This window comes from Eulemur rufifrons, chromosome 7, assembly GCF_041146395.1.
Source record: "Eulemur rufifrons isolate Redbay chromosome 7, OSU_ERuf_1, whole genome shotgun sequence".
Taxonomy (NCBI): Eukaryota; Metazoa; Chordata; class Mammalia; order Primates; family Lemuridae; genus Eulemur; species Eulemur rufifrons.
This window is the reverse complement of record NC_090989.1, coordinates 219502004-219574092: the sequence shown is the minus strand read 5'-3', so window position 1 is coordinate 219574092 and position 72089 is coordinate 219502004. Positions and strand designations below refer to the sequence as shown.

General features: G+C 34.6%; 1 protein-coding gene across 1 annotated transcript; it reads left to right on the top strand.

Moving 5' to 3' along the window:
• Window positions 1-31680: 31680 nt before the first annotated feature.
• ANXA1 (annexin A1) lies at window positions 31681-49726 on the top strand. The gene is made up of 13 exons (XM_069474116.1): window positions 31681-31740; window positions 37623-37702; window positions 37801-37909; window positions 38496-38590; window positions 39476-39589; window positions 40002-40092; window positions 42034-42113; window positions 42726-42782; window positions 44631-44724; window positions 45617-45712; window positions 46862-46920; window positions 48325-48447; window positions 49366-49726. Exons 2-13 carry the CDS (start codon window positions 37637-37639, stop codon window positions 49420-49422), a joined length of 1041 nt encoding a protein of 346 aa, XP_069330217.1. The 5' UTR covers window positions 31681-31740; window positions 37623-37636; the 3' UTR covers window positions 49423-49726.
• Window positions 49727-72089: the final 22363 nt, after the last annotated feature.

Here is a 72089-nt window from a genome sequence, read left to right as displayed (position 1 = left end):
ACACTAGGTGTAACTTTTATTGAAAAAATCCATTTGTAAGTATGATTAACTTTAATATTTTATTATATGATATAATGTCATTCTATGGAATACTATACCAATTATATCTGGAAATATAAAAGCACATGAAAATTAGATTTAACCAAATAGATGGGTCTTGTCATTAGTCAAGAGTTCTGCCACTCATGTGATTGTTTAATGCACTTTCCCACCTATGAAAAATTCCTCATACTTGGCTAAGAATTTTATTTTTTAAGATTGTGATATAAATCCCTTGTGTGTGCAGACAAGAAAACAGAATTTAATATATACTAAATTAAGTAGAATCTCCAATAATAACCAATCAACTAGTTTCTTCTTCCTCTTTCCATAGTTATTCTAGACTTCCCTCACCCTTAGTTAATGTTGTACCTGCTCTAGATTGATCACTCTGGGGATTGATTGACCCATTTCTTCAACCTTAAAAGGCTTGTGCTCTTGGAACCTTGCTCTCATCCCAACATAGTTGCTGCATTTAATCATTCACTATTATTATGAGGTATGGAAACATCAAGATGCACCTGAATGAATCTCCCAAGGTCCAGACATACTTGATTCTACCTCCATTATAGAAAAACAATCCTGTCTAAATTTTTCAGAACCCACATTGACAAAGTATGAATCACACCTTCAGGTTCCAGTAGAATCCTTAGCATGTCCTTTCTGAAAACTAGGATGTTTAAATGAGGCAAAAGTTAACATTGTGGGGACAAGAAGCACATGATGTGAAATAGTTCCCTGGGAATAAGGGAGCAGAACAGACACCATGGGTGTTTTTCCCACATCCCCTCAGACTCCTTTTCCACTCCATGCACTCCTGACACCAGTGTGCTCTTGTTCCCATGAGCCAGCACCTGTATGTTTGTCAGTGGCTACTGTATTAGTTTGGTAGGGCTGCTATAACAAAGTAACACAGACTGGGTGGCTTAAACACAAACAAAAAAGTTTATTTTCTCACAGTTCTGGAGGCCGAAAGTCCAAGATCAAGGTGTCAGCAGGTTTGGTTTCTTATGAGGCCTCTCTTCTTGTCATAGCTGGATTGAAGAAAGGTTATCCTCAGTTGGAAATTACTTGATAACGTACCTTTGATTGTTTGTCTTCTGTTGCCATTCCCATTTCTCTGCTCTCCTGTATTTTCTTGGGAATATATTCTAATTAATCACTTATACACAAATGGTCATCACAAGATTTGTCTTTATTTGTCTTTGGGATACTTATGAATTGAATTGTATCTTTCAAAAAGACATGTTAAAGTCTTAACCTGTAAATGTGACCTTATTTGGAAATAAGATCATTATAGATGTAATCAAGGTAAGATAAGATCATGCTATTCTATTATACAGTAGAGTAGGCCCCAAATCCATTATGCCTGGTATCCTTATAAGAAGAGGGAAATTTGGACATGTACAGAGACACACAGAGAAAGTGTCTTGTGACTACAGGAACATGAAAGGGAGAGTGCCATGGGAAGACAGAAGCAGAGATTGGTGTGATGCATCTAATGTGAAAGATTGCCAGCAAACCGCCAAAAGCAGAGAGAGGCATAGGACACATTTTCCTTCAGAACACCCAGAGGGAACCAACTCTGCCAACACCTTGATCTGGGACTTTTAGCCTCTGGTAGTGTGAAAGACTAAATAACTGTCGTTTTATGCCATCAAGTTTGTGATACTTTTTGTAGCAGCCCTAGAAAAGTAATAAAGAAACACAACTGAAAATATGTAATTTTATAAGTGGTCCTAGAAAGTACACTCTTGAGATGGGATTCTGCAGTTAGATCACTTGCCAATGGGAAAGCAATTAGATCCCACCTCTGGTGGTAAGTAAACTGTTAAAAACTTCCTGAAAACTCTAGCACTATAATTGCTATAACTTTCACCAGTGTTGAGTTGGGGTGGAATACAGGTGAAAGGAGATGCACTGACTTGTGGAAGCATTTCAGAGATATGGGAGGATCAGTAATCATGAGGACAGGTAAGTTGGTTGATTGTGGCTAAGTACCATTGTTGGGCTCAAGAGGAAAATGGATAAACTTCAATTTGTCGATTACCATGCCAGGGCATGGTGTGAAAGTTAGAAGGCCACCAGGGCAGCATTTAAAGAAACCTATAACTTCTCCAGCTAGAAGACAGATTGAACCTAAGATCGGATGATGAATGTTATTGTAAAAGTGGTAGAACTGTAACAAAGGCCAAATTCACAGCCTTGGCAAGTCTTTTGTGCTAAATCAGGACCCTCATATGGAAAGTGTGGGGTGCTAAGACACTGAATAGGAAATGATGGGTGAATGTGCACAAGATTGTGGGACCCCTGGATTTCTTTGAACCCCTGGACTTGCAGGAGTGGCCTACTTTGTTTTGCTGGAAGATATCAGCCTTCTCTTACCTGAAGACCATACCAAAACCTCAACTGAGATGGATGCCTTAGAAGATGATATTTGTCCTCCTCAAGATCTGACCCCGTTTTTTTTTTTTTTCTGTCTTCTAGTTCTGTAACTAGGGTAAAGTCTCAGCATGGTCCAACCAGGGAATGAAAAAAGGAATTACTCACCAAAAGAACTTCAAGACACGATTAATTTATAGCAAAAGGAATCGGGAGAGCATGCCAGGGAGCAGATCTTGATAAGTTTGGACTGGGGAGGGGTTTGGGTGTGGGGGAAGATAAGCTCCACAAAGGAGCATTTGTCCACAAGGGCACATTCCTCCATGACTGAAAACTCCCTGGCAAGAACACCTGGAAATGGTCCTAATACACTACTTGTATGGTTGCTGAAAGCTCATGGAGAGGAAGAAAGGCTCACATTAAATTAAGCAGAAATGACAGAACTGCCTTAGCAGAGTTTTGAGGATGGGATCAACAGGCTCAGAGAAGTGAGCATGCTAGAATGATTCTATTGTATAACACCAGAGAGCCTACCAGCTGCTCATGGGAAGGGCTGGAGAACACTCTCATCACAAAGCCGGTGAGGAATGTGCTAGTGAAGAAGAGACTGGCATTTTTGAGAAGCTCAGTGGTGACTGGACCAGGGTTGATCTTGGACAATATTGTTAGAGACCTGGGCTCCGTGTTGTCAGTGGGAATGACAGGATTCCTGAATAGCAGAGGTCACGTGGCAGTACACGCAACCATTTGGGATGTATGGTGACAGCTGATATACCAAGGTGTTTCTAAAGGAAAAATACATGGACAGACAAAAAGAGCATGGCTTGATATAGATAATCAAAAATGATTGAAGTTGGATGGGCAGAAGCCTCATGTCATCAATGCCCAAGGAATCTCACTTCTTTACCCAATTTAAAAACCTGAGCCAGTTCTCAGGCCCACAGAAAGACCCTATAATGCCATAAGGATAATACAGCAGAGATTTCTGTACATATAATTTTACATATTTTATAAAAGATTCACTTATAATTCAAATTTACAGTCAGAAAATCCACTGTGCACATTCTAGCCTCCTTATCTTGGCTAATTATGATTCTCATCTCTGGAATATCTGTTGGTGCCTTCTCTCTATGTGAATGATACTCTGTATTTTAAGACTTCAAGGAAACCTCTCCCAATGACCCCATCTCTTGGTAGTCACCATTTCCCCCAGACAGCTGTCCTATTCGCTTAACATTTACTATATTCAGCTTTGAGTGGTTGTTGAAATTTTTATATAAAGAAAAGTCAATTTTCCCAGCTAGACGTTTATTAATAGATCCTTGCAAACAGGATTAATATCTTTTACCTCAGAACTTACTACAATACTCTATGTTTAACAAATCTTTAATTAGAATTTTCCGTTTAATGTTTTTAATTCTTTCCATTTATTGAACTTGGAATGGACCTACTTATCACTTATTATCAAAATGCAAATATTATTAATATTACAGCAATACATTTTCCCCAGATTCTTGCTTGATTGAATTACTTAAAATCCTTGAGATAAACCTAAGTAGGTGGGAAAACTTAACATGGAATGATTAACTCAGGTACATATATATATACATATATATATGTATATAGATAGACAGATTGAACTTAGCTTTTTTTTAAAGCTGGAATTATAAGTATTCAACAACAGATGATTCAAAGGAAAATTAATAGCCATTGTAAAACAAATACATCGTCTTGGAGTTTAGGCCCTTTTGTAACGCTGTCATCTATTACTTCCTAATGACTATAAAGCCACACAGGACTCTTCCACAAGTTACCATGCCAAAATGGGACTAGCGGTTTCCCAATGGAAAATTATCAGTGCCTTGGTCCAGAGAGACTTGAAGAAGAAGATGATGAGATTGCTCTATCAGATATCAAAATTTATTACAAAACTTTAGAAGTTAAGATACTGTAGTACTAGCAATGAAAAAGTTCAAAAGATAAATGGGACAGAAAAGAAAGAATAAAAATATCTACATCTGCACACACAAACATTCATATGCACACACAGAAAAATATATGACAGATCTCACCAAAAAAAATTTAAAAAAGCATCAAAATAAATATGAGGTTAATTAAAAGATGGGTTTGAATTTTCAAGTACTTTTTCTCCCAAGGTGGTGACATCCCAGCACATACAATAAACTTAAAAAAAAAGATCATGTTCAGGATGATATCACCCATTCAAATATACACTTGTCCTCAATTTTTTTATTAAAATCAGACATTCTTCTGCTTGATGGAGCCCTTACTTCCTGTTTTCTTTAGCATTTGCTGATTACTCTGAGGACTTCAGAAAAGTGCCCTTAATTAACTATTTGGTTGTGCTGAACTGGAACACTTGGTTAAACTACAAAATCCATATTTATAAATTTTAAATTCAAATAATACCTTTTGTTTTTAATTTGGTTTCATTTTTAATCCTAAAACCATTAGAGCAAACACACAAAGACGACCACACTTCTGCTGCTTTAACACCTGTTTGCTTCTGATTCTCAAAGTTGTGTAGTCCGATTATTCCTATGGCAACCAGCTAAGGAAGTGCCTTGATAGCATCCAGACTTAAAAGAAAAACATGCTGTGACAAACTTAGAGCTCAGCGTAGGGCTTTGGGGCTCCTGGAGTTTCCAGTATTAAATACTACAGCGCAGAAGCCCATGCTGCTGTCTTTCTCTCCTTCTTGGTTTCCAGTGTTAGTAACATTTCTGATCTTACTGCATCTTTGGCAGTTTTTTCTAACATCCTTCTTATTTTTCTTCAGGGTTTTTCATAGGAACACCTCCCATTCCTGTCTTGTGACATATAGTCTTATGATAAAATGATAGGCATTTTGTTCGTTCTGAATGGTAACTTGCAAACACAATTTGGAAAAATGGAATAATAAATAATTCGCTTGTTTTCTTTCAGCGTTTTATAATCTCTACTAATTTATTTTCCATAAAGGCCAACTCTTCGTAGGAAAATTCAATCATGTGTTTTTAAAAACACAGAAAGATATTCAGGGAATATCAAAGAAGTACAAAAAAAAAAAATCTATTCCTCCAAATAACTTCATTTTCATCATTAAAAAAATACAACATAGTAAAACAACCATTTCCAAAAGGAAACCTAAACTCCTGTTTTAAAATTCATCTTTATTTTGGAAAAATATTTTCATTACTATGGTCTAATTAGGAACTAGTTTTATTCTTATTTTTAAAGAGTTTAGTCTTTGTTGTGAGCAGACAAAAACAAATCTTTACTGAGAAATGTCTTTGTACATATATCTTGCTAAACTTTCCACACAGATTGTCTCCTATAATCCACTAACAACTGTATGGAGTATAATTGTCATGCATATTTTATGGATGGATGGAAAATTGAGGCATAGAGAGATGAAGACATTTTTTAAAACTTCTATAGCTAGTAAGTAGCAAATTCACATTTATTTTTTAGTCAGTAAATTCCAGAAACTCTGCTGGTAGCTCTTATGTTTACTGCTTATTATCTTTAAAGTATGCATCATTTTTTCACACCATTTTCGTGAATACAAGTTAAGTGACCACATACCAGTTTTATAGATGAAAGAACAGACATAAAGCCATTTTCCAAGGATTTGTGCAATAAATGGTTAAAAAATTGTATGTGTTTGTTAAACAGTTTTACTCCTCTGATTTAATTTACTTTCTCATATTAATAAAATTTAAAGCTCACAACATTAAATTATATTAAAATAGAAATGAAAGTAGTTTTATAGGAAAGAAGTCTGCACTTGGACTTTTTTTTTTTTTTTTAATTTCAGAATATTACAGGGGTACAAAAGTTTTGGTTACATGAACTGCTTTTGTACAGTTTGAGTCAAAGTTATTAAGTGTGTCCATCACCCACATAGTGTGCTTTGTACCTGTTAGGTTTTAATTTATCCATCTTCTTATACCCCCTCCCACCTGCTTGATTTTGGTTGAATTTTACTACCATATGTGCATGTGAGTGTTGATCTATAAGTTTCAATTTAATAGTGAGCACATATGGTTTTTGTTCTTCCATTCTTAAGATACTTCACTTAAAGGTTGGTCTCCAGTTCCATCCAGGTTGTTGCGAAAGATACTAGTTCATCATTTTTTATGGCTGAATAGTACTCCATGGTATACATATACCACATTTTATTGATCCATTCATGTGTTGATGGACATTTCAGTTGTTTCCACATCTTTGTGATTGCAAATTGTGCTGCTATAAACATTCGAGTGCCACTGTATTTTTTATAAAATGTCTTTTTCCTTTGGATAAATACCTAGTAGTGGGATTGCTGGATCAAATGGTAGTTCTACTTTTAGTTCTTTGTGGTATCTCCATACTACTTTCCGTAGAGGTTGTACTAGTTTGCAGTCCCACCAACAGTGAATAAGAGTTCCTTTCTTTCTGCAGCCACGCCAGCATCTGCTGTTTTAGGACTTTTTGACAAAAGCCATTCTCACTGCATTTAGGTTATATCTCATTGTGGTTTTGATTTCCATTGCTTGATGATTAGTGATGTTGAGCATTTTTTCCATGTGCTTATTGTCCATTAGTCTACCTTCTTTTGAAAAACTTCTGTTCATGTCTTTTGCCCACTTTTTAATGGGTTGTTTTGGTGTTTTCTTGCTGATTTGGTTGAGTTCTTTGTAGATTCTGGTTATGAGCCCTCTATGAGATGGATAGCATGGTAACATTTTCTCCCTTTTTTTAAGTTATCCATTCCCTCTATTGATTGTTTCCTCAGCTGTGTAGAACCTTTTTAATTTAATCAGGTCTCATTTATTATTTCTGATGTTGCTGTCATTGCCTTTGGGTGCCTCTTAATAGATTCATTCCCTAGGCCAATATCTATAAAAGCTTTTCTGACCTCTTCTAGAATTCTTATAGGTTCATGCCTTAAGGTTAGGTATCTGTTATTCCTTGTGAATTAATTTTTGTGAGTGGTGAGAGTTGTGGATCCTGTTTAAGTCTTCTACATGAGGCTATCCTATTTTCCCAGCACCATTTATTGAATAGGGATTCTTTTCCCAATATATTTTTGTCTGCTTTGTCAAAGATCAGATGGTAGTATGAGGCTGGTTTTATTTCTGGGCTCTCTATTCTGATCCATTGATCTATGGTCATTGGTTTATTGTTCCAGTACCATGCTGTTTTGGTTACTATAGCCTTGTAGTATAGTTTGAAGTCTGGGAAGGATGTGCCTCCCAATTTGTTCTTTTTGTTTAAGGTTGCTTTGGCTATTCAGGGTCTTTTCTGGTTCCAGACGAAGCATAGAATTATTTTTTCTACATCTGCAAAAAATGATGTTGGTATTTTAATGAGTATTGTACTGAATCTGTAAATCACTTTGGTATATTACTTTGGGTAGTATAGACATTTTAATAATGTTGATTCTGCAATCCATGAGCATGATATGTTTTTCCATTTGTTTATATCCTCTGTGATTTCCTTATTCAGCGTTTTGTAGTTCTCCCTGTAGAAGTCTTTCACCTCCTTAGTTAAATACATTCCTGGCTATTTTATTGTCTTTGTTGCTATTGTGAAAGGTATTGAGTCTTTGATTTGATTCTCAGTTTGACTATTATTAGTTCATAGGAATGCTATTGATTTGTGCAAATGGATTTTGTAGCCTGAGACTTTGCTGAATTTATTAATTCTAGGAGCCTCTTGGAAGAATCTTTGGAGTTTTCTAGATATATGGTCATATTGTCAGCAAAGAGCAATAGTTTTACCTCTTCTTTCCCCATTTGGATACCATTGATTTCATTTTCTTGCTTGATTGCTCTGGCTCGAACTTTCAGCACTAGGTTGAACAGAGGTGGTGACAGTGGGCAACCTTGTCCAGTTCCAGTATTAAAGGGGAATGCTTTCAACTTTTCCCTGTTCAGTATGATGTTGGCTGTGGGTTTGTCATATGTGACTTTTATAATATTGAGGTATGTTCCATCTATACCTAATTTCTTAAGAGTTCTTAACATAAAAGTGTGCTGAATTTTGTCAAATGCTTTTTCTGCATGTATTTAGAGGACCATGCAGTCTTTGTTTTTGCTTCTATTTATGTGGTGAATCACATATATAGATTTGTATATATTGAACCACCTTTATATATCTGGGATAAAGCCCATTTGATTGTGCTGGATAATTTTTTTGATGTGCAGCTTAATTCATTTTGATAGGATTTTATTGAGAATATACGTATATTCATACCTATGCCACAGAAATTATTTTGTATCATGACAAAGGAAGGAATCCTCCCCAACTAATTCTACGGATCCAATATCTCCCTGACACTGAAGTCAAGAAAGGACACAATACAAAAAGAAAACCACTTGGCCTGTTTATGGCATAGTTTTCAGAGTATAGTCTTTAGAGAATAATTGCTCTGGGTTTAAGTTCAAGTTCTCCCATTTAGGGACTGTGAGATCTTCAGAAAGTTTTATCACTTAAGATGGGCTTAACAAAAGTTGGATGGCAAAAAAAAAAAAAAGTATGAGTGCTGATTTTAGGTGGAGAAGAGGATGTCTTTGTGAAAAGGTTTCAGGTTCTATATGTAAGATACACAGGAAAATAGAGTGAAACAGATACGTATGATAGGAAGCAGTTTAATTATTCCTGGCTTTTAAATTGTCACATAGTGCCATTGCTTTATTCTGTAACCTGTAGATTTACTTTGTAAGGACTGATTCTGTAAAATTGGATTATAATCTTTATTTTTGTTAATGCTTCTTTTTGTTTTCCTTATACTTTAAGTATTTATCTAATATTTTAAATTATAGCTTAATTTTAAAAAAAAAAACTTCGTCATTCAAGGTTTCATTACACTAGAGTTCAGGTAAAGTTAGTTACTGGATGAATAAATTCTGTACATCATATCCTATAAACAAAACAGTAAGGAAGCAAAGTAGCCTCTGTATTTAAAACTCTATCACCAATATATAAAACTGACAACAGTGCCAACAAAAGTTAGCTCCCTTGATGAGGATTTGTGATTCATATTGTACACACTGCAGTAAGCCAAGGTATTTCTTTCTTAATAAGACGTTCAGGACTCTGGCCAACAACTGGCTTGATGTTTGCATTTGGTGTGTGATGTAGTTTTTTCCTTGGTTGACTCTTATGGCCCCACCCTGATGGGCCAGTTGTAGCAAGCCAAGCCCCAGCTTCTGTACCCAGAGTATGTTCTGCCTCTTGCTCACCAAAACAGACTTCAGTGTGGTGTTCATGACACCTGAGGTAACCATCCACAATCCAGATGCTTTCAAAAAGTACTTTCAAACTGATACTCCCTATGTTTCCACATATGTCCCATAATAGGTTCAGAGAGAAGTCATGTCATCCTAGAATCAGGTGTGTATCATAAGTCAGATGACACAGGATATTTCCTGGAACATTTCTTAATTGCATTGCTCCTCACCTTGAAATTGTGCTGAAATATATACCTGTGACCATACTTTGGGGAAAAAAAATCTGCTTATGGCCTATAAGAAGTTTCCAAATCTCCCCTCATTTGAAAGTGATGAATTCTTGGCAGATTTTTTGTTGTTTCTTTCTCAAATTTATTTCCTTAAGAAGAAATGCAGCATTTCTTAAGGCTTTGTTGTTGTTGTTTTATTTTAAAAAAATAATTTCTGTAATTTTTAAGCCCAGACCTGTAAAAATTATAAGGTTATTTTTTCTTTTAGAGCTATCATCTAGATGCGTTTTTAAAAATCTAAGATCATTAACTTGAGAAAGAAAAAAATCAAATAATTTACTTTTACTATTCTCTTCAATAATTAGTAAGATCTTTAAGATAGAATTTTTAATGCCTGCCCAAAATTATATCACTCACATCATTGATGCAAGAAAAGCATTTTACATCACATTTTCTACATTTCTAGAAAGATGAAATTTGAATTTCAATCAATAGTGTCATCAATATTTAAATACATTTCAAATACAGAGTGCCAGAGTATTTAAAAGTTCATTGAATTTGATTACTTTCTAAAACATGTGCGATCACAGTAAACTATAATATCGATAGTTTATGCTTTAGTATTTAGTTAATTTGTTTTAAAGATGGAATATGGCATTTTATATTACATTTGCCATAATCAATATAACTTGCACCTGGCAATTTTCTGGAGGTTATAACTTATTTAAAGACAAAAATATGAACAAAGTTGTCTGAAGAGTCAGCTTATTTATTTATTTTTCTGAATAATTTTTAGGAAATTAGAATCTAAACATTTATTTATAGTCAATGACTTTAGTGAATAGAAGCAAAGAAATAAAAGATTTCAACATAGAAATGAAGAATAAAAGCTAATTCAGGGAATAAAATAATTTCATAAACTACATGAAAAAATTATGAAAAATAGTAGAGTTCAAGAGTAATCAATCCAGAGAAAAGATCATAAATGGGCAAAAACTAGGCATGCACAATGCCTTTGTATTGCTTTCCTTTCATTATGAAGACAATGAATAAGTCAAACTGTCTCATTATTTCATCACCAAGCTTGTCTCAACTGTCAAGTATGAAAAATTACTGAGAACAACAAAAGTTTTCAAAGGAAAAAAAAAAAACTTTTGAAAGTATGAACATACTATGAATGCTAACTCCAGAATAGCTGGTTATTCAAGAATTGCACAGGAAATGGAGTAATGACATAGTAGTTAAAGCAAAAATGTACTTTTGAGGTTCTGACACCCTCCCAAAGAAGGGAAACAAAGTGGATGCCTGTGGTTCTATATAATCTGAGAAAGGGAATATAGATACAGGAGTTCACTGGTGATTTTTTAGAATTAAAATGTAGCTGTACATAGGTTCATAGTCACTAACATACTCATATTCTGGCCTAATTCTATTTTATTGTAAATTCCTAATTTTGCTTTCTAGGTAGAATTTTAGATAGTTTTCTGCCTTCAAATGGCAAAAGATAAGGCAGGTACCCTGATCTGGTGTAAAGAACTCTGTACTTAAATAAGATAAAATACCTGGATTCAAGTCGCAATTCCCTTATTCACTAATCATTGACTTTAGCTAAATTTCAGCTTCTCTGGGCTTCAGTTTTGTAATATGTGCAATGATCGTACCACCTGCCCAACATTTCCTATAGTAGAATTGTGAGGATGGAATAAATACATGTGAAAGAGTTTTGTAAGCACTAAAGTGTTAAACCAACAGAGTTTTACCCTTGTCTGATGTAGCAGACAGGATTTTACTTCTTTATCTTTGATTTAAAAGACTTTGTAATTATCTATTAGACAAGAAAATGGTAGGCCATTAATGTCTTTATCCTCAGAGTGGTTTTGTACCAGCTCAAGAACCAAGTGATCACAAAGACAAACTTCTGGGTGATCAATGATTTATTTTACTGGCACCAGTGACCCAGTTCTTGGTACTAAGACACCTTTACACTCAAAAATAAGCATACACTTATAAATACATATATTTCATTCAACAAAGAAAGTAGTTTGAAGTACTCTTTCTTTGTGATGTCTTACAAATACAGTGAATTATTAATAAAGAACTACTTCTAGTTCCAAAAAGGACAATTTTAATGTTGCATTTTCCATATAAAATGGTCTTACATTGAATAACAATCATGATTATAATTATCTTTCTGAATCAATATTTGCCTTATTATTCTTGGAAAGGTCTACACAACATTGCTCAGCAAAGTGCCAATGAAGTTTCTTTGCAAGAATCAGCCAATCATCATTTATTCAAAAATATTTTAAAAAGGTAAATAATTTCTGTCTAGGAACCTTGACATTGAGTGAATATTGAATGCACACACATACATACACATACACATACATTTATCTCTACTACAGCAGAACAGTACCAACATAGTTTTATAAAGTAAATGGTCAAATACGTTATAGAAGGTAAAACTTTTCTATTATAGCAGAATGGATCATTCAAGGTAGGAACCTTAGAGAATGAGAGTTACTTATACCCTGAAAGTTATTAGGGATAGTCTTGGTGCTGCTAACTTCCCTTTCCCTCTGTATTCTCTTCAGTTTCCATTTGCCCTTTTCGGAGAAGTTCAAGCTTGGCTGACGAATCTCAATATGTGGCTTAGTGTATACTGGAGGGTGGGATTTGTTGAATTTCAGTCTTCAACCACAAAGAATCAGCTAGTCAACCATGAATAAACACAATAACAGCATTACCCAACAACTTGCCCACCTGGGCACAATGCCCTGCAAGGTTTTATGTTTCAGAGTTTCAGAGTCATGGGTACAGAAAGGCTGTTGATTGATAGGAAATACACTTTGTATTGACAACACCCAGAGCATTAGAGAAACAAAGAGTGCTGATTCAGGCTTATGAGGATGAATTAAATTCTCTCCCTATTCATTTGATTTCAAATGTCTCTGCACTACCCTATGTAAAGTATTTACTCAGGAATTTATCCAAGTTAGGCAGGTATTAACAGTGCTTCTTTTGCTTTGATTCTCTTACTTAGCTTCAGTTTTAATATGTTCTTATCACTTCTCCTGGCCCCCACTACTCGCCAGTTAGTTTTTAAAATTATACCCAAGTAATATTTATTTTTCTTTACAATGAGATAATTTTAAATTCTATTCTGGTCACTCCAAATTTTGTTTGTTAATAACATGTCCACAACCTGTTATTAAACAAGAAAGCCATTCTTCATTATTGTCATCATATTATTAACAGTTAAGGATTTCATTTTAAGATGAAGAAAGTGGGGGGGGGGAGAATGTTAGAATGCAGAAGCTGAAACTAGAATTGATTTCACAGATAAGAGTTTTTCATATCTGTTGCTAAGTCATGAGGCTTGTGTTGAATTGTGGAAAAGATTAGTATCAGCTCACCTTTATCTTGTCCAAGCACTCTTAGAAGATTTAATTTCAGCTGTTGTAAGAGAAATATTATCAGCTTTCCAATGTTAAACTCAAACCATCTGATTATTTATTATTAAAGAACTCCTTGTACGAATAAGCTTATTCTAATATAAAGATACCTCATCATTGATTATTTAACAAGTATTCACTAAGCACCTATTATATGTCAGGCACTGTGCTAGGAAATGAGATTAACAAGAAATAAAGAAACTTATAACTGTTAAGATATATATATATATATATACCTAAACAGAGATTGAAATAATAATTTAAAAAAGTAGAGATTCTAGAGCTTAAGAATTCAATTCAGAAACTGAGAAAATGCATCAAAGTCTCTCAACAGCAGAATAGAATAAGCAGAAGAAAGAGTTAGTGAGCTTGAATACAGGCTATTTGAAAATACATACTCAGAAGAGAAAAAAAGAATAAATAAGAATGAAGTACACCTTAAAGATCTAGAAAATAGCCTCCAAAGTGCAAATCTAAGAGTTATTAGCCTTAAAGAGAAAGTAGAGAGGGAGATTGAGGTGGAAAATTTCTTCAAAGAAATAATAAGAGAAATTTCCAAACCTAGGGAAAGATATCAATATTCAGGTATAAGAAGTTCAAAGCACACCAAGTAGATTTAACCCAAATAAGAGTTAATAATCAGACATTTAATAATCAAGACCCCAAAGGTCATGGATAAAGAAAAGGTCCTAAGGGAAGCAAAAAAAAAAAGGAAATAAAAAACATATATAAAGGAACTCCAACACATCCGACATCAGACTTCTCAGTGGAAACCTTACAGGCCAGGAGAGAGTGGCATGACATATTCAAAGTGCTGAAGGAAAAACAACCTTAACAGCAGAATATTATATCCTGCAAAAATATCCTTCAAACATGAAGGAGAAATAAAGACTTTCCTAGACACAAAAGCTGAGAGATTTTAGCAACATCAGACCTGTCCCTCAAGACATGTTAAAAGGAGTTCTTTGATCTGAAAGAAAAAGACATTAATGAACAATAAGAAATCTTCTGAAAATATAGAACTCACTGGTAACAGTAAGGACACAAATACAGAATACTCTATTGCTGTAATTGCAGTGTATAACCACATATGTCTTGAGTAGGAAGACTAAAAGATAAACCTATCAAAAATAACAACAACAACTTTTTGAGAGATAGATAGTATAAGAAGATATGGATGAAAACAATAAAATGTTAAAAAGCATAGAGGGGTTGAAGTTAAAGTGTAGAATTTCTTTTAGATTTCTCTTTGCTTGTTTATTTGTTTGTAAGTAGAGTTGTCATATGTTAAAAATAATTGGTTATAAAATATTTTTTGTAAGCCTCATGGTAACCTCAAATTAAAAAATCTACAACAGATAATACACAAAAAATAAAAAGCTAGAAATTAAAAGACACTACCAGAGAAAATCACTTTTAACAAAAGAAGACAGGGAAAAAATCACTTTTAACAAAGGAAAACAGGAAAGAAGAAAGAAAGAGAGAACCACAAAACAACCAGAAATCAAACAACAACATGGCAGTACTATGTTCTTACTTATCAATAATAGCATTGAATGTTAAAGAACTAAACTCTCTAATCAAGAGACATAGAGTGGGGCTGGGTGCAGTGGCTCACACCTGTAATCCTAGCACTCTGGGAGTCTGAGGTGGGAGAATTCCTTGAGGTCAGGAGTTTGAGACCAGCCTGAGCAAGATTGAGACCGTGTCTCTATTAAAAATAGAAAAAATTATCTGGGCATGGTGGCGTACATCTGTAGTCCCAGCTACTCGAGAAGCTGAGGTAGAAGGATCACTTGAACCCAGGAGTCTGAGGTTGCAGTGAGCTATCATGATGCTATGCACTCTGGCCTGGGGTTACAGAGAAAGACCCTATCTCAAAAAAAAAAAAAAAGAGACAGAGTCACTGAATGGACTTAAAAAAACAAGAGCCAACTATATGTTGTCTGCAGGAACCACACTTCACCTACAAAGACATACATAGACTGAAAATAAAGAGATGGAAATGGATATTCCGTGCAAATGAAAGCCAAAAAAGAGCAAGAGTAGCCACAGTTTTATCAGATAAAATAGATTTCAAGACAAAAACTGTAAAAAGAGACAAAGAAGGTTATTACATAGTATTAAAGGGATCAATTCAGCAAAAGGATATAATAATTCTAAATATATATGCACCGAACAGTAAAGCACCCAAATATATAAAGCAAATATTATCAGAGCTAAAGAGAGAAATAGACCCCAACACAATAATCGCTGGAGACCTCAACACTCCACTTTCAGCATTGGAGAGATCATCCAGACAGAAAATCAACAATGAAACATTGGAGTTAATCTGCACTATAGGCCAATAGACCTAATAGATATTTACAGAATGTTTCATCCAACAGCTGCAGAATACACATTCTTCCCCTCAGCTCATGGATCATTCTCAAGGGTAGACCATATGTTAGGCCATAAAACAAGTCTCAAAAAATTCAAAAAATTAAAATCACACCAAGTATTTTCTCTGACAAAAATGGAATAAAACTAGAAATTAATAACAAGGGAACATTGGAAAATATACAAACACAGGGAAATGAAATAGTATGTTCCTGAATGACCAATGAGTCAATGAAGAGATTAAGAAGAAAATTTAAAAAAATTCTTAAAACAAATGAAAATGAAAATACAACATACCAAAACTTATGCAGTAAAAGTAGTAATAGGAGGAAAGTTTATAGCAATAAGTGCCTACATCAAAAAGATAGAAAAGCTACAAATAAACCACCTGGCTATGCATCTCAAAAAACTAGAAAAATAAGAGCAAAACAAACCCAGTATTAGCAGATGAAAAGAAATAATAGAGATCAGAGCAGAAATAAATGAAATTGAAACCAAAAAATACAAAGATCAATGAAACAAAAAGTTGTTTTTTTAAAAGATAAACAAAATAGAAACACCTTTAGGCAGACTAGGAATAAAAGGAAGAATACCTAAATAAATAAAATCAGATATGAAAAAAGGCAACTGATACTGCAGAAATACAAAGGATCATTAAAGACAACTATGAGAAACTGTATGTCAATAAATCAGAAAACCTAGAAAAAATGGATAAAATCCTAAACACAAACAATCTACCAAGATTGATCAGGAAGAAATCCCAAACCTAAATAAACCAATAAAAAGTAATGAGATAGATGCAGTAATAAAAATCTCCCATCAAAGAAAATCCTAGAACCCAGTGGCTTCACTGCTGAATTCTACCAAGCATTCAAAGAAGAACTATTATAATACCAATCGTAGTTAAACTATTCTAACAAATTGAGGAGGGAACACTCCCAAACTCATTTTATAAGGTCTATATCACCCTGATATCAGACAAAGACACAACAAAAAAAGAAAACTATAGGCCAATATATCTGATGAACATAAATGCAAAAATCCTTAATAAAATACTAGCAAAGCAGATTCAACAACACATTAAAAAGATTGTTCACCATGATCAAGGGGGATCCATCCCAGGGATGCAAGGATAGTTCAACATACACAAATCAATCAATGTGATACATCATATCAACAGAACAAAGGACAAAACCCATATGATCATTTTAATTGGTGCTGAAAAAGCATTTGATAAAATTCAACACTTCTCTATTATAAAAATTCTCAAAAAACTGGGTACAAAAGAAACTTGCCTCAACACAATAAAAGTCATATATGACAGACCCACAGCTAGTATCATACTGAATGGGGAAAACTGAAAACTTTTCCTCTAAGATCTTGAACAAGAGAAGGATGTACGCTTTCACCGCTGTTATTCAACATAGTACTGGAAGTTCTGGCTAGAGCAATTAGACAAGAGAAAGAAATAAAGGGCATCCAAACTGGAAAGGAAGAAGTCAAATTATCCTTGTTTGCAGACTATATGATCTTATATCTTGCGAAACCTAAAGACTCCACCCCAAAAGTATTAGAACTGATAAATTCAATATAGTTACAGGATACAAAATCAACATGCAAAAATCAGTGGCATTTCTATATGCCAACAGTAAACAATCTAAAAAAGAAACTAAGAAAGTAACCTCATTTACAATAGTTATAAATAAAATAAAATACCTAAGAAAAAACTTAACCAAAGAAGTGAAAGATCTCTATAATGAAAACTGTACAACATTGATGAAAGAAGTTGAAAAGGACACCAAAAAGCATGCTACACAAAGAAATCTACAGATTCAATGCAATACTCATCAAAATATCAATGACATTCCTCATAGAAATGGAAAGAATAATCCTAATATTTATGTGGAACCACAAAAGAGCCAGAATAGCTAAAGCCATCTGAGAAAAAAGAACAGAACTGGTGGAATCACATTATCTGACTTCAAATTATACTACACAGCTGTAGTAATCAAAACAGCATGGCACTGGCATAAAAACAGAGACACAGACCAATGGAACAGAATAGGGAGCCCAGAAATAAATGCACACATCTATAGTGAACTTATGTTTGACAAAGGTGCCAAAAACATACCACATACCGTGAGGAAAGGACAGCCTCTTCAAGAAATGGTGCTGGGAAAACTGGATATCCATATGTAGTAGAATGAAACTAGGAACTTATCTTTCTATATATACTAAAATCAAATCAAAATAGATTAAAGACTTAAATCGAAGACCTGAAACTATGAAACTATTAAAAGAAAACATTGGAGAAATGCTTCAGGACATTATTCTGTCCAAGGACTTCTTAAGTAATAGCCCCAAAGCACAGGCAACCAAAGAAAAATTGGACAAAGGGGATCATATCAAGCTAAAGTGTTTCTGCACAGCAAAGGAAATAATCAACAAAGTGAAGAGACAACCCATGGAATGGGAGAAAATACTTGCAAACTACCCATCTGACAAGGGATTAATAACTAGAATATATAAGGAGTCCCAACTACTCGATAGAAAAAATCAAATAATCTGATTAAAAAATGGGCAAACAATCTGAATAGACATTTCTCAAAAGAAGACATGCAAACTGCCAGCAAGTATATGAAAAAATACTCAATAAGTTTAATCACCAGGGAAATGCAAATCAAAACTACAATGAGATATCATCTCACCCCAGTTAAAATGGCTTTTATCAAAAAGCAGGCAATAATGAATGCTGGTGAGGGTTTGAAGAAAGGGGAACTGTTGTATGCTATGGGTGGGAATGTAAATTAGTGCAACCACTATGGAGAACAGTATAGAGGTTCCTCAAACAAACTAAAAATAGAATTACCATATGATCCAGCAATCCCACTGCTGAGTATATAGTCAAAGGATGGGAATTCATGATATCAAAAAGATATCTGCAATCTCATGTTTATTGCAGCACTATTCACAATAACCAAGATATAGAATTAACCTAAGTGCCCATCAAAGGATGAATGGATAAAGAAATTGTAGTACATATACACAATGGAATATTATAAAGCCACAAAAAATAATGAAATCCTGTCATTTGCAATAACATGGAAGGAACTGGAGAACATTAAGTGAAATAAGCCAAGCACAGAAAGACAAACGTCACATGTTCTCACTCATTGGTGGGAGTTAAATATTAAAAACAATTGATCTCATGAAGACAGAGAGTAGAATGATGGTTACCAGAGGCTGGGAAGGGTAGTGGGGAGGGGGGAATAAAGTGGGGATGGTTAATGGGTACAAAAATGTAGTTAGATAGTTAGATAGAATTAACAATATTTGATAGCACAACAAAGTGACAATAATCAACAATAAATTAGGATATACCTAAAATAATTAAGAGAGTGGAATTGGAATGTTTCTAACAAAGATACATTAAATGCCTGAGGTGATGGATACCCCAATTACCCTGATTTGCCTAATTCGCAATGTATGCCTACATCAAAATATCACATGTACCCTATAAGTACATATGACTATTATGTACCCATAATAATTAAAAATAAAAAAGAGATATATCAAACATGTATAACTACATAGGTAACTATATATTCATATTATATTCACTAAAATAATGTTCAGCACAATCTTCCTCCTAATTCATAATTATATGTTTAATTTTTCCCCTGGTTCTGAATGCGAATTCAAGTATAACAATTAGTTCAAATACCTATTATATAATATATTGAACCCAGTTCCATGTGGTAGGTGGATACATTATTTGTAGTTATGAACAAACTGGCCTTCATTCAGACAGTGTTGCTTAATTCACTTAGACTTTAGGGAAAAAAAAATCTAAAATTCTGTGATTTTTATCTCATTTTTATCATCCAAAAAATGGAAATGGTAATAATTTCCAACACAATAGTCCTGAGGTTTAAATTAAATAGGCATTAAAACCACAGTAGATGCTCTAAAGGAGTTTCTAAGGCCATGGCAGGATTAAATGCTAATGTAAACAAGAATATGGTAATACAAGAGGTATTTGTTCATCATTTTTTTTTTTTTATGTCTGAGTAGTATTTGTATTATCCTGGATGGAACTAGAGCCCATACTTCTAAGTGAAGTATCACAAGAATGGGAAAACAAGCACCACATGTACTCACCATTAAATTGGTACTAATTGATCAACACTTATGTGCAAATATGGAAGTAACATTCATACGGTGTTGGGCAGGTGGGAGAGGGAGGCGGGATGGGTAAATTCACACCTAACGGGTGTGGTACATTATGTCTGGGGATTGGGCATGCTTATAGTTCTGACTTAGGTGGTGCAAAGGCAATATATGTGAACAAAGCATTTGTATCCCTGTAATATTCTGCAATAAAAATAAAATACAATAAAATAATAAAATAAAATAAAATAAGAATACGATTCATTACTCAAAGGACTGAGTCAGAAAGTTATGGAGTAGACAATGTGGGTTGCAACTGGACTTTAAGAATGCAAAAATGTATGGAACAAAAGGGGAACATCTTTACTGAAAACAACCAATGTGTACAAGTGGGAATTAAGAGTATTCGGGAACATGTATAGAAATGGGTCTCACTAGGCTAGGATACATGTGATGCTGAGGACATGTAAAAGGAGAGGAAGAGGCGAGTCAGCGAGTCAGCAAGTCAGCACCATCTTAGCTTTTAACTGCAGGTTGAGAAAGGAAAAATAAAAGAAAACTTAAAAATAGTATTTAACCAATGTGTTATCTGCCCATTTTCACTTGTTTATAGACATAAAGGTAAAAGGTTAAATTCTTTTATTCTTACTTTATAAACTTTGTGTTCTGTGTTCTTCCCCAGAAATAATATTGAGGGAAAAAGTTTCTCCCTGTACTTGAACAATATGATTTTATTTGAAGATAGGTACAAAACCAGGACAACAGGCTGTTAGTGAACATGGCAGTTGCTTAAACTGGTCCATTAGAAATAGGAATGATTTTTATTGGTTCAGTATAGGTATTTTTATGTGAATTCTCAGCATTGATAGAATATAAATACACACACACACATCTACTTTTCTTCCACTGATTTCTACCTGAAACCCTAAATTTCCTTTACACCAGCCCATTGAATGTATGTGAAAGAAGATCACTACTCCAGGTAGCCAAAAAGTAATAATAAAAGATCAACTATTAAGAGAAAAAGATTTTAACATTGAGGATATTCATTAATATACTCAGTAATATATAAAAAGAAAGAAAAGCAAGGTGCCAGCCTTTAGAGAAAGAATAAATTATTTTTCATGGAACAATGTCTTCCTGATTTTGTAAAACAAAATAAATGTTTTGATTTAGATTTTGCTTTTCTCTTAAAGAAGATCTAAATGTGATATTGGTTTCCAATTTACCAAGACTTTGGGCAATTGCTTTTTATTCTCTAAGAGGACCTGAACCAAACCTTCTTTTGGAGCCATCGATAGCATATGTATGCTGTTTAGAGTTAACCACAAAGTGACTTGAATTAGTACCTTTGGTAAGTACACCATTGACTTAAATGTGGGTTTTAAAATTCAGCTGAAGTTCTTATGAATCTCAGATTCCATATGAGAAGGGGTCCTTCTCTTAAGTGTAAAGTGATGGACATTCTTAAGTACTCTATGTCTCTGTCATCTGTGTGGACCTTCTTTGGGTAGATATTAACCCTTACTTGGACATTTCTCATCCCCTGTGACTATAAATGGACCTCTAAGCTAAGGAATAAACTGGCAGAGATTAAGGAAGTCCTCAAAACCAGTTATGAAATTTCTAACAAAGAGTATGACTTTAATAAATTATCATTATCTCAAATTAGCTACCTTGGGGCGCTATCCAGCTGAATGCACACCTTTTGGAAAGTCATGAAAATTCAGTTCTAATCCTCATTTTATTTCTGATTCTCAGTAACCCTATTTATGCAAAGAAGCATACCAGTTTATCAATCTAGCCCAAAGGTATTTTACGTTATGTTGTGATTGAGCTGAGCTAAGAAAGTACATGGCAGTCAACCATAACAAAATTAGAGAATTATATTGGAACTTTATAAATAGTGAAGTACTATACAAATGGAAAGGATTATAATCAGAATAATGAAAATGAAAGGACCACAAAAAGATCACATTGATGTTTGCTCATTAGCGTGGGCTAGACTATAGTGGCCCATCTTCATGATGTTTCCTAAGATAAAGAATAAATGCAATAAAATAAGGTTTTATGATATTTGTGAAAAGAAAATAAGCTTTATTTATACAAGTTTTCAAACTTTGTCATGTTATAGCTGATCACGACATGTAATTACATGATTTACTACTTTTGCAAAACATCAAATACATAAAGCATTAAACCAATTAACTTTCATGCTGGAATAATCATAATATTTATGCTGACAGCGGGATTTTTTTTCAGATTAAGTCAGTACCAATGGAACATTTTATTCTGTGTCTGTTGTTACCTAATGGGAGTAATGTAGTAAATTTTTACCTACTTTTAAAATTTCATATTAATCACAAGTCACTATATAGAGTATAGAAGAATTTTTTTTAGCTATACCAAGAAAAAAATAAAGACAATTAATTTTAGACTAAGTTTAAGGATTGGAAATCTTTCCAGACCCAGTTACTGAGTGGAGTTGAATCACTTTGCCAAATAATTGAATAAATGTATATTTTGTGTGCACACCTACCATGTGCAAAACTCTGTGGAAAATTTGGGTATGGGTGAAAAGGAGACCTAAAAAAACTTAGTCTAGTACAGGAGACAGACAATATAAAAGCAGATTCACTACAAATTCAAGTGAAATGATTCGGTATTCAAGATCCAACCAATGTGCTGTCTGCTTTCAAGAGAAGCAGCACTCCTTCTATGGCGGTATGAAATTATGCTGTAGAGGATTGGCTTTTGAGCTAGGTCTTAAAAATATGAGTAGTATTTAACAGAGAGAACTCAAAGTCAGAGAATGCCTTGCTCTAGAAATCACTTTTGAAGTCTTCTGAGGCTCCATACGACCAGCAGAAAAAAGGAATGGTACGTCTCAATAGCTGAAATAACTTTACTGTAATTTATTAAGCAATGCAGCTCTTTTAGTAAAGTACTTTAAGCAATTCTGAGTCCCATCCCACTCCCTTGAGAAAAAATGTTGCCTTTCTACCACTTCTCCTTAAAGTGAAATGAGTAATTTGAAAAGAGCTTGTTCTGTTTTCTTTATTTTCTAAAGACCTCGTATTTCAGAGGTATTTCAGTTTTCAGCATCTGTCATGTTAAAGTTGAACTGCCTATTAAAAATATGCAGGAATTTCAAGAAAAGGAATGCTATTATCTTCCCATTACTTAGGTTCAGACAGGACTATGCAATTCTCCACAAATCTCCCTCCCCTACTTCCCTACTCCAGGGCAAATTTTAAAGTCATGATTCATCAAACCACATTTAGACATCTTGAACTTTTGTAACTCCTTCTGCAAAGCAAGTTACTCACAAAATGGATTCTTCGTTAAGTTGCTCACACACTTTTTCATGGTAGTGATAGTCAATATACAATAGTTCTTTTCAATGCAATACTTTTTTTCAACAAAACCCTGTCTATAGAGCTTTTTAAAAAAATATTTCATGGTTACATTAAACTTAGTACATTCAAGTTACATAGAAATGTAACTTAGATGTTTCAGTTTAAACAAAGTTTAGAAGACAGTGTGTTTTAAGAAGTCCATAAGGCAGTTCTTCTGGTGTGCATTTCATTTCCATATTGCAAATATCAAATGCTATAAAAATATTTGCCTAACCCATCATTTCTAATCCCAGTGAGTTTTTTTTGTGCTCCCTCTTCACCCAGCTAAGCCTTTATTCTCTTTACACTTAAGAGTATTTTAAGCAAATTTACCTGTGTCCACAAGCAAATAAGCCTTAGCTCTAGGCAGCTGACTTCTTGTTCACCCAGATGGAAATAAAACTGCAATCTGTATATTGCAAGCACCTGCCACAGCCTGTTAAAAATGCAAAACCTTAACCAGGCAACAGGATACGATTTCAAATAGGAAGAGGAGCTTCTTACAGAGAGTAAGTAAGGATCTTTAATTCTCTGAATTGCCCACTGTAAACCCAGTAGCTGAATTTAAATTTCCTGGGGTTCTTCTGAACCTGGCTATCACATGTGGAATTCAGAATTGTTTCTTTTTCACATTTTGCTTATTTTTAGTCTCTCCAAAAGACTTCTGTTTATGTAACAGATTTAGGGAAAATGTTAGAATTTGCATGTTTGGCTTTGAGCTTAAAGATGACCATAGTTATAAAAAGTGTGCAGGTTCTCTTTCCCCTTCTTATATTTTGACACTTATTTTATGGCAATTTCATGACCCTCTATATTTGTAGAGATGTGTAAAAAATTTAAATACCTTAAAAGTTAAGAGAATGATTTTTATGTACTACTTATGTATAAGTCACTTCCAATATTCCTGTACAATTATAGCATTGCACAAGATTTTGAATTATTTAGTTATTAAAATTGGTCTTATGTCCCTTGCCGTCATTAAGCATATAGATAATAACGTTATGTGTTGTTGCAAAACTTAAGCATTAGCTCTCACCCTTAAACTGCAGTTACATCTGTCTTGCAACATGGAAGTAAAACAGGTTGCTTCAGGACCTTGTCAAAATCAGAGGTAACTGTATACTCTAGGCAAAGTCTTAAAAACTCTTCAAAATAATCAATGCTTCAAGACATCAAGAGACAAAGATCAGTCAAAAGAGTTATTCTACTGTCCACTTAATTCTTTATTGCAAATAGTACAAAAAAATTGTCTTTTCTTTTCATTAGTGAGATAAATTTCTTTTTCAACTGCAAGCAGTTCTGGACCTGCACACTCTTGGGGGTACACGTGAAGGGATTTGCTGGCAATCTTTAGCCATAGTTCTGCAGGCATGGCAGGGCAACTACTTTATGGGGGAGACATTCTAAGCCATCCATCAGCTCTCCTAAGAATATGGGAGAATCTAGACCCGACTCTACATACCAGGGAGCTTACTCAACAGAAATTTATTTTCTCACAGTTCTGAAGGCTAGAAGTCCAATATTAAGGAGTCAGCACTCTTGCTTCCTTCTGAGGGCTGGATTTATTCTGGGTCTCTGTGCTTGGCTTGTGGATGGCTGTCTTCTTGTTTCTTGATATTGTCTTCTCTTTGAGAATTCTGGTCAGGGCTATTTCTCAGGCTCCACCCCTCAGCATTACTGTATTTGTCCCAATAGAGGACTAGGTAGGTGTTCTTCTCCTTCCTCCCATCAAAACGTCAACTAAGAAGGGAGGATATGAGCAGATCCTCGGTGGAAGGGATATCGCTCATCTCTAAGTGTAGCAACTCTTTCTCCATAGTGGTTCGTCTGTTCTCTGAAATGTTTTGGAAGCTTGTTCCATCAACTGTGCTGTTCTTGTATCTTTACTTTCTTTCTTTAATAGCTCCTTACCTTTCACCCGAAACATACTCATATTTCCCAATCCTACCTCAAATTTAGTACTTTGGTGCTCGTTTGTCTTCGCACTATTTAGTAAAAGCGTGTGTGCATGTCTGAGTCGCTTACAGCTGACTTCACATCCTCAGCTCCTATGTTCTTCTCAAACTATTTTTCCTCTACATGCTTCTAAGTCTCTTATCTTTAGGACTACCATATCCTTCTTAATTTACAAATCCAAGGCACATTTTAAAGCCTCTTTCTAAATGAACATTCTGCACCCTTTCACTGTGTTTTTCACATCTTCCTTCCTGATATTTTCTTCTGTTGCTTATTCAGAATTTATTTCTCTTGGTTTGCGTCCTTCTCCTCTGAACTATTCTCTTCTGTGTGTATTTTATTTTCATAGTTATTGCCAAATTGCTTACAAACAAACAAGCACTAGCATGTATTAGAGTATCCTTTTCTAATAGTCTTGCCAGTAAAGGTGTTATAGAAAGTTTGAGATCATTACCAGTCTGATGGGTATGTACTCATATCTCATTGTTTTCTTAAACAGTATTTCCCTTACTAATGTAAATTTGAATGACTTTTTGGCTATTTGAACATGTATCTCTGAATATTCATGTTTCACCCATTTTTCTTGCTGATTGAGTTGCTTTGCTTTTTATCCTCAACAATTTATAAGCGCTCTTGGTATATTGTACATATAAGCCCTTTGTTAATGCATGAAAACATTTTTGAAGTTTCAGTGAGAATCTACTGATTTTTTAATTTATGTCTTTCCACATGAGGATCTTTTTGCCTATATTGAGGACATCTCTTACTCCTTTTATAATATTAGGTTTCCAGCCATGGAGAATAATCTGTCAACCCAGAGATTATGTGTTATTTCCAGAATATCTCAAAAAGTTTTTTGTTTGTTTGTTATATATATTTACTTCCATTTTATCTTAGATCCATCTAGATCTGTATTTTTTCATATGGTATAATATGGGGACCCCATTTCTTTTAACTATCCTGGTTTAAATAATAGTTTTAAATTACTTTTTGAGATATTAAGTTAAAATATAAATTGAAATAGACATCATTACTAAATTCAAGGATTTGAATTTCTTGTTCATGTCATAATCATTGTCCAGAGAATTGGCAATGATTATGTGAAGACTTGCAGTATGTTAAAATACACATGTGACTTTTTCTGGTTCTAATTATATAATGATTTTTACATTATTATATTTGGAATTATATAGTCCTAATATATTTTAGGAATTACATGGATTGTATAGTCAACTAAACTTTCTTTTTTATTAGTAGATTCTAGTTTTTAGAGAAGTTTTAGGTTTACAGAAAACTTGAGAAGAAAATACAAAGAGTTCTTATATACTTTATTTCCCTCTGCTCTCAATGTCTCCTATTTTAACATCTTGTATTGGTGTGTTACATTTGTTATGTTGGTGAACCAGTATTAATGCATTAATATTAGTTAGCTGCCATAGTTTTCATTAGAGGTCACTTTTCATGTTGTGCAGTTCTATGGGTTTATGCTAAATGCATAATATATGTATATACCATTACAGTAGCTGTAGTAAAACTACAGAATAGTTTTACTTCCCTAAAAATCCCCTATGCTCCACTTGTTCATTCCTGCCACTTTCTATCAACTTCTGGCAACCATTGATCTTTCATATTGTGGGAAAGATATAAATATAGACTTGTGATACTGTCTTCCTTTACTTAGCAATATATATTTATAATTCCTAAATGTCTTTTCCTGGTTTTGTAACATTTCTTTTTATTGTTGAATAATATTTCATTGTATGAGATTGTACCAGTTTGTTCATTCATTCACCTCTTGAAGAATTTGAGATAACTATGAATAAACTGTCATAAACATTCATGTGCAGGGTTTTGTGTTCATATGTTTCCCAACCTATCTGGGTAAATATCTAGGAGCACTATTGCTGAATTGCATGGTAAGACTATGTTTAACTTTGTAAGAAACTGCCAGATGATTTTATACAGCTTGAACCTGAAAGCAGAGTTTGAACTCTTCTTGCCCTTAACACACATCTTAATTTTCCTGCCCTAAAGCTTCTTGAAAATGTATTGGAATAAAATTTGTGATAATATTGAATGTGGCAAAGTCTTATTTTCTTTCTTTATAATAATGTAGAGAGAAATGGGGATACCATTTAGGCATAAGAAGGACTTGTGAAATACAAAATTACTAATCCTAGCATAACCCTGCTCATTGCTCATAGAAGTATACTACTTTTAGCACCATATCTTCATTTATTTTTCCTAAGTCACACAGTAATAGATACTAAGCCATCACTGAATTTGAGTTTTTATCTTCTCTAAGATTTTTCACCCACAAAAGGCAATATAAAGAGGTAGAAAGATGAAATTTTAGCACAAGTCTGTTAGCTGTTTATGTTTGGTAGCCATTTGTATTATAACATTAGGATGGAAAAAAATATAACATTCCTTTATCAATCAAATAAAAATATATTTCAAAACTTAAACTCTGAGAATAGCAATAAGTTCAATATGAGTGAGCTTTCAGCACTTTTTCTGTTATCCTTGGGTCATACCAGAATACAAGCTTTCAAAAAATCTAAAAGAATGGGGAAAAGTGCCATATTATCCTTGATTCAAGGTGATCTCAATTGCTGATGACCATGTTAGCAGTGAGACCTGCATTAGGGCCCAAGACCAGGGCAATTGGTGCTGACTGTTCTCACACATCCTGAACACAGTCCCTTCTGTGATCACGCTGACATGGAGGCCTTTGAACAGATTCACAAGAATAGCACTGTGTATACTCTACAGAGCACACAGTGCTATTCCTCTGCTTAGGCCCAAGATTGCAACCACCCCTTGATTGGATCAGGTCAATTACTTTGTGCATATGGAGTATGCCTGTGTGTGTGTGTGTGTGTGCGCATGTGTACAAATAAATTTATTTCAAAAAGAAATAATATCACTGTCATATATAGAAAACTAGCATTGCTTGCCATAAGTAGAAGTTATTAAAAATAAACAAATTAGAAACAAATTCCTGTTTGATATTGTTGTCCACTTTAAGACTAAGACCTGCTGTTTCTCTTTTTATTTTAAATATGACAGAATTGAAGGATAGAATGCAGAAACCGAGTTGTAAATATCATAACTATACAGATCAGTACATTTTCACAAAGTGTATACACTTGCGTAAATAGGACCTATATTAAAAACCAAAACATTACCAGAGCCACGGAATTGCCTTACTGCCAATAAGAGCAATTCCCATCTTTATTTCTAACACCACAGAAAAGTTTTGCCTGTTTGTGAACGTGGCATAAAGAATCTAGAATATACAAATAACTTTATTGATGAAAATCAACAAAGTAAAAGCAGATAACCCATTATATAAATGGGCCAAGAACTTGAACTGGCAGTTCAAGAAAGAACATATCCAAAGACCAATATAAATGTAGAAAGGTGCTCTGCTTCATCTGTTGTTGGAGAAAGGCAAATGAAAACCACCATACAACTACTTCATAACAGCAGAACTGCTTACATGAAAAGACATACTGAATATTGACAAGGATGAAGAATAACTGAATTTCTCACTTACTGTTCTTTGGAAGTGTAACTTGGTACACAACATCTTTGGAAAGCTATGTGGTGGTATTGACTAAAGTTGAATGTATGCATAACCCATGGTTTAGCAAGAGTACTAAAGATATGTATAAGGATGCTTATAGCAGCATAGTCTCTACAGGGACATCTTAATATTTGACTAGAGGAAGTGGATAAAAAATGGTAATATATTATACAGTGGAATACCATAGAGCAATGAGAATAATGAAAACATAACAACATGAACAATAATGATATACACAATAATATGTATGAATCCTGTAAACAGGATATTGAATGAAAACTCAGACAAAAACTAATGCCAATGATAGGCATATATTTTTAGTTAAGTAGGTTGTAGGACAGAAAGTATATTCATTTCAAATAAGCAAAAAACCTTAGGTTTGAATTCCAGCTCCACCACCTACTATAAATACTATATGATCTTGGAGACATATTTAATTTCCCTGAATCTATTTCAACTTTTTAAATATTTTTTTTTGTTGTTGTTGTTGTTGCTGGGGCTGGAGTGCAGTGGCATCATCATAGCTCACTGCAGCCTCAAACTCCTGGGCTCAAGCAATTCTCCTGCCTCAGCCTCTTGAGTAGCTGGGACTACAGGCACACCTCAGCTAATTTTTCTACTTTTTGTAGAGATGGTCTCTCCCTCTGCCTCAGGCTGGTCTCAAATTCCTGCCCTTGGGCAATCCTCCCACCTCAGCCTCCCAGCTTGCTAAGATTATAGGTGTGAGCCACCAGGTGGCCTGTTTCTACTTTTTTATATAGGAATAATATAATATTATCTAGGCTGTCTACCCACTGTAATTCCTGTGACAATTGAGAATAACATATATTTGTAAATTTTAAGATTATGCAGTGCTGAATAATTTTCTATTTATATTTCACCGGCATTTTTTCCGGCCTTCAAAATAAAATAAAAGACATTTTTGTCTGCATATAGATTGTGGATATAAATATGAAATATAAAAGAAATAGAACTCAAGTTTGGCTCAAAATTTTGAACAAAGTTAATGCTAAAAATTTGATCATTATGACATTCAATAAAAGCATTGGCATTACAGGAAGGCCTATCTACATTAATTTCTCTTAAATAAAATCAGTTATATATAAACTTTGATATGAATAGATTCTTGCCATTGTAGACTAGTTGAACAATGAAACAAGGAACTAGAGCTATAAATTGAAAAGATTAATGGAGTAGCAACTATTAGGAAACAGGTACTGCAAGAAATTTCCCACTCCATGTAAGGAAGGGAAATTTGTTCTGGTAACCTCAATAGTGATTCATTTTTATTCTTCATGAAACCTTACAAAATACTATATGAAGTTTCCATTAAACTATATACAAAGATGAACTCTCTCACAGCAGTATGGTTCAGTTTATGCTGCAATTTAGTGGTTTGTTCTTTTCCCCCTGTTCCTCATAGATATCATAGGTGATTATATATCAGGTTTAGAAAAATTAATAAAAATACTTTTTTAAGGATTTGCAGTATTTGTTACACATTCCAAATTTTCAAGGCTACATTCAGTGAAGTCAACATAACCTGAAGTAAGATAACCATCTAACCTAAATATTTAAGAAAATGTCAATCTATGTTTGCCACCTACCATAGGTATGTGCTGAAAATTAATTATCTACTAACTAGTTAATTTGATGGAGATTATTACAAATTGATCCTGATAGATGTAGACTAGCTTTCTAATACCATAGTATGTACGTTGTCAGCTAAGAAGGGAAAAGATAATCATACAAAATCTGTTTTTTTTCTATTTGTATTCCTAAGTTTGATAATGGAAATATTGGAACATTCCCGCACAGTGATACTCTTGTGAAATATAGAAAAAAATCCATGTACTTTTTATAAAATATAAAAACCTAAATATATATATGTATATATGTGTGTATATATATGTATGTATGTGTGTGTGATATATATACACATACACATATATATAGTCTCATTTTGGTGTTTTTGTTGTTACCAGTAGTATAAACTGAGTGGAATTGCTTTATAATATTTGGATCTGTAATGCATGGGCAAACCTATAAAAGCAACAATAAACATGGTACTTGTGGAGGAATTAAGGGAAAAAAAGTTAAAAGAACATTTTTCCAAAATTAACTGCCAGATGTAACTCTAAAGGCAAGTGAAACTCCCAAACATAAAAAGAAAAGAAAGTCACTAATAATATAGGAATATTACTGTGAATGATCTGTTGGCATTTTCTTCCCTCCACAATAATAGTGTCAAGTTAGATTTGTAGAAATAAATGAATACAGAAAATATATTATCATTAATAACAGGGATCATCATGGGTTAAACGCTTTGTGTGAGTGAAATGCCACATACTGCAGCTCCAGAGATATGACTCACCATTCTTGTTGTTTCTAGAAGACGATGATTCATCGGCTTCCTGACTTTACAAATAGAGAGAGAACATAAACTAAAGAAAGAGAAGGAAAGGGGGAAAAAAAAGATAGTTAAAAGCAATCACTGTATGCTACATTTTCACTCCATATTTATTTCTGCTACTGTAGTGTAGAATCTGATAGTGAAGAGGAATCAGGTTATGGGTTTTACTCCTTGTGAGTTATACTTGAAAATCTATTGTATTCTAGTACCTCTGGGGAAAAAAAAGATGCTAAATAAAGAGGGGGCAAAATCTGTCCTTCCCGTTTCTTTTCCTTTGTGCTACAGGCTGAGTTGGTTTAGTGAGTAGTTGTGCAAGACTTGTTTCACTTTGTTTTTGGACAAAGCTGAGCCTTGTACTTCAAACAGAAGGCAGCCAATGACTAACTTCTGGTTGCTAGGTGTGGCCTCCCTTCAACTTCTATAAAATCAGAAGTCCCAGCACTGCTAGAGTGAAACCTTCAGAGAAGAATCTCTCTTTAGTGCTCTGGAAGAAGGTAGAAACTTAGGTAAGACTTGGGTTTCCTTTTAGTTAGTTTTGGTTGTTTTGAAAACTTTTCTCATAACTATGTTAAATGTTACTTCTTCTATAGCATTTATGGCTAGTTGCATATATTATGCTTTGATAAATCTTTCTGTAGAATTACACTGAATATTTTATATTTTAGGATTTACAAATTGTAATGTTTTGTTTTACTTAGCAAAGAAATATAATTTTTAAAGTATGGTAAGTTTGCTTAATACTAGCTTATTGTACTGTTGGTGAGTTACCATGGAAAAGAAGGAAAGAATGTGCTTTTCTGGTGGCCTTAAAAGAATGTGTTTTTCCTTTCCTTTCCTCCTCCTTGGAGTGTGAGTTTCCAAGAGCTGTGTGTGTCTTACAGGGAGATCAGGATGGGAGGGTGGGTGCTTGAGGGGGCCAGGAAAACAGAAGTGGCAGAGGTGGGTGGCAAGGAACTGTTTCAAAATAGCAGGACTTTCTGAATTTATTTTCCTCTGTAAGGAAAACTAAATAGAGTCAGACCTCATAGTGGTAATCATGCCCTTTTAATTAACATTTTGAAATTAATGTTACGTTTACTCATGCCGTTTAAAATAAGAAGATCCGCTTATTACTTGTTTCATTTAAAGAGGGTGTGACCACATTCCTTTTCCTGTAGGCTCTGTGTCATAGACAGGCTTTGCAAGCGCTTATTTGAAAACCTAAAGGGAAAAGAAATATTTCCTGGTGATGTCAGATATGTTATCCCATGGGAATGCCAGTGGGGCCCTCTAAAAACTATTCTACTTGATTGTTGAATGGACTAATGGCCATAAAACTCCTTAGAAAAGCACAAACCAAATCTACAGAAGAGTTTTTACTGGTGTTGGATGGATATGTTTGCAAAAGTGAGAGATTATGAACCATAACCATATATCTGGCTATTATTGTTCATTACAAATGTTCTTCCAAGGATTTTTCTCTTAGTCCTTTTTAAATGTTAATTAAACATTAAACTGATTTCTAAAGTTTAATGCTAGCTAATGAAGATGTACTTTTTCTTGTCTTATTTATGCCTGAAAGTCTGTGTGGACTACAAAAAAGCAATGTTCCCCTGTTTCCTCAGGAACATATTTTGGCAACTGTAAGACAAGGCATATTGCAAATGAGTCAAATGTGGTAAAATGCTGGTTTCATAATTCTGCAATGGCCTCTTCCACAGAAGTTATTTACCACCCTAGCTCCAGTCTCAACCACATCTGGCAGACAGCCAATATTTGACTGCTGTTGACAAAATAATTTACATTACTAAGGAACCTGTCAGAGTTTCACACTTATTAAATACTTTTTAAACCAAAAGGTCCACAAAGGTTGAGTTCTGTATATGACATTAGTTGGCTGAGCTGGTTGTTCTTCATTCTCTCTAGACTGATTAATTTATGACATATTTAAAAGCAGAGCTAAATCAATGTACCTTATTATAAACCATAAACAGTTTTTGAAGTTAACTATTTCCTGTTCCTTTAAAATCAAATAGATTTTTATCAGGAAGATCAGAACAGATCTAATGTATATAATGCCTTCCTCCATTATGCCAATTTTCTTCATCTTCATTGACTTGAGGTGAAATTTAAGATTGGTACTTCACAGTTGCAATGGATCTTAGACACTATTTACTTCAACATTTTTATTTTACAACTGAAGACACTCTGGAGAAGTTAAGTGTTTTCTTGAGGTCAAATCACCAGAGAAAGAGAATCAAAGTAAGGTCCGCAACAGTTAAATTCTTATTTTTATATCCCATAGTTGTGGCTTGAAGATGTTTATTAAATTAGTACAGATATATTTTCTAAGATAATAGCAATGATACACTAGTTATTAATTCCATAATCCTTATTAACATACTAAATACAAGGCATTTAACCACAGATTGAAGGTATGTAATGAATAGTATATTAGGACTGCTCTCATGCAATGCTCCTGGCAATAGAAATATGGGAATAGCAAGTGACAATGCAGAATGATGGGGCTGGTGTAGGGGTAAGGTCAGGATGCTGTGGGAGAGCATGGAAGGTCACCAGATCCGTTGCTGAGGAACTAATGAAGGCTTTCTGGGAGATATGATGAGATCTATGCTGAGACCTCATTTAGAAGCAGCAATTAGTGAGGCAATGAGAAGTGAGTGTGGAGGAGACACGAGGATTCCGGGCAACGGGAACACCCTGTCCAAAAGCCTAGAAGCAAAACATTAGTGAGGCTACCTCCCATAAATTGCTGCTTTATAAGTCATATTATCGTATAGTCTAATTGTCTGCTCCCACAAGGAAAGGTGTGGGAAGAACTTGTGAAATGCATATTAAGGAAAAACTATGTACAAGGCAAAGCATTTGAAAATAAACTACCTAGGGCTAGGGTGAAACCTGCCATAGTCTTTCTTCATGGGTTGACTATTAATGAATGTGATTCTCACGTGTAAGTTGTTAAAAATAACATTGATCTTGTCATTGTCATTTTGCTCACTAATTTAAAAGACTATGTAATACTTTGGCATCAGAAGGCATGGATTTATGTCTTGATTCTTGCCACTACTAGCTAGGAGACTGTGTAAAAGTTACACTCAGTTTTTCCAGATAGAAAAGGGACATGTTGACGATACGGCTGTTGTTCCATGCAAGGACTAGTAGTTGCTGCTACCATAATTATAAAACTTTCATAGTTCTAGATTGTAAGTGGAAGGTATAATAAACTACAAAACTCAGCTTCTTCTGTTGCAAATTCTGGAAGTAGCCTTTCATAAGGCTGACAGAGATGGAAAAATTAACGAGGGCTCTCTTAAGACACATAAATACACAAAAACTGTAAATCTTTAGAAAGCCACACATTGAATTCACAGATAAACTGAGACCAGTAGGCAATGCATGTTTCTAAAAAGATAATTAATTAAAAGAAATGTGGAATATTGTTAATTTCCATATGTCAGCCTATTTATAAATGTCCAATTTCATCTTCAAATTAGCTGATGATAAACACTGAGATAAACTGGATTTTAGAGCTCAGTGGTAGATAGTTGAAATCTATATTGAGCTAAAATAAGTCAAAGGAATAGGCTCCTAAAAACCTAGCACAACTTTAACCATTACAAGAAAAAGTCGGAAGAAAAGAAAACCTTTTGTGTACTCACTTTGTTAGGCTGGTTTTCCTGCTGAGTGTAGATATTAAACAGTCAGGATGGTTTAGCAATAAAATTTGTCCAAAATATTTTTTTGCTGTGGTATGTGTCACAACTATTCAGCAGGTCTGCTAATACATGCAGTTAGCTTTGGGCACTTAACTAACAAGACATGATAAAATCTGTTTCCTTTAGAGCAATTTCTTACATCCTGCCATAATGCTTGTGTCGTTAAACTTTGCTAAGAGTTAGTGGTGAATTTGGCTGAATTCCAGGTCCATTTTCCTCTAATTGATTTCCTGAGGAAGGTTCTATGCTGGCTGCTTTTCCTTACCAGACTATCCTTTTAGGCCATCCAAATAATTCAGACTAAAATGTAGGAACTCAGAAGATGTAAGTCACAAAGCTGTCTTAGAAAAGGACACTCTCTGGTGTCAAACAAATGGCTCAACTTCCTTATTTTTTGTTATTTTGTGTTACGTAATTAATATAACAATATCATTATTATCCTAGGCTTTCTCGGTTTTTTTTTTTTAAGAAATTGCTCATTATAAAAAATGCTTTTTAGAACTAAAACACTAGTGAAGTACAGAAAAGTTTCCCTAAACTTTATTTTGAAGTTGTAGGACTCACTTTTAATATTATATTTGGCAATATCTTTAGTCTTTGCTTTGCTCTCGTTTGAAGTTTTTCTTTCCTAATTGAAAACAGTGAAATTAATTATTCAACATGTTTTTATAAGTGAGGGAGTTGTATTTTGCCAAGTGACCCATTATATCACTCATTTTGAAGATTCTACTTATCAAGGGCATGAATGAGATGATGAAAATAGCAATTTTGAATACATGAAACTTTGCCAGAATTGCTTTGAAGTTTTGGGTGTAGCAATTAAGCAGCTGGAATATGAAACTCCATGTGGCAACAGCAGTTGCACCAGATCAGACCCTAACGGGAAATAAAACTTTGTGCAAAATTGCACATCATAACTTTACCTCAGGAAACAACTTTAAATTTATCCATTACTGGAGGGAGAGAGATTACTTTAAATGAATGCTCAAAATACTGGTTCTTCCTACAGATGACAGAATAGTAATTTGAACAATCCTCGTGATAATTAAGTGGAGATAGTTTCTGCTTTGGCTATAATTTACCTCATGCATTTAATCTTATTGCTTGGAACTGCAGTTATTTTTAAGCAGGTGTGAACTGAGACACTTTGTCTGAACATGTTGCTAAGGAATCAGGTTATGGGTTTTACTACCCCTCCTCGTGAGTCATTTAGGTTCCCATCAAGAATTTAAAACCGCAACATTATCTTTCCAATCTCCCTCACAAGTATTCATGACAGTAGAGGAATGAAACAAAAGGATACGGAGGGAGAGATCTGTGTGGACCTCGAATACAGGCTCGGAGCAACACATCCCCAGATAAAAACGATCATTGATGGCTGTGTGTGTGTGTGTGTGAGTGTGTGTATGCGTGTGTGTGTGTATATGCGTGTCTGTAGAAAACAGACAACACATTAATTTTTAATATACCCCAGGTTTTAAAAATATATGTGTCTCATTAAATGAAAATATTGTCAAACCAACTTAAGAAATTTCCTTTAAGATAGAGTTTGCCAAAAGGGTATGCATATTACAATTTCACCCCGATGCTTCCTGTTAGAACAAAAAACTTGGTATCAAATTATCCTTTTCCTGTTTTTTTTTTTTTTTTTTGGTGTTGGGTAGAAAAACATGTAGGACTAGTATTTAGACAGCTCAAATAGGAAGAAATGTGAGAATAGAAATTACTCCAAGTGCTGAAATAATTTTGTACTAAGAATTAGAAAAAGAAACTGAATTATCTGGGGAGAGCTATCACCCAGATACCATTTTACAGATAGTTTTGAATCTGAATCCCTCCTGCAGATTGTCAGCAACTATTTTACCTATATAGACAAATGTTATGCCTTTTCTCTAGCCATTACAGGCCCTCATTAATGCTGCATAGATTCCGTAATGGCTGCTGAATGGGCTCTAATCTTCCATCTTGCCTATCTCTTAGCAATTCTCCGTGATACAGCAGGAACGATCGTTCTGAAATGGAAGTCAAATCATGCTGCTTTCTTTTTAAAAAGCCATTAATGTTTTCCCAAAGGTTCCAGCTTCTGCCAACATCTCTTGCTCCAGCAAACTCCTTTCAGCTTCTCAAATATGACAAACTTCTCTCCATTTTGTCCTCTTTTAACTTCTCTGCCAGCTTAACCTTGACTCATTTCAAGGGAGGCTTCCCTCAGCCCGGGCCTCCTCTAAGAATTTTCCTTAGCCTTTGTGTTTTCTCTGAAGAGAACACACTAGCTCTGAGTTCCCAAGGCAGAGGATGATAATTCGCTGTTTTTGTACCCTCAGGGCTTTGCATATAGTGGGTTGTCTATAAATTTAGAACAGTGAAGTGAAGGAAGACCAGCTCCTCTCTTTAGCCTATGTGCTTACTTGCAGTAGTTGTCTGATCTCTAAAGTTTAGGACTGAATATGCCAAGAAGGAGCTCAGTTTCTGAGCGGAGGCTCTGTGTTTCTTTTTAGGGGTAAGACATTCCTTTTAAAAAACTTACGTCTTGCAGTTCTTTATGCTCCTAAATGTAACCCTGGAAAATAGGGGCAAGGCTGTTTTATAACGGTGCGTCCTCTGTGTGTAAGTGGGGCGTGTTTGTGCGGGGTGCGTTAGTTTTGTAAAGCATCTACTAATTTTCTTTCCAGACACTTCCGTAAAAATGGCAATGGTATCAGAATTCCTCAAGCAGGCCTGGTTTATTGACAACGTAGAGCAGGAATACGTTGTAAGTAAAGTGATAATAAAATGATTCAATTATTACAGTATTAAAATAGAAATTGCTATCAATAAATGGACATTAATTTCTTTCTCTCTGATCCTTAGACAACTGTGAAATCGTCCAAAGGTGGTCCTGGGTCAGCAGTGAGCCCCTATCCTACCTTCGATCCATCTGCAGATGTTGCTGCATTGCACAAAGCCATAACAGTTAAAGGTAATTGTGTTTCCTCAAAACAGATACCTCTTGGACACTTCAGAACGGCTATTTGAATGGTTATCAAAAATCAGACATGATCCCAGAATTAAAAGAGAAAGTAAAAATTAAAAACCAGATGTGAGCAATGGAAAGTCTGTTTCATTTTGAAGACAAAAAGACTTTTTTTTTTTTTTTGTCAAATGAAAATATATTTCCCTTCTCAGCACTCAGAAAATTTTGGTCAAATAAATGGAATCTCTGTTGCTACAACAGGCATCCTTACCAGCTCATTTCTAGCAGAAACTCAGTGCTGAAATCAACATCACTGCTCACATGTAGAGTTTGCATTAGGATCAAACACTGCAACACTGAAGGAAAAGTTAATTGCCTCTTCATTTCTGGTTCAAATAAATGAAATATCATCCTAAGTGTTTCTTTGATATGTAGTATAGCATCTATTTCCTAGGCTGAAATAATTTATTAAATATATTTCTTAGTTCATTTGGAGCATCTCAATAATGATAGATAGATAGATAATAGATAGATATAGATAATAGATAATAAAGAAAATTGATATTAAAAGCTAGTGTCCTTTTATTTCTAGGTGTGGATGAAGCAACTATCATTGACATATTAACTAAGAGAAACAATGCACAGCGTCAACAGATCAAAGCAGCATATCTCCAGGAAAAAGGAAAGGTAGGTTAGGGTGATAAATTTAAATATTTAATTTCAGTCATATTTATGCTTAAACATGGATTCTGAAGCACAGTTATCTAATTCCTCAGTTTATAACCACTGTTTTCCCATTACTCCTAAGACTCAGATTGCAGTATTTATCCACTTTGTTGTAATTGAATCAATTTTACCAAATTTACTAGTTTCATACATTGGTTATCTTGGCATAAGTTCTTTGCAGATGTGGTATTCTGGAAACAAATCTTTGATTTGAACATAAACATCAAGATTGCTATTGGCAATAAAGAATACGTTCTGATTGAAATGTATCTTCTGCTAAAATTTAAACTGAGCTTTTTAATGCCTAAATATAAAGTTTATATACAATTTGACTTTAAAAATAAGTTCTATCTTTTATACCAAATATGGGTAGTTGTTTTCTTTTTTTTTTTTTTAAGCAGTGCAATTAGAAAACTATATAATGTCAATGTCTGATTACACTGCTTATTTGATAAGTATAAACCTCAAAGATTGGAAACATTGGAAACATTATTAATATATTATTTTAAAAGTAATTTTACTACTGTTTTCTAAGAGTAGTAAACCTCCCCCCCTCCCCCGTGTTTGGATCCTTGTTTTTTCCCTTCTGTAAAAGATAAAGAACCCTATCTTTTAAGAAGTTATCAATGAATTCACTAAATTTTATTCTGTTTCCTCTAGATCTAAAAGATTAAGATAACATTCTTAAATATCTGGTATACTTTTGTATGTGAAGGGAAGAAGCTCTAAAAGAATAGTTGGGTTTGATGATCAGTGGTAAAATGACCTAAAAATTCAGGTAATACCATGTTGTATAACCTAGCACATTACTTATTAGTAGGCCTGGTTGTATTCTTTTTTGTACAGCCCCTGGATGAAGCTCTGAAGAAAGCCCTTACAGGTCACCTTGAGGAAGTTGCTTTGGCTCTGCTAAAAACTCCAGCACGGTTTGACGCGGATGAACTCCGTGCTGCCATGAAGGTAAATCACCTGGTTTAAGCAAAACTCCTCTCTTCAAGGGAATGTATAGGGCAAGTTGCTTATGTGTACTGTGGTATCTTCAAAGTCAGGACGGTGGCTGTCAGTGGAAAGTCAAAGAATGAATGAACCAATAATTCAATGAAATTAATTAATAAATGCTTGAAAACATAACACCCACTTTATCATGTCACTATATGAATCATACATCTGCATTTTTATATCTTTACCGCAAATATTGGCTATAAACCCATTTTAGAACAATATATAATAATAGAGTTTATTGTGATTATTAAATATTATAGGTGAAATATACTAAATGACAGATTCAAACAAATTTGGGGACACAAAAACTAGTTGATTCTCTTGAGTGAAGATTTTTCTTCATTTATTCTTTTCTTCTCTTTCAATGCAGGGCCTTGGAACTGATGAAGATACTCTGATTGAAATTTTGGCATCAAGAAATAACAAAGAAATCAGAGAAATTAACAGAGTCTACAGAGAGGGTAAGTTGTAACATCCAATAGTACAAGTGCCTCAGTTGGAGAGGAAATTTGACATACTTTCTTAAAATTGAATGTGGATGTTAATTATGGGGGCTTTGGAATTCCTACATATTAAAATGTTTATTGGTTGGCACATATCCATTTAGTGCACACACTGTTATCAGGGGACATTCAAGTTGCCAAGGTGCCGACAAGGGAAATTGTGTCCCAATCCTCATCAAGCTTTCACTTTAATAGAAAATATTCTTCTAGGACAAATGGCTACATATTTTGTAATGGAAACCTCAATTCAGAGCATTGAATTTAAAGGATTTTTCTAAAAACATTTCCTATTATTTTAAAATTTGTTTCATAAAAATGTTCCATTGTCTTTTATTTTGAAGAGAGTATATAACAAAAAAAATCTCCAAACAAAATAGTCTTTGTTTGTCCTTGAAAACGTAAAGAATTAGGTGCTTATAATTCTCTGTTGGAAACCTCAGCTTCACCATTATGAACATGAAGGACTCACTCTTTATCTCTAGTAAGAACCATGGGAGAAAAGACAAAACATGGCTCATTTTATCTATTCAGTGAAACATCTCATTTAAATAATATGCTCAACACTGACAAGAGGGTAACTGCAAGTCTTTTGCCATTTTTATTCTCTAATTTCCCTGAGCCACACTGGCCTGTTTGCTTTCCCAAGCCAATATATAGCACCATGGAGGATCTTTCCACTTGATTCTCATGCCAAGCCTGGAGAATATATATTGTTTTCAGAGTAATTTAGTAAAGGAATCAAAATAAAGAAGATTTTTAACCTAATTTTCTGCAATTCTTATTTCATTACCAGTGTTTATCTTAGAATCATATCAGTGATAATAATCAAAAGGGGCACTATTATTGATTTTCTGTTTGATAAAACATCATTTACAAAAGTAAATCTCCATATTTCTTCATTATATCAAGATATAGTCTAGTGACAGCTTATTAAATTCCCCTGTTTAAAGTTGTCTTAGTTTATTTGTGTTGTTACAAAAGAATACCAGAGGCTGGGTAATTTATAAAGAAAAGAGGTTTATGTGGCTCATGGTTCTCCAGAAGTACTGTTCAAGAAGCACAGCCCTGGCATCTGCTTCTGGTGAGGGCCTCAGACTGCTCTCAGCCATGGCAGAAAGCAAACAGGAGCAGATGTGTGCAGAGGTCAAACGGCAAGAGAGAGGAAGCAAGAGAGAGAGAACAGAAGAGGTTCCAGGTTCTTTCCAACAACCACTTCTCTTGGGAACTACAAGTGAGAACTCACTCCTGCAAGAATGGCACCAGGCCATGCGTGAGGCATCCTCTCCCATGATTCAAACACCTCGCACCAGGGCCTACCTCCAACACTGAGGGTCAAATTTCAACATCAGACTTGGCTAGGCCAAATATCCATAGCACTAGTCGATTATAAATTCAGTTAACTTTTTTATATTATAGCATTATTTTACATAGCTAAGTAGGAGTGTTAGAGACATACACATCTATCATTGAACTATATTACATATAAGATACTTATAGTTATTAAGGTAAATAAATAATTTGTGTTCAAGCAAGTACCTCTGTTTTATTCTTTTAAACAATTGTTTTATTCATCCTATTGCTTAAATTCTGGCATATTGGATTTCAGAATTAATTATTTGGTAATTTATAGTTATGCAATTTATCATATTAGCGAAAGCCTTACGATTATAAGTTTTCATTCACAGTATCATCTAAATTTCTCCCATTGTCCTATACAAAATTCACCTATGCTAATTTCTCTAATTTTTATTTAAAAATGATTATATTTTGAAATGTGTTCTAAGTCACTGAACACTATGACATTGTGAATTATAAACCAATATAGAGTGTCAGATGTTATTATTTTCATCATTATTTATCACTAGTTTGCTGCAAAATCTATTTTTCTTTTTTTCTCAGAACTGAAGAGAGATCTGGCCAAAGATATAACCTCAGACACATCTGGAGATTTCCAGAAGGCTTTGCTTTCTCTTGCTAAGGTACAACTCAAAGACTTTAGGAAATGTCTTCTTTTATGAGGGGCAATGTCTTTGTTTTATGTTGCTATAGAGGTTTACTTGTGGCTGGAAAATTTATAAAGAAAAAAGGTTCATTTGGATCACGATTCTGATGGCTGGAGTGTTCAGGATTGGGCATCCACATCTCATGAGAGCCACAGGTTGCTTCCACTTGTAGCAGAAGGTGAAGGGCAGCAGCCTGTGAAGGGATCAGAAGGCATGAGAGAAAGCAAGAGAGAGATGGGGGAGGTGCCAGGCTCTTCTGAGCAACATGCTCTTGTGGGAACGAACAGAGTGAGAACTCACTCATCTGGAGGGAGGGCATTAATCTATTTATGAAGGATTCACCCCACAACCCAAACACTTCCCACTGGGTCCCACTTTCAACACTGGGGATCCAATTTCAACATGAGATCTGGAGAGGACAAACATCCAAACCATTGCAAGTAAAATCTTGAATGTGAGCTCTCCCTAGATATGTATAATTGACTCTCTTTTTCTCAAAGAATATTATTTGTTTGACTTTAAGGGAATTAAGTAAATCATGTGATTACCTGCTAGAGAAAAGCTTACAATATATGGGATTTCTTTCAGGGTGACCGAAGTGAGGATCTTGGTGTGAATGAGGACTTGGCTGATTCGGATGCCAGGGTAAGCAAGTGCTAACAAAATATTACTGCTGTCCATCTTTCTACCCTGGGTGGAGTTACCACTTGGTACCCTCCATGTGAAAGCAAATCTAAGATCTTCTGAGAGACTCCTTAATGGCTCCTTAATGTTCATTCCCGGAATGAGGCACACCTTTCTGTAGCCCAAGAGAGAAAAACATAGTATTCAAATTTTCAATGGCTCCTATTAATCATAAAACTGGAGAGGATTAAAAAAGAACCATGAGAATTTGGTTTGTCATTCCCAAGAATTGTTTTGTTGAAAAAACTCTGAATTTTCATTTTACCAGCTATAAGAAAGGGAAAAGTAATTTTTTTATGAAGTGCATTGGAAAGAATGAGCACAGCTAACATTCTATTAATAGTGAACATTGGAATGGTTTATAGATGTCAATTTATATTGTAATAGTATTATAGCAATATAAATTATAAGAACACATTTAAATATATTGTTTTATATAGTCTCAGTAAGTTTGCTCAACATCGGAAAAATCATGCCATTTTAAGGCCTGGAATTTCTTTGTTTTTTTTTTCTTTTTTAATTTTTTTTTTTTTTTTTTTTTTGACAGAGTCTCACTCTGTCGCCCTGGGTACAATTATTGTAGCTCACTGTAACCTCAAACTCCTAGGCTCAAGCAATCCTCTTGCCTCAGCCTCCCGAATAGCTGGGAGTATAAGCGTGCACCATGATGCCTGGCTAATTTTTCTATTTTTAGTAGAGACAGGGTCTCACTCTTGCTCAGGCTGGTCTTGAACTCCTGAGCTCAAGCAATCTTCCTACATTGGCCTCTCAGAGTGCTAGGATTACAGGTGCGAGCCATCGCACTTGGCTTGGAATTTTTATTAACAAAAAAACCAGACAATTATTATTTGCACTATGTCTTCCTCATAGAACAATATTTTCTGGAATTCATCACAATGACTCAGTAAGGATGGAAATTTATTTGTCCACTACTATCCACTTCACTATACCAGTGTATTGTCATGCACATAATAGGCATTTATTAATGTTTTGTTGAATAAATGCATTTATATCAGATCAATTTGCTTAAAAAGTCCAAAATGACATTTTATATACATTGGAAGTTAGACCATTTTAATAGAAATTGTGCAAACATATTAAAGAACAAGAATTAACATTTTAATAATTGCCCATAATGAAATATATTTACTTGTGACATTTCTGAATTTGCTTTCCATTGTAAGACATATATATCTATGGAGGCTACAAAGATTAGTGTGACCCAGGAGGAAGGTAGTAATTAACATTTCAAAGTTAACAGTGCATGCTTGCAATGTTAGGGCAGGGATTATCCTGCTCATTTACAAAAGAGAAAAATCTGTAGTTTAGTAAGGTTAAATTATTTGTCTAAGATTACACGGTTTGGAAGTTGCAAGTCAGAATTTGAATCCAGAAATTCTAACATCAAAATGCAAGATCTAGTTTATGGTTGAATTATTGATTTATTAGTACTATTTGCTGATACTTACTTTAAACAATAAAGAGTAAAACATCTTTTTTTTAGAGATTCTCTTGGAGTTGTCTTTATATATAGCATAATCTTAAAGCAATTTAGTTCTGCAAACATTTATTCTGCAAACACATATTCAGTCTCCAGTGTTTACAAGGCACCTTGAGAGATACCTTGGAAGATACTTGACAAACAAAATAAGGTCCCTGTTTTTAAAGAACTTGTAATCTTATTGTTGCCTACTCTGGTTGTATTGGGCACAGAAGAGCTGCCTAGAAAATCTTTGACAAGATCTAATATTCTTGTGCAGATATCATTTCAACAGTTAATCAAGTGTTTATTTTTATATTCATTGACAGGCCTTGTATGAAGCAGGAGAAAGGAGAAAGGGCACAGATGTGAACGTGTTCGTTACCATTCTTACCACCAGGAGCTATCCCCATCTTCGCAGAGGTGACCCCCCAATTTTTTTTTCCTAGAATCTGTTTATAGAAGATGGAATTTTCTTTTTCAAGGACAAATAAGAGAAAGGGAAGAGAGAAGTTTTTATCAGTGTCACTCTTACATCAAATGGGTGTAGTAATCCTGACACATTACTGTTATTTGCCCTTTTGTCTAACTGCATAGAGCCATCATTTTATAAATTTTGAAACACATTTTGTGTGTTGGTGTGTGGGACATAGTTTCATTATTTTCACTGTTTTTATTCCTCCAAAGGATTTGGAATAGATGTAAAAAGAGACACCTATGACAGAACAAATGAAATTACAGGGAAGAAAAACAAACAAACAAAGTCAGAGCTAAATAAAGCAAAGAGTGTATAGGTACTCCAGAACAAAAACACAAAAACAAAACAAGAAAAATTCAAGTGTTCTGACGTTTGACCACGATATTTAGCTCTGAGCCTCTTGGAAGGAAAAGCAAAGCAAAAGTCATGATGATTACCTAAAGTCCACTATTGTATAATAGTACACTGATGTCTAATGCTAAAGTTAAGATAAATTTACTGCACAGATCTTTATATAAGAGAAGATCTATTTGCTATGGCACTTAGCACTGCTGTAGTATGTGCAATGGGTGTTAATCACATGCCATTTCTAGTAACTGTCGACAACACTTGCAAACATTTTCCCAAAGTGCACAGGAACACCAAAATGGCCACATGAGTTACATTTCTAGGAGAAGATGAAGTATCCATATCATGCCTAGTTGTATAAATAGCTTTAAAAAGTATAACTGAAGTTATTATCCCAAGGATTTATTTGAGTCAGTTGCCCAAATTTTGCTAAAGCTTGCTAAAGAATAGACTGTTTTGTATGTATCTCATTTTAAATTTAATATTCAGTGTTTCAGAAATATACCAAGTACAGTAAGCATGACATGAACAAAGTTCTGGACCTGGAGATGAAAGGTGACATTGAGAAATGCCTCACAGATATTGGTATGTAGTCTTGAAGCTGCAAGAGTTTTTTAACTAGAAATTGTGTTTTCAATGCTGCCCCATATATACATATGTATATATAATATATATGAAAGCAAAACAAGCCATCAGAGATGGTGCATCTATGTTTCAGGTAGAAACAACATGTAAGATTGGCAAAGAAGTATGATAACCTTCTTTTTAACAAGAGATATATTCCCCTTTTCAAAAATATGGAGAGGAGGAATATAGTTATTGAGTACCTACTTATGCCAAGCTGGGTATACCACAGAGGCGATTCAGAATGGTCATTAAGAGCATGGGATTTGAAATTAGACAAATGTAACTTCAGGTACTGGTCTGCCACTTGTTAATTTTATGATTTGGGGCAAGTCCAGGAGATTCTCTGATTCAGTAGGTCCAGGCTGGCTTCTGAAAATTTATACTTTTTAAAGATTTCCCAGGTTATTCAGACGACCATCAGAGTTGAGGAATTTATGTTCACAGACCGTGTTTCTCAAACATTACCATGTACATGAATCTCCCGGAAATCTTGTTAAAGTACAAATTCTGATTCAGTAGGTTTGGGGTGGGGCCTGGGTTCTGCATTTCTAATAAGTTCCCAGTTGGTTCCATGGATCCCACTTCAAGTAACAAAATAAAGAACCCCACAAATTGACATGTGTTAGAATTTTATATGAGTGCTGCTTTTTATGTAAGCCTGTCCTATCCCAGGGTAGTTTTTTTAATGTTCTTATTATAACATGAAGAAAGTATTTATTTGTATAGCCTTTAACACCCACTGGTTCTTATTATAACATGAAGAAAGTATTTATTTGTATAGCCTTTAACACCTGCTGGTTTTCCCATTCCAAGGGCAATATGTTCAGGATAGCACTGACTATTGAAGGTGAAGTTGGGGTGGATTTAAGGTAACAGGAAATTGGTGATGGTTGTAAGGGGAAAGAATATTCAAAACCACCATATAGGGAGTCACAAATATCTTCTCATAATCCAAATGTCCGTATTGGGAGGAGGAGGGAGAGGAATAGTGATGGGAGATAGAATCCTGTCAGCAAAACTTTGCATTTCCTGTTTCTTTCATGTGCATCTTTCTGCTTTTGTGGTGAATATGTCAACTAAAATTTGCCTTTCTCAAATTTCTTACAGTGAAGTGTGCCACAAGCAAACCAGCTTTCTTTGCTGAGAAGCTTCATCATGCCATGAAGGTAGGTACCATGCTACTTATATGCTTTACTTAGAGGAAGAATTATTTGTAGAGAGAACAGAAAATTTTATATTGATTGAGAATCACGTATTTAATATCTTCCCATTAAAGAGCATAATTGTTCTATTTGATGCAAGAGGTAACACACAACCTTATTAGAATAAACTTCTGTTAGATTGTGTGCATTTTATTTTATAAGTGAGTCATAAAGTGAGCCTTTATGTGATTTACGGCTTACTTGTGATTTGCTTAAAACCTGAGTCACCACAGGAAGGGTGACATACTTTCTCTTTTAATGTGTGATTTTACTAGCCTACTTCCACCAAGGTTGTGTTTTATAATCTTCCACTTTCTAAGTCTTACTTGTTTTTATTATCATTCTGTCTTTCATGCCATGGATTAATAGTTAAATCTTTTAAAATGTCATTGCATGACTAGGGAAATAGATATTGTTATTAAGATATATTTGAGATACAACTTCAACTATTTCACTTTACTGTCTAACACACATGGTATTATACAGGGTACCACTTCTATATTTATGTTTTGAGCCCCCAAATGAATAGTTATAAAGTTATCTTTGTTTTGCCTTTGCAACTCCAAAACAAAAAGGTTTTTACAGAAAGAGAGATCTAACTATTCAAATAATATTAAGAGGCCTCTATGAACTGATAAGCATGCTAGGTACTATTACGTAGTGGTTAGCAGAGTTGCTGCCTCATATCTGCTGTTGTCCAGTGTGGTATTTAAGTGGTTAATGATGAATACCTGGTACTATGAAAGAGCAAAGAGGGGTATGTGCTCCAGACTTTGGAAATCAATGTAGCCTTGCTAACAGCTAAGTTGGAGTAGAAATGAGGCAGGTGAGGGTGACGGTAGAAGAAATGGGGCATAAAGCAATGGTGGGCCAAGAGGAGGAAGGAACAGGTACACAGGCTTGATGGCAAAAAGTAACAGGACATTTTCAAGGCAACAAGAATAATTAGAGTGATGGTGTACAGTGGAAGAGAATATAAAATTAGGCAGGACGTGATAACCCCTGATCAAATGATTTGTTTTTATCCTAAGAGCAACAGAAGGCTATTAAAATGTTTTAAACAGATGAATAATCAAATTTACAATTTTGGAAGTTCACTTTATTTGTCATTATTGGGTAATCAGAGGAAAGACTGATGGCAGGAGACCAATTAGGAGGTGGTAAAAGCTCTCTGTACCTACTGCTAAGGTAGCAGCTTATTTCTTGTCGTTTTATCACTACTTGTATAACGTGTGTGTGAGCATGTGGAGATAGTTTCTCTACAGAAATTACATGAAAGAGTAAAAAGGCCTTCACTTTCAAATCCACATTCTTTAATGAGAGTATTTTCTGAATATTAAACCCCTTACTATCATTTGTTTTGGCCAGGGTGTTGGAACTCGTCATAAGGAATTGATCAGGATTATGGTTTCCCGTTCTGAAATTGACATGAACGATATCAAAGCATACTATCAGAAGATGTATGGTATCTCTCTTTGCCAAGCCATCCTGGTATGTTGTGATTTTCATAATGCCATCCCCATAAATGAAAGTTCTATTTACAATATCTTCAAAGAGAAGAGCTGACTTACAGTATCTATAAGTTTTATATGTAAGATGAATTCAATATATTAGGGTACATACTTAATAAGTAAATTGAGCTTTCACTGGTGAAATCTACTAGTGAGTTTTCTACCAAGCTACTAGGTACATTTTTCAACCAAAGTCATGGAAATGTTTGGTTTTCCATGCATAAATTTATCAATCAAAATGTTTTAGAGTTTCTGCTTGTGTGGATAGATATTATGGTTTATTTTATAATGGATATTGATCAGAAGGTTAGAAACATTATTCAAAATATCTTCTTAGTTTTATCATATGCAAATTGTTTAAAATTGTATTCAAGTTATCTCATTACAATGTTGAAAAATGAGACAGAAAGAAAAGTCAAGTGTTTTGAGTGAATTGAAAAATAGATAACTACTTAAATTCAATTTATTATTTATATTGGATATTCTCACTAAAAGTGAGAAAAATCACAAACATATAACTTTCTTATTAGTGAATCAGGCATTTATTTCCTCATGTATGATATAAGATTCTATATACAGATTCAGTTCTGTGTGATATTTCATTCTTAGAAAAGAATGAAATTAATATGAAACATAATTAATTCAGAGAAATTTGTAGTCAGAATCTTGAAAGTCACTGAATTTTATACAGTAATTAAAAAATACCAGTTATCTGCTCTATATTATTTAATTAAATGAATGGTATGTTTATCAAAGATCCCAGGAAATTGATGCACTATAATGTATGTTCTCATCTACAGCTAAGCCTACAAGTAAAATAATTCTTCTATAATTAAAAAATCTTATATTGATTATGGTTTTGAGTAATATTAAGTGTACTCTATTTTTGAATCAACAGGATGAAACCAAGGGAGATTATGAAAAAATCCTGGTGGCTCTTTGTGGAGGAAACTAAACATTCCTTTCCTGGTCTCAAGCATTATGATAAGATATTTTAATTATTTTAATTATACCCTTTTTTCTATAACATAGGCTTAATAGGAAAGTTTCTTCAGCAGGATTACAGTCTAGCTACCAGATTTCTGAAAAATACAGCCTGTAAATCATTTTTATATCACAACTCTGTGTAATAGAGATGAGCTAGTTTTTATAAAAACATGTTTACCCCAAACCATAAAACCCCATAAACAAGTTGTTCTAGTAACATTACTTGAGGAAGATGTCTATGTAGCTGAAAATAAAATAATGTTATAAGACAATTCGTGTGTCATTGGCTCTTCTGTTTTGATTTTCTTTTATGTGTAACTCATGGCTTAATTTGACATCAAGGAACAGGAGCTTGAATTCTAAATTACAATTATTTAGTGACTGAATTCAAGAAAATATTTTCAGATTTAGAAAATGGACTCTACATTTTATTGTCTAGTTACAGATTATTGAGAGAGTATCTCTGTATAATAAGAATTTATTGCACTAACATTATGACAATTTGACATAGGCTATATTTCATGAACTAGTATAAAGATGACATGACAACATCAGTGAAAACTCCTCTTGTTTGTTTGATAGTGATTGCACGTTTAGTCTTTCTAAGAAACTGCCGATTTTTTTCCAGAATGGTAATACCAATCCACTTTCCTACCATAAATTTAACAGTGGTCCAGTTTCCTCCACACCCTCGCCATCATTTAGTGTTGTCACTATTTTGTATTTTAGCATTGTTTATTTTTTGTCGTTGACTCTAGAGAATTCTTTATATATTCTACATGTTAGTCCTTTGTCACATAGGTAGTTTGCAAATATTTTTTCTTAGCCTGTCATTTATCTTTTCATCTTCTTAACAGGATATTTTGCAGAGTAAAAGTTCAAAATTTTAATGAGGTCCACTTTATTAATTTTTTCCTTTCATAAATTATGCTTTTGATGTTACATCTACAAACTCTTCACCTAACCCTAGGCTCAAAGCTATAGACTTGAGAAAATCTTTGAAAAACAAATATTTGATAGAGAACTGGTATACAAAATATACAAAAAACTCTTAAGACTCAACCCAATTAAAAAATAAACAAAAGATGTGAACAGGTACCTTACCAACCTCACCAAAACAGATACAAATATAGAAAATATGCATACAAAAAGATGTTTAACATCCTATGTCATCAAGGAATTATAAATTAAAATATTGAGATACCACTACATATCTATTAGAATGGCTAAAATTCATTCCAAGTCAAGCAACATGAACTCTCATTCATTACTTGTAGAAATGCAAAATGGCATGGACACTTTGGAAAATAGATGGTTTGGCAGTTTTTTTTTTACAAAGTTAAGCATATTCTTACTATGTGATCCAGCAATCACAGTTCTATTAATAGGTATTTACCCAAATGAGTTGAAAATTCATGCCCACAAAAACCTGCACATAAATGATTAGAACAGGCTGGGTGTGGTGGCTCACACCTGTAATCCTAGCACTCTGGGAGGCTGAGGTGGGAGGATCCCTTGAGCTCAGGAGTTCCAGACCAGTCTGAGCAAGTGAGACCCCATCTCTACTAAAAATAGAAAAATTAGCCAGGCTCAGTGGTGCTCTCCTATAGTCCCAGCTACTTGGGAGACAGAGGCAGGAGGATTGCTTGAGCCCAGGAGTTTGAGGTTGCTGTGAGCTATGATGACTCCACTGTACCCTATCTGGGGTGAAAGGGCAAGACTTTGTCTCAAAAAATTAAATTAAATTAAAATGATTAGAGCAGGATTATTCACAACTTCCAAAACTTGGTAACAACATAGAAGTCTTTCAAAAGGTGAGTGAATATGCAAACTGGGGATTCGTATAATGGTATATTATTCAATGACAAAAAGAAAGGAGCTATCAAACCATAAAAAGATAAGGAAGAATCCTAAACACAAATTTCTGAGTGAAAGAGGCAGTCTAAAAAAACTACATACTGTATGATTCCACCTATATGACATTCTGAAAATGGCAAAAGTATGGTGACAGTAAAAAGATCAGTGGTTGCCAAGGGCTAGGAGGGGGAATGGTTGAATAGGTGAACAGAACATTGTTAGGTCATTGAAACTATTCTGTATGATACTGTGATGGGGGATGTATAACATTACTCATTTATCAAAACCTATAGAACTGTACAACACAAAGAGTGCTGCAAACTATGGATTTTCTTTAATAATAATGCATCAATAATGGTTTGTCAATTATAAGAAATGTACCAACCAATGCAAGATATCAGTAAGGGATATCAATGCAAGATATCAACGAGGGAGAGAGAGAAGGGGTGTATGAAAACTCTCTGCACTTCCTGTGCAATTTTTCTGTAAATCTAAAACTGCTCTATAAAGTCTATTAAAAATAGTTCTCTACGTCTGAAGCTTATAATATATCCAGAGAGAAAGAACCATGCAGAAAATGATAGTGTAATGTAATAATGATCATATAATACAGACACATATGCAATACTTTGATAAAACAAGAGAGATTAATGGAATCAGGAAAAGTTACAAAATGGAGAAAACCTGAGGGATTAGTGGTATTTCGTCTGTTGAATGATTGAATGAATTAATTTGGGTATTGAAAATTAAGAACTATTCTTAGATGCTTTTTTAAAAATAATTTATTGAGCCCTCAAATACACCTGGGAGGGAGGTGTTTTATCTGCTTTACACAAATGAGGAATCCAAAGCTCCCGGATATTTCACTTGACTTGTCCAAGTTCACACACTAAGCGAAGGAATGAACAGAAATTTAACCACAGGCCTTCTGAACCCAGGTGCACTTCACAAAAGTTATGGGAAGAAAGTGTGAGGAAGGAATGAGGCTGAATCAGAACCTGCTTCAGATGCAGGTCCTGTGACAGGATATTATAACATTATAGTAAGTAGCCAAAAAGTAAAAATCAAAATGTTCTCTTTTGCTTACAGATACAGTGACTTCTTTTTGGTGACTCTAATAAACAAGGCCATGAAAGACAATTTTATATTGTAAATTTTCTTTTTTGATAGCATTATTTTTCTTTAATGGCCAGATTTAAAAGAAAAATACTTGAGAGGTGTAAATGTCAACTATTAGAAATGAATGTATTTATTGTCAAGATTTGGGAGAAAAAGAGGAAGAAACAGACTATAGTCTTAGGTTTTATAACAAGATATTAAAATTACACGTGATGCTAAAGGTTTTCCCTGTACGTGAGATGTTTCTCTTGGTGAATTGCTGTGTGGATTCAACTTGTGACAATCCTGCACATAAAATGGTTAAACTCTAGGGAAAGTCTTCATTCCTTCCATTTGCCTTTCTGTGTTAAGACATTAGTTCTTCCAAAAAGTCTTCTTTGACACCCCAAATCTGGGTTAGATCTTCCTCCTATGTACTCCCATTATATTGTATTATAATTTCCTGATCAGTTATCCTTATTCTAATTTAGGTTTCCTAAGGGTAGGGGGTGTATTTGTTTTATTCACTTCTATGTTTCCAGTACCTCACCTAGTTCCTGGCAGGTAACATATACTACAATTTTAAGTACATTAATGAATGAACAAACATAGCAAGCAGGTAGTCAACGGTTTACATTTGCAGAAAAACTTTTTATCCTACCATTTTTGCCTGATGCATGATTTTTTTCAAGCCTAAGGTGATTTTGTTAACACACACTCATACACACATGCACACACATGCGAACACACACACACACACACACACACAGATTACTTGTTGGTTTTGGCATGGATGTATAGGAGCGTTATGCTGTCAATGATAAATCTCTTTGACAAAATAGTAATCACATCCACAGCAATCTACACAAATCTAGAAACAGTACATAAGAGAAAATACTTAACACTGCAAAACCATGCCTGCCCCATATATTAATAATTTGTCTTTCAGCTCTTTCTGTTTAGACTTAGCACACATGTGCTCTACCAATGTCTAAAATGTCTCACAAACCACTTGCTTCTTGCTTCTTTGTTAGTTTTATCTATCCTCATTTGTTTGTTTTTCTTATTACATAACAAATTACATATCCATTACAATGACCCACCTCTGCTCTTATTCTATGTGATACCTTAGGTAACACCTCTGTCCACAGAGTTTCTAGGTTAAGCTCTTCAAACAGCAGTCGCTTTGACTCCCTTCTGCCTCTCATCTCCTTGTTCCTCTATGCTTAATGGAGAATGAACAGAGACAATTTCTATGTAGGTATAGATTCACTTTGTGGTCCTCTGTAAGTAACAGAAAAGATGATTAATACTGGCTAAATAAATAAAATTTTTTCCACCAAAAAATTCAAGGGAAGAATGATGCTTGTATGGGCTTAGAGATTGAATGACATCAGGAAATCCTGGGATATTTTGGTATTTCCCTTATGTTGGTTATCTCATGGTCTCAAAGTGACTGCCAAAACTCCAGATACCATGTCTGAACTCAAGGCAGGAAGAATCAGTACAAAACTAACAGTGTTTACCACCATACATCCAGATCTTCTCCCAAAATATTCAAAACGTTTCTCAGGCTCAGAGTCCATTTCAGACAGAATGTTTGGCAACAGTGGACCTGATTTTCAGCTGGTATGTATGTTGTTAATTAGGAAAAGATAAAAGTTTTGGAAAATATTGTAATAATTATACAGTCCAGTCACTTGATCTACTTTATACTTCATTATGAAATGAATACCTACTAATATTTCTATTTTACGTAAACATGGAATAAACACTGAGATTATATTTATATTAATTAGGAACATAAGATTATTTCCTAATTAGAATCATTAATTTCCTCGAGGCTTAATATCTCTTCTCATAGTTGTACAACTTTTTTTACCCCTTTATCATCAGTTTCTGAGACTATGCCCCTACAATAATAAATGAAAATTGAAGATTTTAAATACATTTTTAAAAATCACACACATATAATGATAACTCTTCTATTTGGATACCTGGGAAAACTGTATCTGTAATATTTTCAAAGCCTTTCAGATACTAGTTCTAGTTATCCTAGAAGTGGGGAAGGATTATTATCTTTATTTTATATATGAGGAAACTGAGATTCAGAGGAATTAATTAATTGGTTTGATCAGAATTTCAAGGTTAGAAATCACTGTACCTTCTAGGACTCCTCACTCAAAATTAGGGCACATAAGATTTTCACCCATTTTGTGTTCTGTATCATTCAATGAGGGGAAACTCAAACAATATATTATACTTACTGTACTTGGAAAGGATCTAATCCTATAGAGCTAATTCTGTTATAAAAATATCCCTAATTATTCTCCATATGAGTTACAGGACTTTTGTTTATCTATTCTTATCCTCATATCTCACTCCCTTTTTTCTCCATCCTCATAGACAACCAACCATCGTCATGCATTTAATGCTTATCTGTAGTTACATATTTTTCACACATTCTTTAATTCTATGTTTATTATCAGAATTGAACACAGACTCAACTGTTTTTAGCTCTACAAGAATGTGGTTGAACTCAAAGATGTGTTACTTTGGACTAAATTAAGGATTTTGATTTCCATTGGATTAAGTTTATGAGTTCCATGCTTCTTACCACTGGAAGCTGCATTTCATTTTTTCCACTTTGCACTCTTTTTCATAAAATCATAATGGCACAATTATACAAAATATTAAAAAGAAAATATATAAATGCTCACCTTATCAAAATGTAAATCTGATCATCACCATAACCCCTACCACAACACACACACACACACACACACACACACGTTAAAACTCCTTCAATGGCTTTCCATTGCTTTTAGAACAAAGGCTAAGCTTCTTAAGGAGACAAATAAAATTTGGCATGGCTTGATTTCCACCAGCTCTGCATCTTTTTTGGACAGCATGATCTCTGGCACTTTCTGTGTTCCACCTACATTGGTCTCCTACAATCCCTACTTATTTCTACACTTTCTCCTGCTACAAAGGCTTTGTACTTCCCCAGCCTAAACACTATTTTTTTTCATCTTATCCTTGTTAACTTTACTAATCCTACAAATACTGGATCAAATGCCCCAATAGGCATTTTTTTAACACTAAATACCTCTGCATAATAGTCATACCAGGGTGGTAATTAAACATTTAATGATTTCTTAGTTAATGTTAGTCACCTCCTCCAGAACATAGCATACTTGGCAGAAATTATTTATTTTCTTCATTTCTTTTTTTTTTTTTCTTTTCTGACTTTTCCTTGTATTGCTATTTTCTGGCAAAGTATCTGGCACTAAGGGAAATTATGACAACAAATGATAGCTTTTGCTATTATATGTTACCTCAAAGTGCTCATTTTTTACTTCTAAGGCATTTGGTGGGTGGGCATCAGCGATTGTACTCAAATGCCAAATATCTCTTTGGTTCTCTTTTCTGGGTCACTCCAGCATGTTGCGGAAAGGATCCATTCTGGAGAAGCTATTATGGCCAAAACTTCATCAGCAAAGTTGCTTTATATTGGGGACTGGCACACTTCTGGTAAGATCCTTTAGGGATAGAGTGATTCTACTGCTTCAAATTAGCCCCAATTGACAGGTGGCATTTTATTTTTAGTGGTTTTTTTTTTTTTTTTTTTTTTTTTTTTTAGATGGGTGAATGAACATCATTGCTTAATGCTCTTGAAGCAATGGGCATGGACAAGATCCATGCAGATCTGAGACAGATTGAGAGCAAATTATCACCAGAGAGATCCGGAGAGCACTGTGTGAACATCATGCACACAGCTCTCTTCTGGTCCCTTGGAACATCACTCTTACATTCACTGGGACAATAGGTTTAAAGGCTCACTAATCTAACATTATTCCTACAACTTCTTTAAGACCAAGTCTTACCTACACCTGCTGTCTGGTGTTCATTCCTTAGTTCTTCCCCATTCACAAACAAAAGATGACACTTTCATAACTTCCCAGTTCTGAGGGTTATATTGTTAATTTATGTATTAATTATGACACAAAAACAGCTCTAGGTATGAACATTATCTAAGAAAAGCTATTTCATTCTCTATTCATTGAATAACATGTGTTTTTTTTAAATCTAATAATATCTAATTGCAACCTGTTGTCTCTTAATTTATAGAAACATAGTTAATTCTATAAAACACATTAAAAAATTATCTCTCATAGGATACCTCACACTTTGAGAAAATAATTTAGGTACTTAGCCAAGGATTTTATACAGTTCTAAAACAATGGCTAAGTGGTTTTCTAGATTAATCCTTTTACTTGGAAATGAAACTATATGATACTGTGTGAATGCGCTGGTATAAAGTAATCAACCTCTATCAGCTGAAACATCAGAAGTATCAGTTGGCTCCTTGGTTGCAAGCAAGAGAAACTGATTTGCTCTTATGAAAGAGAATTTCTGAAAGCATATGTGTGTGTTGGAGTAAGGGACTAAGAATGGTGGAAGATTGGGAAGCCAGGTTTAGAACTAGACAAGAAACACAGAAGTTGTGAAGGTATAAAAATCTGGAAAAAATGAATCACAGCAACCATCTCATTGCTCACACATGTTGACCAGGAAACCAGCATTCTGCTGTCACCAAGACCTCTGCAGGGAAATATGTCCAAACCTCTCTTTTCCTGACAGGTGGTTCTGGCTAGAGGAATTACTTGCAATTGCAGTCAGGTGGTGGCTGAATTTGGAAAAATGAGGGATGGAGCATATGAAGGGTGGCCAGTCATTTCTGGCCATATCTTTATATGATAATTTTGGAGCTTCTTCAAGTAGACTAGATTGAGCTTCCTCACAGCATGGCAGCCTCAGGAAAGCAAGCCTGCTGAAGCAGCAGCCCAGGTCTCCAACATAAGTGTTCCAGCTACCAAAGCAGAAGCTGCATCACCTCCTGTGACCTAGTCTCAGAAGTCATATACATAAATTATGCCATATTCCTTTGGTAATAAACCAGTCATAAGCCCACTAAGTTTCAAGGAGGGCATAATTAGACTCCACCTCTCAAATTGAAAGTGGAAAGGTTCTAAATAATTTGAGGAAGAACAGATATATTGTTGCAGCCATTTTTAAGAAACACAATTTGCCATATGTGGGTTAATAATATTTTATCCATTCCATGTAACTCCGTTTGCAATATTCTCCACAGAGGGGCAATGAAAGTTCACAGATTATCATTACTTTAAAAATGAGGGCCGGGCGCGGTGGCTCACGCCTGTAATCCTAGCACTCTGGGAGGCCGAGGTGGGTGGATCGTTTGAGCTCAGGAGTTCGAGACCAGCCTGAGCAAGAGCGAGACCCCATCTCTACTAAAAATAGAAAGAAATTATATGGACAGCTAAAAATATATATAGAAAAAATTAGCCGGGCATGGTGGCGCATGCCTGTAGTCCCAGCTACTCGGGAGGCTGAGGCAAGAGGATCGCTTGAGCCCAGGAGTTTGAGGTTGCTGTGAGCTAGGCTGACGCCACGGCACTCACTCTAGCCTGGGCAACAGAGTGAGACTCTGTCTCAAAAAAATAAATAAATAAAAAAAAAAATAAAAATGAAAGTCATGGTTCTCCTATTTTGATTATTTTAACACAAGAAATAGATAATAAACCTTGGGAAATATTTTGGGGGGATGGTGACAAAGCATGTTCAATTTATTACCATAACTACATTGTATAGAAGATCATACTCAGTAATTGGGGATTGGGATTAGTCATGATTTTTTTTCTCTGTAAGAGTCATAAAACATCACTATCCAAGAAAGGGGAGAGGAAAAAACATTTATACATTTTTGCTAAGGGTTTTCTATAATATGGGAGCAGAGTGGTACACAGGATAGTGACTTGGAAGCCAGAGAGGTGTGAGTTCCAATAAACATCCACCACTTATTTAGTGACCCCAAAGATAGTAATTGCCTTTTCTAAGCTACAGTTTTTCATCAGTAAAATACTACTACTACCACTACTACTACTACCACAGCTTGCTATACGAAATTGTTATAATGATTAGATACAATGGAGTAAACAGATTGCCACTTAATAGATAGGTAAGAAATTAGCTGAAAACCTAATATCAAATCAATTAAGAAAAGGTGAAAAAAAATCAATGCTTCCAAATGCTAGGTATGTGGTAATTAAACCTGGTTTAAGCTAATTCTTAGCTCAAAACTGAAACGACTTTACAAGATGGAATAGTCTGAGAAGAAATTCTTGGACTGGAGTTTGTGTACCAACTACAGGCTGAGCCAGAAATACAGGAAGAGAAAGGGCTTTTATTACCTGGAAACCAAGATGCAGTCCTGTGTAAATGATCCTTTTGCCTTAACTTCAGTGGTAAAGATCTAGGATATTGACTGAGTAGCCAAAGTAGCCTTCCAAATTCTTTCTTTGCCTTCAATGTATACACAATGTGCCTTCTTACAATTATTATCACTGTTTACTTTTTGACTCTGAAGACTGACTCAGAGGAGGTCAGCGTCTTCACAACCCTGATCCAGTGTTAGCAAAGCTGGGGTGATTCACATCCCAGCCCAACCACTCACTGACTGTAGGCATTGGCCAGGTTTTTTACCCTCTCTATATCTTGGTTTGTTCATCAGTAAAATAAAGATATTGATGGTCATGATGAAAACTAAATGAGAGAATCAGCATCTAGCACATAGAAAGCACCCAGTAAATATTAAAGTGTCTTAGCTGCTGTCACTATAAGAAGCTGTAACACATTTCTAACAAAGAAACCTTTAATATGATAATGTATTGTGTAGTGTCCTATAATATCAGAAACATTAGATCATTTCCAGCTACTGCAAAGATAAATGTAATGAGATTTCTCACATGTAGTAATTTGTTATACATTAATATTATATTCTTTATATTATTGTCTCACTGAAGATTATTAAATTTAATAGTGTCATTTTTTTATGTAGTAGAAAGCTTATTTATAGACTGTCCTTTTTGGTGAATATGTAACTACAAATGAATGTAATATAGGAGTAGGGAAAGTGTGAAAAGGAGCAGAGTAGAATACAAAATGTTAGGTATGAGAAAAAGAAAGGCAAATGAAAATGCCATGAATATATCTGCATATTAAGAATTTTACTTTTTTTTATGCCCCAGCAGTGGAGTCTGTAGAATCTCAAGCTATTCCCTTGGTGAGTCATTGACCAAACAACCCATCTGGAAAGAAGACTGGTTTTGGCCAGTCTAATGGAAATTGGAAAATTGCAGTCTCTTGTCTCTAACTGGAAACAATTATTGTCGTTCCATTTTCATGGAGAGTGTGACCACCGGAAAGTTTGTGTTGGCAGAATGCAAACCAGCTATTGATTTCAAATGCCTCAGTTTTTTCATTATAAATATTTGTGTCCTGGTTTATCTAGTATCTGTATTTCTTCCTTTTAGATTCTCCACATTCAGTTGTCTACTCTGTCTTTATAAATCTCTTACTATAGAAGAAAAATATCAAAAACACTACACGGTCATAGAAAAATTGTCTTTTATGTTAAATTTCCAAAGAAAAAAATAAAAAAAAGAAAGAAAATTAGTAACTGGTTTGTCAGTAGTGGGAAGACAAATTGAAATCACATTTGAAAGGACAAAGAAAATATGGTCAAGCATGGCTACTTAACTTGTGGAGCCAGTGAAAAATGAAAATGTGGTGGTCCTTGTTCAAAAATTACTAGGAATTTCAAGAAGGTGAGAACAGACCATCAAACCAAATATGAGGCTCCTATGAGTGTGAGACTTTGTGTGGTTTCACAGGTTGTATACAAAGATGGCCCTGAATACAGCTTCTTTATTGTGTCTACAAATAATATATTTTACTTGATGAATCCTTATACTTAGCTTAAAGAAGGGAGATGTTAACTATTAGTGTCATCTGGTGTGACTATTAGTCTGATCTGATAATTTACTTTTAAATACTGCTCTATTTGTCTAGATAAAAAGAGCTTAGTCTCTCAATTTTTCTTCTACCTCTTCCTCCTCTGGCTACTCTAATTAATTCTTGAGTGTATTAGGGGGAAGTTCATTGTAGAATAAAAAAATAGAGGTCTCTGGCTTAGTATCCTCCTGTCCTTCTGCTTGCTGGTTAACGTCTCTTGCTTACAGGGGGGACAGTTGATATCAGAGGCTAAAGTCTACAGCTGGTTAACTGGGATGTGAGAGGCTGCCATTCCTTCAGAGAGGGATTGTCATTATTGAATTTTAAACAAGGTAGGCATCTTAGTCCATTTGTATTGCTATGAAAGAATACCTGAAGATGGGTAATTTATACAGATAATAGGCTTATTTGACTCACAGTTCTGCAGGCTGTGCAAGAATGTTGGTGCCAGCATCTGCTTCTGATGAGGGCTTCAGGCTGTTTCCACTCATGGTGGAAGGTGAAGGGGAGCTGCCTGTGCAGAAATCACATGGCAAGAGACAAAAAGCAAGAGAGAGAAGGGAAGAGGTGCCAGACTCTTTTCAACAATCAGTCCTCCCAGGAACTAACAGAGTGAGAACTCACTCATTACTGTGAGGATATGACCAAGCCATTCATGAGGAAGCTGATCTCATAACCCAAACACCTCCCATTAGGCCCCATCTCCAACATTGGGGATTAAATTGCAACATGAGGTTTGAACAGGCCAGATATCCAAATCATAGTAGAACACAAAGTTAATTTTTTCTTCTAGTCTGTGAAAACTTGGGAGAGAGACAAGATTAACCAAAGACAAAATAAAGGGGCTGTATACTTGCTCTACATATAAGCTGTGATCCATAAGAAATTTTGTCATAAGAATTAAGTCATATATCATAGTTTTTCTAAGATGTTCTTTTAATTTATAAGTAAATCTTGATTTATGTTTTAGGTCAATTTTGTGAAAATTTCTGAGACAAAAAAATCAAACAAAAAACCATACTTACATTTCAAATCACAAACTTTACTTCCTGTATAAAGGAACACTGTGGTAAAACCATTTATTAAGTGAAAATTTTAAAAAAGTGAATACATTTTGCCCACTGTTTCTCCTTGTTTCTGTGTTTTGTTTTGATGGATTTATTGGAAAAAAACATTGAGGGGGCTCATTTGTTCTTTAAGTCTTTCTCTCTACTGGTTCTTTCCCATCTTCATTTAAAAGATTTAAGAATTTTTCATCTTCAAAAAATAAAAATAAAAACAAAATTAAATATCATCTAGTCTAACATATGCCCATGGCTTCTGATGTCACCATGAACTAAGGACAGAATTACCCACTTCAGTTAGGTAACAGGTAAATCATCACAGGGGCTGTTTAGTGGGAAATTACATCAAAACAGAACTGAGAGAAGGAATTTCTGATCCAATAGGCTATTCACTAAACCACCCTACATTTGTGATTCTTTCTTAGAGGTGAATACATCCATGTAGGTCTCAGAGGCTCCCTTGAGTTTTGATCAAAGAGCACACAAATAATGTTGTTTAGAGTGCAAAGGCTGAATATCTAAAATGTCTTATCATAACTACTCACATTTGATAGCAAAGAACACTATAACCTTTCTAAAATAAAATGCTCTCACAAAATTAGGAATTTCATTTAAATTATTTTAAATTAGAAAACTTGCTATTAAATATATTTAGTATAGAATTATTATTTGAGAATTATTATGTGCTATCCTACTATTGTTGGAGATTAGTCAATTGTTACAAAAAATGAGAAAAGTGCTAGAATAAAGAATGTTAAGATGCTAAATGAAGAAATTACTCTACTTGGGAAACTTCATGTTTTCTGACAGAAAGCACAGAATTGAACTGTAATATGTTAGGCATGACTCTCTTATGTAAAAAGCTTGTAAGTTTGTCTCTAGAGAGTTGTGGAAGGCACAAACAGGTATACCATTAGTCATTCAAACAGGCATAACATTAGTAAGTCGTGATTGTTAACCCTTTGCCTTCAATATTTCCATAACTTTCCCCAAAAGAATCTTTTTTTTTAAATTTAACAGTATATCAGCATATTTTTTGATATATATTAGCTGTAGTATTTGGCAATATATTTTTATATTGATTTCAGATGTACAATTTCAATCCTTGTACACTGTTGATGGAAATGTAAATTAGTACAATCATTATGGAAAACTGTACAGAAGTTCCTCAGAAAATTAAAAATAGAATTGTCATATGATCCAGCAATCCCACTTCTGGGTATTTATTCAAAAGATTTGAAATCAGTTTGTCAAAGAGATGTCTGCCTTCCTGTGTTCACTGCGGCACTAGTCACAACAGCCAAATGATGGAATCAACCTCAGTGTCTATAAATGGATAAATAAAGAAAATGTGGTATATATACGCAGTCAAATACTATTCAACCTTAAAAAGAAGGAAATTCTGTCATTTGAGACAATATAGATCGAAATGAAGAACATTATCCTAAGCCAGACACAGAAAGACAAATGCCACATGTCCTCACCAATGTGTGGAATCTAAAACAACTAAACTCAGAAGCAGAGAGTACACTACTGGTTACAGAGACTGAAGTGGGGAACGGGGAGATGATGGTCAAAGCGTACAAAATCTCAGACAAGAGGAATATGTTTTTTCCTTTTTTTGTTTTATTGTTTTATTTTTTGTTTTATTGCAGAGCATGATTAATATGGTTAATAATAGGGAATTGTACATTTAAAAATTTAAATTTCAAATGTTCTCATCATAAAAAGTAGTATTTGAGGTGGTAGATATATTAAGTAGTTTAACTATTTCACATTTCATTTATAAATTATATCACTTTATACTCCACAAATTTATACAATTATAATTTTCTGTTTATAATAAAAATAAAAATAAAATAAGAAATAATAATTTATTTCAAAATTATTACGTTGGAAATTTTTTCCTCTGGTTTCATCCAACTTTTGATCTTTACTGCCATCTAGTGACCATCTTTTAAAACTTCTTCCCAAGTGTGTACAAAAAACTTATAATAAAATATAAAAGTGCTTAGAAAACATATTCTGTTTCTTCATAGGATTTGCAACCTAGCCCAGAACACATAAGCTCTAAGCATGAAACGCATGAGAAAATATTCTTAACAGAATATGAAAGAACAAAAGTTATCAACTATATATGCACTATGAAAACAGAATAATGTTTTTATATATTTATTATTTTTATTTGAAATAAGCGTTAGAAAGATGACATTCATTTTCCCCAATTCAGTTTTCCATTGAATAGGATCAATGGAGCAGAGGGGACTTTAACATGCCTGACTAGGGCTGCCCAGCACTCACCTTCTCCCCAAAGGGCCAAAAAAGTAAGTAAATAATCACACTTCAAAAAAAGCATCTAAGAGAGGACACTGGAGTTCAGCAGGAAAGTGAGAAGTCCTCACTGAGGCATGGAAGGAGAGGGAAGCAAAGCAGCCAGCCTGGCTGGGATTGGCTGGAAGCCAGGAGGAATTCCACACTGCAGGGAAAAGGTAACCTAGAGATCCCTAGTGGTTCATATTCCCACCATGAACTCCTATAATTCTATCCACGAGAGAGACCCTTGGCCCTCGTGGTCCCTGAGACTAGTATACATAGCTGCCTGGAGTGCACACAATGACATTTTTCCGGAGAGTGAATTCATGCTGGGTCCTACACACGCCCTGAGACCCAGGCAACTGCAGCATAGCACCAATTTGAGATACCAGCCCCCACTAGACTGCATCCTGCCTTGAGGCCCAACAGCCCTCACATATTCACATCCCTAGAGGCCCACTGACATTTCCCCCCCCATCCACCAAGATGGCTGCAGCTATGATACTGGTTGGACCCAGCAGTGCAACAGGACCCTCACTACTCTAGCCCACAAAGTGTCCTACACCTTGGGGAATGGGTGGTGCAGCACACTGGCAAGGCTGACCCCAGGACAAAGTGATCTGAAGTATATGCTACCCAGAGCCTAAGAGTCACTGACAACAACCTTGCCCCTTCGAAAGTCAGGGCCACTGCACAGCTGTGCATGCCTTCATGGGCCCTGGAAACCGGCTCACTCAGGAACAATCCTGGGGCCTGGGGATTAACCTGCCCCACCTGCCACTGCCAGCACCCTTGCAAACCACTGAAGGACCTGACAACAGGCCCACTGTGCCTACCACTAACCCCACATATGCCATCTGGGAACCCGAGGACTCACCCCTCTTCCTGTCTGACTCCTGCCACTGCCAGCATCTGAGCAAGCTGCCTGGAAGCCTAAGGAACAGCCTGCCTGGATCTGCCACTGCTGGCATCCACATATGCTGCCTGGGGGCCTGGGAAACAGCACACTTGTCCTGCCACTGCCACCACTGATGTCTGAGGGCTGGCTGCCCTGGTGTCTTCATCCCCAGCAAAGCCTCACTACAGCCTACACCAACAACCACAGCCTAAGCCACTGAGAAACTCACAGACACCACTAACAATGATTACAGCCAAATAAATCAAACAGAGAATGCAATACTGCATTTACCCAGAATAAAACCAAAGCACTGTCCCAACCAACACTATAGAGACATCTAGTTTTTATGAAAGTCATTCAATAAAATTGGTAGAAGTGACTGTTACATCAGATGTATGGATACCATTGTAAGGACAAAAACATGAAAAAACAAGGAAACATAACATCTCCAAAGGAACATGATAATTCTCCAATAATAGATACCAACAAAAAGAAAATATATCAAGTTCCTGAAAAATAATTCAAAATAATGATATTAAAGAAACTGAACACAGATAAACAATACAGAGAAATCAGAAAAACAATTTATGATCTGAATAAGAAAATCAACAAAAAAGATAGGTGTCATCCCTGATGAATATAGACACAAAAGTCCTCAAGAAAATACTAGCAAACTGAATCCAACAGCACATCAAAAGGTAATATACCGTGATCAAGTGAGATTTATCCCAGGGATGAAAGAATGATTCAACATATGCAAATCAACAAATGTGATACATCACGTTAACTGAATGAAGGACAAAAGCCATGTGATTAACTAAATAGATGCAAAAAAAAAAAGCATTTAATAAAATTCAACATCGCTTCATGATACAAACTCTCAACAAATTAGGCATAGAAGAAACATATCTCAACATAGTATAGGCCATATATGACAAACCCACAGCTCACATTACAGTGGATAGGAAAAATCTGAAAGCCTTACCTTTAACAACTGGAACAAGATAAAAATGCTCACTTTCACCACTGTTACGCAACATAGTCCTAGAAGTCCCCAAGAGCAATTGGTCAAGAGAAAGGAATAAAAGCCATCCAAAGTGGAAAAGAAGAAGTCAAATTGCCCCTCTTTGCAGATGACATGATCTTACATCTAGAAAAATTTAAAAACACCAGCAAAAAACTTTTAGAACTGATATATGAATTCAGTAAAGTTGCAGGATATGAAATCAATATACCAAAATTAGTATTGTTTTTGTACACCAATAACAAACTAGGTGAAAAAGAAATCAAGAAAGCAATTCCATTTATAATTGCTACAAAAAATACCTAGGAATACATTTAACCAAGAAGGTGAAAGATCTCTTAAGGCCGGGCGCGGTGGCTCACGCCTGTAATCCTAGCACTCTGGGAGGCCGAGGTGGGCGGATCGTTTGAGCTCAGGAGTTCGAGATCAGCCTGAGCAAGAGTGAGACCCCCATCTCTACTAAAAATAGAAAGAAATTATATGGACAGCTAAAAATATATATAGAAAAAATTAGCCGGGCATGGTGGCACATGCCTGTAGTCCCAGCTACTCGGGAGGCTGAGACAGGAGGATCCCTTGAGCTCAGGAGTTTGAGGTTGCTGTGAGCTAGGCTGACGCCACGGCACTCTAGCCTGGGCAACAGAGTGAGACTCTGTCTCAAAAAAAAAAAAAAAAAAAGAAAGATCTCTTAAAGAAAAACTACAAAAACAGTGATGATAGAAATTGAAGAAGAAGCAAACAAATGGAAAGACATTCTATGCTTATGGATTGATAGAATAACCATACTATCCAAAAAGATCTACAGATTCAATACAATCCCTATCATAATACCAATGGCATCCTCACAGAAGTAGAAAAATCAATCCTAAAATGCCTATGGAACCACAAAAGACCCTGAATAGTCAAAGCAATACTAAGCAAAAAGAATAAAGTTAGAGGCATCTCACTACCTGACTTCAGAGTATACTACAAAGCTATAGTAACAAAATCAGCATGGTATTGAGACCTATAGACCAATGGCACAGGATAGAAAATTCACAAGTAAATCCAAGTATTTACAGCCGTCAACTCATTTCCAATAAAAGTGCCAAAGCACACATCAGGGGAAGGACAGCCTGTTCAATACATGGTGCTTGGAAAACTGGATGCCCACATGAGAAGAACGAAACTAGAACCTTATCTTTTACCATATACAAATATCAAATAAAAATAGATTAAAGACAAGCATAAAACCTGAAACTATAAAACTTCTAAAAGAAAATTTAGAGGAAATTCTTTGGGATATTGGTATAAAAATATTTTCTGGCTAAGACTTCAAAAGCACAGACAGCAAAATCGAAAATAAACAAATGGACTGACTGAAAAGCTTTTGCACAGCAAAAGAAACAATGAGCAGAGTGAAGAAACACCCTGTAGAATAAAAGAAAATATTTGCAAACTATACATCTGACAAGGGAATAATATCCAGAATATACAACTCAATAGCAAAAATCCAAATAATCCCATTAAAAAGTTATTAAAGGATCTAAACAGACATTTTCTCAACAGAAGACACACAAACAGCCAACAGGTATATGAAAAAATGCTCAACATCACTAACCATCAGGGAAATGCAAATCAAAACCACAATGAGTTTTTCACTCCAGTTAAAATAACTATTATCAAAAAGACAAAAAATAAATGCTTATGAGGATGTGAAGAAAAGGGAACTCTTGCACACTGTTAGTGAAAATGCAAATTAATATGTCCCTTATGGAAAACAGTATGGAGGTTTCTCAAAAAGCTAAAAATAGAACTACCATAGCATCCAGAAATTTCACTATGGGGTATATTTACCCAAAGAAAAGAAAATCAGTACATCAAAGAGATATCTGCACCCCCATGTTTATTACAGCACTATTTACAGCAGCCAAGATATGGAATCAATCTAAGCGTCCATCAATGGATAAATGGATAATGTACCATATATACATGATGGGATACTATTTATAAAAATGAATAAAATCATCTCTTTTGAAGCAACATAGATGGAACTGGAGGTCACTACGTTAAGTAAAATAAGGTAGGCACAAAAAGAAAATATCACATGTATTCATATGTGCTAGGTGAAAAGTGGAGCTCATGGAGGTGGAGAGTAGAATGACAGTTGTCAGAGGCTGGGAAGGGTAGGCAGGCGGATAAATAGAGGTTGGTTAATGGGTACAAACATTCAGTTAACTAGAAGAAATAAGTTCTAATGTTTAATAGCAGAGTAAATTGACTATAATTAACAATTTACTATATATTTCAAAAGAGCAAGAAGAGAAGATTTGAAATGTTCCCAACATGCACACACAAAAAATGTTTCAGGTGATGGATATGCTAAATACTCTAATTTGACCATTACACATTCTATGCATGTATCAAAATATCACATGCACCCAAACATATGTACAATTGTTATGTATCAATAAAAAACTAATGGAGCATAGATTTTTAGAAACCACACAAATCATTTCTGCCTCCTTTCTCATTCATACTTCCTAAAAGAGTATGTCTCAGTGATGACTTTCACTTCTTCATTCCTGTTTACTCCTCTCTGCTCTGCTGAAATGATCTCATCTAATCATTAAATACCTTATCAAGTAATGTAATAACCATTTTTAGTCCTTATTTTCCTTTGCTCCATTTGACATGTTCTCTTACATTTCCTCCTCCTCCCATGACTTCTATCCTCTGGTTCTTTTTTGGTTCTCTGGCTTTTCCTCTTTTTTCCTGGGTTCTGCTTCCTTTGACTACTTTCTGAGTGTCACTGATATTTTCCAGGATGGTCTATTTGCCTTATCATGGTCACATGAAATCATCCACGTGTATGTTTTTATCTTCCATTTGCATTTCGATTCCCTTCAAATCTAATGCATGATTGATTTCCCAGAGCCCTAACCCTGCACATCTAGTGACCTGATGAACCCTTGAAAGTCCCCAGAAAACTAAAGCTTACCATGTCACCCTTTCTATCTGAAAGTGAATTTGGAGCCTGTTGAAGACATGAATGTCCCTGTGGGAAATAATTAAAGCATGGCAATCTCTTACCAGAATCATCACCTGCACTGGTAACAAAAAAAAATGTAGTGAGGGCGCTGATTGCTGCCAATGTTTATCACTGGGGATGGAAATTAACAAAAGAAAACTGATATTTACCAGCAGGGTCTCTTTGCTGGCTTTTAACAACAGAAGCTATCAATTAGAATTAATAACTCCATTTAGAACTCGGTAATTTGAAGACAGAAGTCTGGCAGAAAACATCCCAATCCTTGGATGAATGATTCTTGCTTTTAAATACTCTTTGCTTCTTGTCTCCTGGCACTATGCCTCTTGGATTTATTGCAAATTGCCGAAAGCCAACTCACATCCTCAAGATTTTCAAATGTTTAAGACCTTTAGCGCCAAATCGAGGGTATGTACCCGACAACAAGAGAAGTGAGAAGACATGAAAAGTGATCATTGAAAATGAAAATGTAAGGAAGAGAAAAAAGTGTCTGTTATTAGCATATGAGGTCAGATAATTATTTGATTATTTCTTCCCAGGGATCTTTGAAATCTGTACCCAAAGACCATGTATTTTCTTTACAGTGTGAACATTTTATTCTTTCTCAGCTGTGTGAAGAAAAAAAGAAAAATATTTTGACTTTGTTTGTTTCAAGCAAAATTGCAAAACAGACACCTGAAAAATTCCTTAAGTCATCATGCATATTTCTTTATATATTAATAGTTTTTATTTGTATGAATGAATAGTTTTATGGATGTTACATAAATTAAGAAGATGACATAAGACATTATATATTTCCTTATCTCATAGTCTCAATATACATAAATATAATTTTGTATTATTTTTATTTGAAATACATTTAAGTCATTTTTTTCAATTTCTTTACATTGTCTGAGAAAGCACCATGCTCCACAAGTAAATCCATTTGAAAAATTCATATTTTTGCTCCTTTATGTAGCTTACCTTAATAATTCTTACTACAAACATAAATCTCTTTCTTAATGTATTAACTTTTGAAAGTATATTACAAAAGATGAAGATAATATTTTTCTTACTTCTTGGTTCTACCTAGTCCTACAAATGTTTAACTATATCATCATTTTGAGTTTTTCTAATAATTTCATTTACATCTTTAAATGTTGGAACAGTTTTGGAATATTTTTGGCTCTAGATAAGAGAAGTTCTGATTATCATTATGGCTTAACACATTAACTGCCATGTGTATTTAACTCATGCTAGTTTTGAGCCGGGGGCCTCATGAAGCACTTGTAGTTCACATGTCTCTTCACCTTAGGAGCTGTGAGAACTATTTTTCAAGAGGCATATAACTCACCCACAGAAAACAATTAAAATAGCAATTTTTCCATTAAATTAGAAAGGATTGCTTTGTTTTCAAAGGTTTTATTCCATTTTCATAATAAAACACTGTGGCCCCAAGGAAAAATTGTTTTTCTTCTAGTATGGCAGTCAATATGTTATAAAGATAAGGATTTATTTCCCACTCATAACAAGAGCTCTAGAGGTGCATGGCTGTAGGATTGTCAAGGCCTCTGGACAGCAGCTCCACAGTCTCTTGGCTTTCCTTCTACAGCTAAATAGACATCCATAACATCACCTCCTCCTTTTGTGCCATTATTTGAGGTACATGTTAGAGCCGGCTGCAAACGGGGAGGCTCAACCATTCTATATTCAGCCGTTTACTAATTATTCTCACAATATCCCCACCCCTTCCTTCCGATACTCTGTACACTCTGTTTCTGTCCACTTTGAGCTTGGCCCTTTGGGATTCCATAGAAAGAAAGGGCTCGCATCTTTTTTTCAGCCGTCTCCTGCATGTTTTGAGTTGTTTTCTATACTCTAATTTATTCATCAATAGAATTTTACCATCTTTCTACATTATAGAAATTCCACATTTTTTTTTTGTGGCTGGTTCATGGTATCTTTTTTTGCTTTTATCATTGTAAATAATTTATTCTTTTTGAGTATGTTTACTCTTATTTCAGGGAGATTATAAGAAGGAGGGGGAAAAGATCCTGTGTTCAGGTCAGTTTTTTGAACTAGAAGCTCATAAGCATCATTTTGAAGTGTCCCTCCTAACCTAAATATAACACACACATAATTTTCTTTTTACTTTATGAATTAAAAGTTCACCTTGTGAGTTAAAAGTTGAATGACAGGGACTTACTACTTTAGTTTGTCATACTTCAAGTGATGAATAATATTCAGTGAAATCCATGAATTTATGCTTTATATTTATGAAGATTATATGTGCTGGGAACTGTGTTTAGCGTCATCTTCTAAACACAGTATTTGTAATTTTTATTATTTTGAAGAATTTCACACAGAAAAGTTGTGAGAAAAAACAAAGAATTCTAATATACCTTTTGCTCTGATCTTTTAATTTTAAGATTTTACCTCTTTTCTGTCCTCTCTCTTTTTCTAAATACACATACATATTTTTTTTTAACTATTGAAAAATAACTTTTAGACGTGATGCCCTTTTGCCATTAAATACTTCAACATGAGTTTCCTGAGAACAGGATATTTTCTTACAAAACCATAATAAAATTATCAAAATAAAAAAATAACAGTGACACAATACTGCTATCTAGCCTGTAGACCTACTTTATAGAATCTTAAGGGTTTAATTCTGATGCTACTTGTGTGAGAGGGGAGAGTGCAGTATCTTTTTAATTCTTAAAGCATTATTAAGATTAGTTTATCAGTTCGAGCTTTGCTTTTTGCTTTTATATGAATATAAGACATGAATAAACACATCCTGAAAATGTGGGCCTCACCAGGGCCTAAACTGATTCTTGGAGACATGTTAAAAGCATTTTAGGCCTTTGATAACTCATTAGCTTTTTATTACTTTAGACCAATGGTTTCCAACAGTGAATCCCCCCATTATTATATTCTCCTAGTTTCTTGAAATTCTTTTAGAGCTTAAGATAATTAAAATTAAATTGTTTAATTTGTAATAACTTGTTAATATATCTTCTCCTTTAAAATAAAAGCTCTATTTCTTAAAACTGAATCCCCAGAATCTAATGTAGTTCCTAGAAGATAGAAAGGGCAATATATATATATTATTATTTTTAATCATTTATTATATTCTTTTTATATTCACATTTATTGTTACATTTTTAATACTACATATTTATTGTATATAATTTATACTTGTATTTATAAATATAGTTGAATGAATACACTGAATGTGGACATTCCTTGTTCTGAAACTATAATACCTATGTCCACCTGAGAAATTTTGATTCCTATTTATTTATTAACACATTCGAGCAACATTTATTTAACAGCTAATATGCACCAGGTGCTGTGTCCTTGGGGTCAGAAAATCCATTTATTCCTTAGACAGTGTTATCCTTGTGGTTTTTTATATAATGCACATTGAGCTTGAGCTCTTTATGTCAGATAATTTGACTGTTTCTAATAAGCCCTTATTAGTGTGATGGTA

Excerpts from the sequence above, each read along its gene's own strand:
- ANXA1 (XM_069474116.1), top strand. The coding sequence starts at position 37,637 with ATGGCAATGGTATCAGAATTCCTCAAGCAGGCCTGGTTTATTGACAAC. Across the intron at positions 42,783-44,630 it reads TGGCTGATTCGGATGCCAGG|GCCTTGTATGAAGCAGGAGA; the intron begins GTAAGCAAGTGC and ends ATTCATTGACAG. Across the intron at positions 46,921-48,324 it reads AGCTTCATCATGCCATGAAG|GGTGTTGGAACTCGTCATAA; the intron begins GTAGGTACCATG and ends TGTTTTGGCCAG.